The 72,089-nt window shown below is 37.4% G+C and overlaps 2 protein-coding genes and 1 long non-coding RNA gene across 3 annotated transcripts; all 3 read right to left on the bottom strand.

The window, feature by feature from the left end:
• Positions 1 to 19,179: 19,179 nt before the first annotated feature.
• On the bottom strand, positions 19,180 to 24,637 carry LOC142180821 (uncharacterized). Its single transcript, XM_075252909.1, has 10 exons — positions 24,295 to 24,637; positions 23,427 to 23,491; positions 23,172 to 23,289; positions 23,067 to 23,089; positions 22,436 to 22,858; positions 22,098 to 22,316; positions 21,889 to 21,943; positions 21,545 to 21,761; positions 21,052 to 21,263; positions 19,180 to 19,463 (listed from the first exon to the last, which is right to left on the bottom strand). The coding sequence occupies exons 1-10, from the start codon at positions 24,635 to 24,637 to the stop codon at positions 19,180 to 19,182; spliced, it is 1,959 nt and encodes a 652-aa protein (XP_075109010.1).
• A 7,433-nt stretch (positions 24,638 to 32,070) lies between these two features.
• LOC142181173 (large ribosomal subunit protein eL22y) lies at positions 32,071 to 37,813 on the bottom strand. Its single transcript, XM_075253699.1, has 3 exons — positions 37,680 to 37,813; positions 37,331 to 37,588; positions 32,071 to 32,369 (listed from the first exon to the last, which is right to left on the bottom strand). Exons 2-3 carry the CDS (start codon positions 37,558 to 37,560, stop codon positions 32,225 to 32,227), a joined length of 375 nt encoding a protein of 124 aa, XP_075109800.1. The 5' UTR covers positions 37,561 to 37,588; positions 37,680 to 37,813; the 3' UTR covers positions 32,071 to 32,224.
• A 15,603-nt stretch (positions 37,814 to 53,416) lies between these two features.
• On the bottom strand, positions 53,417 to 66,657 carry LOC142181172 (uncharacterized). The gene is made up of 3 exons (XR_012709585.1): positions 66,385 to 66,657; positions 57,172 to 58,873; positions 53,417 to 54,351 (listed from the first exon to the last, which is right to left on the bottom strand). It is a non-coding gene; the product is annotated as an uncharacterized LOC142181172 (long non-coding RNA).
• Positions 66,658 to 72,089: the final 5,432 nt, after the last annotated feature.

Below are 72,089 nucleotides of genomic sequence, written 5' to 3'. Positions count from 1 at the left end.
AAAAAGAAATCAGGGGTTAGTCTTAGGAACCCAAACTAGTTTGGGTCCCTTTCTATGGGCAAAGGGATAAATCATATTACTTTTAGCCCACCCAGGCAGCCTATTTTTTTGTTGAACAAAGGTTTTGTTCTTTTGACTGGCCTTTTCTTTTGCATTACATTCATTTTTGTAATGGCCAGTCTTGCCACAATGTGTGCAAATTTTGTTTTCAGGAAGAGTGAGGTACTTGCTTTTAGGATCCCACTTAGGTGCTAGAGTTCTATAACCAAGTCCTCTTTTGTTTCTACTTTGATATTCATGTAGCCAGGAGAGTGCATCAGAAGCCTTGTTCCATTTGCAAGTTCTGTCTAGTTCATGTTTTACCTTCCCTAGATCTTCTTTTAGTACTCTTATTTGCTCATCTTTCTTGTATAGCTCATCCTTCATTTTTCCTAAGTTTTCTTTTAGGGTGAGATGAGTGTGATCAGCTTTCTTCTTTTCTGTTTCTAGTTTTAGTTTTAAGTCCTCAGACCTAAGTTCTAGGACACTAGTGTCAAGGTCAAGAACCTGGTTATTCAACTTAGTATTTTCACTTTCACTCTCATTAGCCCTAGACTCTAGATTTTTGCACTTGGATTTTAGGATCATATATTCCCTAGACAGCTCTTCCTTTTCATTGTTAATTATCTCAAACTTATCAATGAAATCCTGCAATAGCTCACACAACCTTTCTTTAGACAGGAATTTAATCTTGTCTTTGAGATGAAGAATATTTACCTCTTGTTCATCATCTGATTTTCCTATGGGCATAAGAGCTTGTTCATCTCCAGCTTCATCTTCTGATTCCTCATCTGATGTTTCTCCCCAAGCAGCAACCATAACCCTTGTTGATCCTTTGTTCCTTTTTTGGTTGAACATGTTCCTTCTTCCTGCTCCTTCATTCAGCCCTTTCCTTCTTCCACTCAATTTCCCATTGAGGGCAGTTCTTGATCATGTGATCAGTCTTACCACACTTGTAGTAGCCCTCATTGATCTGTTTCTCAAGAGCCCTTGGTTTGTCGAAGGTTGTACCTCTTGAAGAACCCTTTCCTCTCATCAAGTAATTTTTGAAATTTCTAGTGATCATAGCCATTTCATCATCTTCCAGATCTGAACCTTCAGCAATTCTGAGAGCCAGACTTCTTTCCTTCTTGGGTGCATCCATTTTCATGGTATGCCTTCTCATTTCATAGGCAGTAAGGTTTCCTATTAGTTCATCCAGCTTGAGGGTAGCAATGTTCTTTGATTCCTGAATAGTAGTGATTTTGCTTTCCCAAGAGACTGGCAGAACCCTAGTCAAAATCTTCCCAACTTTGTCTTCTTCGAGAATAATCCTTCCAAGAGATTTAAGTTCATTTGTCAGTGTGGTGAACCTTGTATACATCTCTTGGATGGTTTTTCCTTCCTTCATGCTGAAGTTCTCATACTGGGAGTACAGCAGTGTTCCTCTGGACCTCTTGACTTGAGGTGTTCCTTCATGAGCCACTTGTAAAGTGTCCTAGATTTCCTTAGCAGTGGTACAGCTTTGAATTCTACTGTACTCATATGGATCTAGTCCATACACAAGCCATTCCTTGGCCTTAGCATTCTTCTCCCACTTCTTCAGGTCTTCAGCAGTGCAGTCAGCTCTAGTCTTTGGCACATCCACTCCTTCAGCATTCTTCTTTGTAGTTGTCAGAGGGCCATCGGTGACTATGTCCCAGAGTTCATAGTCTTCCCTATGATGTGATCCCTCATTCTGTTCTTCCACCAAGAATAGTACTGACCGTTGAAAAGTGGAGGCCTAGCAGTGGATTGCCCTTCCCAGTTTTCAGGTGGTGCACTCATGTTGATCTTTTCCTAAGGTGTTAGCCTCTTCAAGGATAATCCGCTCTGATACAAATTGATGTTTTAAGCGTCAATACCACACAAGAGGGAGGGTGATTTGTGTGGTACCCAATTTTCGATCTAGAAAAACCAGGTTCTTCTAGGTGTTCTAACTACTACTATTTGCGGAATTAAAAGTACATAAAATAAAGAACAGAGATATTTTTATGTGGAAAACACCCAGCTCAAAAAAGGTGTTATAACACCATCAGTAGCAGCTTTTGATCATGAGCAAATTTTAACTCCAACAGGTATGGCATCAGCTCATGGTGGTTCTCTGCAGCAGGATATCCAAAAAGCAACTTCTGTTGCTACTAGTGTAATGGCTAGTAGAACTACAGCAGCAAATGGATTTGCTAACGTTGGTGCAATAGCTATACAGGCAAATGCTACTGCTGGTGTTGGATTAGATATTACAGGTTTTAAACGTGAGGCAACACCAAGAACCAGCCATCTAAAAACATCACAAAGTGTACAACAAAAGCAGAAATCAGAAATTTCATATGCCAAGGAGTAAAGCCTAGGCAGATCGAGCTGAGTATGAAGAAGAGGAGCGTTGGGAAAATGGTGTGGATGATGAGCTTGATGATTCCATTGAACAACAATCTGGGCAGCAGCAGCGACGCAGTCAAGAAGCTTCTTATGCTCATGATCATTCTCCTGGAATGCAACAACAGCGTGCACGCACTCAATGTGATGCACTACTACATCCAAATGTAGGACAGCAGCAACATATTCCTACTAGATTCATGATTGGACAGCAGAAGCAGACTACAGGCAGTCTACAGATTGAAACGAGCATAGTGGTTACTATCTCGAAGGCAAAGGCATCAAACAAGAAATCTGGAAGGCAGAAGCAGCAAATTGTGAACACTCCTACTGCTATTTGTGATCGACATGAAGCAGCACCAAATCCGAGACAGCAACAACTAATTGAAAACAGTGCAGATGGACAGCAACACAAGGATAGAGTTTGGCTCGATGCGATGCAGCAGCGAAATGGCACAAATGTACCTGAAGCCAACTCGATTGTAGTGCTAGATGCAAATCAATCTGGGCAGCAACAACTTGATCCAAACAATTCACCTGTTATACATACTTATGGTCGAAAAGCAACAACAATGTCCAAATTGGCATCGACTTTGACATATGCTGGACAGCAACAACTTATTCCAGCTGATAGTCCTATAGGTCATCGACAAATCACAGCACCAACATCTGGACAGAAGCAAATTGCTACAACCAGTCAAGTTATGTCAGACGATGAGAGAATTTATTTGGAATCACTGTTGAGTGCCAATGCTCCACAATATGTGAATTTGGGGATAGACTTGAATTTAGCAAAAGAGGAAGATCTAATTTTTGCACTGTGTAGGCAACAGGATTTATCACCCTCGCGCATCGGACCAAATCATAACATTCGTACAAAAGATAAAAGTTGGGAAGGCAAGGTGAGTGACGAAGGAATTGTTAGGCGACCTCCAATGAGAGTTGCCAAACAAAAGTAGGCTGCCCCAACTACTTCTACGAGGTCCAACCGTTCAAAAAGGAAATGATGATTTTTGAATACATTTTACACACGGTTGAGGGAATCGACAAAGAATTACAAATTGAAGATTTTACAAGTTTGGAAAAGAATGGACAAGAATCAAATGGGTACTACATTTTATTTTACCACTTTCTTAGTATCCTCATCTGTAATATCATCACAGAGTATGTTATAACTCTGTGATGATTATAGAATATTTGGTCCTTTCAAGTTCATATTTTTTACATGATTGTTAGTTCGCGAGGCTATTGTATGCCTCAATAGGATTAATAAGGTAAGGTTTAGCCCGGTTTGTGTTGCCTTGGTCCTATGCCTTTGGAAATTATCCACACGGCTATAAGATTATATGCCCTCGTGATACGTTACCAACAGCTACACCATGAATCCTCTACATGAGGCTGTCATCATAAGGCAGTGTGAGGCGCAGAGGAGTGATTATATAGCCAAGGCATTTGTGTAACAATATCGGTGCTATTGTCCCCCTTATTTCCACTCTTCCTAATTGTTGTATTTTTATTTTTATTTTATTAATAAAAAATTAGCCCTAGGCGCTTGCCTAGCGGATTGTTAAAAACAAAAAGGTGAAAAAACCATGACCTACTACTCAGTAGGATTTTCTCCAACACTTCACTAAATCACTGAGCCAAAACAACATTTACAAAACTCTTTGTAAACCTAAGGATTACCTCTAATCCTGTTATAGAAACCAGCCTCTAACTGTTGCGACAACTTCAAGTTAGCCTATAACTTGAACTCTCAAAGTACCTAATACAATTGCTTCTATGAAAGCTGGAAAGGTACAACTTTGAACCACCTACTACAATTGAACTAGAATAAGAAAAAACACAATAGAATTGGTTCTTCTCTCTCGTTCAAGTAGCTTCACGAGTGCACACTCAAATCTCACATAAATTGCTTGCAAAATTGCCTTGCTCTTTTACTTTCAATTTAGTTTAACTTCTGCGTATGTGCAATACCTGTAAAAGAGAACAATAACTGTTATTTAATGAGGTAGTAATTAGAGTTTGATTGAGATTCAATTGCTGATGTTCCATCGAAGTTGAGTCCCTGAACAACACAAACTCCAACACTATCTTTTATCTGGATTGTGTTCTCTTCACATAAGGAGACTTTCTTCCCTTATCCAATGTGCAACCTTTTCGATCAGATCAGGAGATATTGCTGCTTGATTAGAGGGACTTATCTCCTTTACATGCATCTCACATGTATAGATCATGATTGTGTTTCACATGATGGACCTGGTCCATGACTGAGTTCATTTGTCATTCTTCAAAACTTCACCTGTTCTTAGGCCAACAGTGAGGAATTGCCCTAGACTTAGGAGGAGTGCACCTCCATAGACTTCTCAGCCATAGCGTGCCCCGTAGAGTTCTCAGGCTATGATTACATCTCCAGTTGCTACCCCACCTACTCAGTCAGCTAGAGGTGGAGGTCAGGGAGGTAGAGGTCGCCCTAGAGGGGGAGGCCAAGCCAGATACTATGCCCTTCCTGCCCATACCGAGGATGTTGCCTCCGATTCTGTCATCACAGGTATTATACTGGTTTGTCACAGAGATGCATCGGTTCTATTCGATCCAAGCTCTACTTACTCTTATGTGCCTTCTTATTTTTCTCCGTATTTGGGTGTACCTCGGGATTCTTTGAGTTCCCATGTTTATGTTTCTACTCATATGGGAGATTCTCTTGTTGTAGACCGCATTTATTGGTCGTGTTTGGTTACTCTTCGTGGTTTTAAGACCAGAGCCGATTTATTGTTACTCAGCATGGTTGATTTTGATATTATCTTAGGCATGGACTGGTTGTCGCCACATATGCTATTCTTGATTGTCATGCCAAAACCGTGACGTTGGCTATGCCAAGTGTACCGCGTGTTAAGTGGATGGGTACTTTAGATCACACTCCCAGTTGAGTTATTTCTTTTCTTAAAGCTCATTGTATGGTTGAGAAGGGGTGTGACGTGTATTTAGCTTATGTGAGAGATGTCAGTATTGATACCCCTTCAGTTGATTCAATTCCAGTAGTACTTAATTTTCCCAATGTATTTCCAGCTGACCTTCCGGACATGCTGTCTCATATAGATATTGATTTTGGCATTGATCTGCTACCGGGCACTCAGTCCATTTCTATTCCTCCGTATCATATGGCTCCTCCTGAGTTGAAGGAGTTGAAGGATCAGTTACAGAAATTGCTTGATAAGGGTTTTATCCAGCCCAGTGTATCACCTTGGGGTGCTCCTATCTTGTTTGTGAAGAAAAAGGATGGTTATATGCGTATGTGTATTGATTATCGCTAGTTGAACAAAGTGACAGTTGAGAACCATTATCCTTTGCCTCGAATTGATGATCTCTTTGACCAGCTTCAAGGTGAACGGGTGTTTTCTAAGATTGATTTGCGCTCAGGTTACCATCAGTTGAATATTCGGGGGCCAGATATCCCGAAGACTGCTTTCAGGACTCGGTATGGTCATTACGAGTTCCTTGTTATGTCATTTGGGCTGAACAATGCCCCAGCAGCCTTTATGCATTTGATGCACAGTGTGTTCCGGCCATATTTTGACTCATTCGTCATTGTCCTTATTGATGATATTCTGGTGTATTCCCGGAGTCAGCAAGATCATGAGCAGCACCTGAGGATTGTGATTCAGACTCTAAGAGAGAAGAAGTTATATGCTACGTTCTCGAAATGTGAGTTTTGGTTGGATTTAGTGGCATTCTTAGGCCACGTGGTATCAGTGAGGGCATTCAGGTGGATCCGAAGAAAATAGAGGTCGTGCAGAGTTGGCCCAGGCCATCCTTAGCTACAGAGATCCGTAGTTTGCTTGGCTTGGCGGGTTACTACCGTCGTTTTGTTGAGGGGTTTTCATTGATTGCAGCCCCTATGACCAGGTTGACCCAGAAGGGTGCTCCGTTTCAGTGGACGGAGGAGTGTGAGGCGAGCTTTCAGAAGCTCAAGATAGCTTTGACCACAGCCCTAATTTTGATATTGCCTGCAGGTTCGGGGTCTTATACGGTCTATTGTGATGCCTCAAGGGTTGGCCTTGGAGCGGTGTTGATGCAGGATGGTAGGGTGATTGTCTATGCGTCCAGACAATTGAAGATACATGAGAAGAACTACCCTATTCACGACCTTGAGTTAGATTCCATTGTCCACGCCCTGAAGATTTGGCGCCATTACTTATACGGTGTGCCTTGTGAGATATATACTGACCATCGGAGCTTGCAGCACCTGTTTAAGCAAAAGGATCTAAATTTGCGCTAGAGGAGGTGGTTAGAGTTGCTGAAGGACTATGACATCACTATTTTATATCACCAGGGCAAGGCCAATGTGGTGGCTGATACTTTGAGTCGTCAGGCGGAGAGTTTGGGGAGTTTGGTTTATTTACCAACATTGTAGAGGCCTATGGCAATGGATATTCAGGCTTTAGCCAGCCAGTTTGTGAGATTAGATCTTTCGAAGCCTAGTCGGGTTCGAGCTTGCGTGGTTTCTCGGTCTTCCTTATTTGACCATATCAGGGAGCGGCAGTATGATGACCCTCATTTGCTTTTCCTCAAGGACAAGGTTCAACACGGTGATGCTAGAGATGTGGCTATTGGTGATGATGGGGTATTGAGGATGCAGGGTCAGATTTATGTACCCAATATTGATGGGCTTCGGGAGTTGATTCTGGAGGAGGCCCATAGCTCGCAGTATTCCATTCATCCGGGTGCCACGAAGATGTATCAGGATTTGAGGCAGAACTACTGGTGGAGGCGGATGAAGAAGGATATAGTTGGATTTGTAGCTCGGTGCCTCAACTGTCACCAGGTGAAGTATGAGCACCAGAGACCGGGTGGGTTGCTTCAGCAGATAGAGATTCTAGAGTGGAAGTGGGAGCGGATCACCATGGACTTTGTATCTGGGCTCCCACGGACTTTGAGAAAATTTGATGTTATTTGGGTTATTATGGATCGGCTGACCAAGTTTGCTCATTTCATTCCTGTGTGTACTACTTATTTCTCGGAGTGGTTGGCGGCAATCTATATCCAGGAGATTGTTCGTATGCATGGTATTCCAGTGTCCATCATTTCAGATAGAGGTACTCAGTTCAGATCACGATTCTAGAGGGTCGTTCAGCATGAGTTGGGTACTTGGGTGGAGTTGAGTACAACATTTCACCCTCAAACGGACAGACAGTCCGAGGTACCATTCAGATTCTTGAGGATATGCTCTGTGTGTGTGTAATTGAGTTTGGAGGGTCTTGGGATCAGTTCTTACCATTGGCGGAGTTTGCTTACAATAACAGCTATCAGTCCAGTATTCAGATGGCACCGTATGAGGCCTTATACGGGAGATGGTGTAGATCCTTGGTGGGTTGGTTTGATCCGGGTGAGGCTAGATTGTTGGGCACAGACCTGGTTCAGGATGTTTTGGAGAAGGTTAAGGTGATTCAGGATAAACTCTGTACAGCCTAGTCCAGACATAAGAGTTACGCAGACCAGAAGGTTCGTGATGTTTCCTATATGGTTGGAGAGCGGGTTCTGCTTCGGGTTTCGCCTATGAAGGGCATTATGAGATTCGGGAAGAAAGGGAAGTTGAGTCCGAGATTTATTGGCCCTTTTGAGATATTGAGGCGTGTTGGGGAGGTTGCTTATGATCTTGCCTTACCTCCCAGCTTGGCCGGAGTTCATCTGGTATTCCATGTTTTGATGCTCCGGAGGTATTACGGTGATCCGTCGCACGTGTTGGATTTCAATTTAGTCCAGTTGGACAAGGATCTATCTTATGTTGATGAGCCTGTAGCAATATTGGACAGGCAGGTTAGGAAGCTGAGGTCAAAGAACATTACATCAGTAAAGATTCAGTGGCGGGGCCAGCCGGTCGAGGAGGCGACCTTAGAGACCGAACAGGATATGCGCAACTATTACCCTCATCTTTTCACTACTTCAGGTATGTCTCTATGCTCGTTCGAGGATGAACGAATATTTAAGTGTAGGAGGATGTGACGACTCGACCGGTCGTCTTAAGAATTAATGCCCCAATCCCCTATTAACTGCTTTCCCCAAGTTTAATTCTGCTATTTTGATTTGCCGGGATGTTCGGTGTCGAGTTTCGAAGAGTTTTGGGACACTTAGTCCCTAAATGAGAGCTTAAGTGTTGAAAAGTTAATTGTAGTCGGAATAGTGTGAAGACAACCACGGAATGGAAATCTAATGATTCTGTTAGCTCCGTTAGGTGATTTCGGCTTTAGGGCCTTTTCGGATTGTGTTTTGGAGGTCTGTAGCTAAATTAGGCTTGAAATGCCAAAAGTTGAATTTTTTGAAGTTCCGGTCCGATAGTGAGATTTTGATTCGAGGGTCGGAATGGAATTCCGGAAGTTGGAGTAGTTCCGTAGTATTGAATGTGACGTGTGTGCAAAATTTAAGGTCATTCAGATGAGGTTTGGTAGACTTTTTGATTGAAAGTGTATTTTGAGAATTTTGGAGTTCTTAGGCTTAAATCCATGGTTAATTCGAGGTTCCGATGTTGATTTAGGTGTTTTAAGGATTGGTACAAGTTTGGATAGTGGTTTGTGACTTGTTGGTACCTTTGGTTGAGGTCCCGGAGGTCTTGGGATGATTTCGGATGGTTGACGGAAAGATTTTTGAATTTAAGCTGCAGCTTCAGCTGTTGGTTCTGTCATAACCGCACATGCGGTTTGGGTTCCACAGGTGCAGCGCTGCAGAAGCGGCTAACAGGATGCAGAAGCGAAATTGAGGGAGGTCAGCAAGCTCCGCAGATATGGGGGATTTTCCGCAGATGCGGTCCCAGGGCCGCAAATGCGGAAATTGCTGGGCAGAACATATAAATTCTTGCCTTCGCGAAATTTAGCCATTTTACATCTTTTTCAAAACGGGAAGAAGCTTGGGGAGCACTTTTCAAGAGAGATTTTCAGAGGAGTTCATTGGGGTAAGGTCTTTAGTCCCTAAACTCGTTATTGGAATGATTTTTATCAATTTAAGCATGAAAAATTAAGGAAATCAATGGTAATTGGGGGATTAGGGCTTGACTAATTTGGAGGCATTTGAGTGATGATTTGGGGGACCATTTGAGGTCCGATTTTGATGCTTTTGGTATGACTAAACTCGTGAGAGTGTGAGGATTCTGAAAATATAAATTTTACCCGATTCCAAGACGTGGGCCTGAGGGGCGTTTTGGTTGTTTTACATAATTTCGCGTATTAGCTTAGAATTTAATTGTAGAATCAGTTAGTTGAAGTGTGTAAGCACGTGATTTTTGCCCTAACTGAGAATTACTCCCAAAAAATTCAAAAATAAAATGATTTTTCTTTGGTGTGCAATTTTGTGATATTTCTTGATATTTTGAATAATTATTTGTATTTGTCTGTGCATGTTTATTTGTTAAATTAATAAAAAATACAAAAATATGTCGCATTTGCATGTAGGATTTAATTCTATAATTGTTACTAATTAAATTTGTTTACAAAAAAAATGAAAATTACAAAAAATAGGCATCATTTGCATTTTTAGCATTTAATGTCCAAATATACAATTTTATGCTTAATTATTACTTAATTGTGCGTTAATTGTTATTGGGAGTTAATTTGCGCTTTTATAACTTAATTTAATTCTTAATAATAGTTTAAGTATTTTTATAATTTAGTTTTAGAAAAAATAAAAGAAGAAAAGAGAGCAAAAATATAAAGAAAGTCGGAATTGGGCCTCTTCTTCGATTTCAAGCCACAGGCCCAAAAAATGGCCCCATCTTCCCTACGACCCAGTCCATTTCGAACTGGGTCGACCCAGTCCATAACCCAAAAGACCCAAAACCCTTTTGTCTTACATTTTACAAAAAAACAAAACAAAACAAAATGAAGAAAACCCTAAAAATTTGCTAAACCATCCGCCGCCTCCCCTCCTATCTTCTTCTTCTTCCTCAAGCTTCCTCAAGCACCCATCAATGGCTGCCACTCCATACTCCTCACCCTCACTGCACACACACAGTGCACGTAGCAGCCGTTCATGGCTGCTACGACCCCGTTGCCTCCGTCTCCTTCAAACCAAGCGATGACCCCTTCGCCGAACACCTTCGTTATTTCTTCTTCTTCGTCCAGCATTCATGGACGCCTCCTCCACCTCCCCAGCTGCTCAAGCTTTAATTTCTCCATGGCAGCATCATCACCAACGAGCTTCTGCCTCAGTCAAAAGCTCCGACGTCCAGCAGTAGCTGATGCTACTGCTTCATTGATGCAAGGTTGAGCATCCCCCTCCGTTCTCGTTGCTATTGCCCACGCAGTTGTTGCTGCTTTCTTCTCCAACAACTTCGCGGCGTCTACTGTACGATCGCTGCTGCTGCCCGCCATGGACGTTGATTTCCGCTGCTGCGTCCGGCTACTATTATCACCGAACAAACCCCGTTTATTCAAGCTTTGTTCAAGTTGTCCGTGTTCGTTCGAGCTTTGGTCAAAGCTTGGACAGATTTGTTTACAATCGAAGTTCTTCGTTGATTCATCTCCGGTTAGTTGTTTTTGAGTTTTATTTTTGTCCATTTTTTGTTTGATATTTTCCGGATCCAAAATCGTTAAATGATTTAATCCTTGTTTTGTTCGTTGTTCATCTTTGAAATAATTTTCTAGTGTGTTCATGTTGTTTGTTAAATTAATTTTCAGATTTCAAAATAGAAGTTTAATTAGTTGTTTTCATGTTTATTTCATGTTTGTATTATTGTTTAAGTAAGTATTTGTTAGTTTGATGTTTTTTAGATTCAAATTGAAATTTAATTAACTATTTCTTTAATTTGTTTCATGGGTTTATGTATTGTTAGAAGTTGTTAATATTGTTAAGTTTAAGCTTAAGTTCATAATTTTTTATTCGTCGATCTTGTTATTTGTCTAAAAGAATTTAGTTGTGTTTAGAGAAAAAGTATTGATTTTAATTAATGAAAAGATTTATGGGATGGGATTATATATATGAAGTCTTGAACACAAGACATAGACAGACAACAAGAGAACAGAAATAGAGAGATACGAAAAAAATACACACACAGATAGAGAGAAAAAACGGACAGAGAATAGAAGAGAGAAAAATTCCGAAAAATATTTAAGCTTTCAAAATAAAAATAAAACTAAAAAAATCTACTGCTTTCTTTCTTTGTTTGAAATTAGTATTAATGGTTGTTGTTTCATTTAAAGCTTAAAGCTTTTGTTTTTGGGATTACTACTCCACCGGTCTGTTACTGGGTTGTTACTGTTGCTGGGCAGTTGTTGCTATTGTACTGTTATTATTGCTGCTGATTCTCATCATCATTTTCTTTTGCTTCCAATATCAGGTACATATCTGTAAATTCATGTCATGAAAAGCTTCAACATGGCAAGTAAATGAAGTTTGGTTATAAGGATGTCTTCTACTCATTTAAATTTTATTAGTTTAAGTTTCAGTTTTGTTTTAATTGGTTAGTATAGTATACTTGACATGATAAACTGTTAACTAATTAACCTTCTGGAGTAGTAAATTCCACGATAATCTTATATGTTTTGAGGACTAGTGATGACATTTACTGTTTGAATTGATAGGGAACATTGCAGAAAATTGGCCATTAATTAAATCTTGTGATATTGTTAGCTAAGTAAAGAATAGTACGGAAATACCCAGAAATTACATTACTAGCTTATTTTGTCAAATATCTAATTTTGTTTAAGGCTAGATGATGTCGTCTTATTAAATCAATTGGTAGATTAATTCTCTTTATTAATAACAAATGGCGTAGTTAAATCAACTCATTTCTTTTAATGTATGAAATAATGTCGATATTTTTTTTACAAAATATAGAGTTAGTGTTTGCAAATATTCGCATAGGCAGAGAATAAGAATTGGTTTATTTATCTCAAACTCAATCTTCGTAATCAAAAATCAACTAAATAATTATAACTTTGGACTAAAACAAATACATGAGAAGGACATGGGATTTATAAACAAATCGTGGCATTTTATGTAAAAGATATATAGAAGAAGAGTTCGCCTTAAATGAAACAATGAAGATTCTGCAGAAACTATTAATTTGTTTATCATTTTAAGTTCTTTCCCAATTTTATAAACCATTCGATTTATGGACATCCAAATGTTGTATCCACAAAAAATGTTAGTTTTAGATACATATTGTCTGTTTTCTTCTTCACGCCATTAATTCTTTAAAATTTGAGATATATGATTCATATGTGTAAAATAAGGCTCGCGGTCAACACGTAATAACAATTTGTAGAGAACCTTATCAAGAATATTTTTGTGATTAGGGATACGTTCGCGTAACCTGATTATATTTCTAAAAGCAATTCGGATTATGCGTTCGCGCAACTTCGATCGAATATTTAATAAAAGGGATTCCTCGGAGAATATCATTATTAATTTCATAAAACCCCGAGATGTGAGGTTCACTACTTAATTATACAAAAAGGGCGAATGTTTTTGATTTTATTTAAGCACAATTTCGAAAATAATTGTTTTAATAAATATATTATCTATATTATCGTGTACACGTGCGCGTGACACAACTCCGCATGTTTTTTAAAAAATATAATTTATAGCACGAATATACGTACGCGTGATTCGATTCAAAGAAGGGACTTTAAATCTAAATAGAAGCGGTAACAATAAAATCATGCAATAAAAAATGTATTTAACAAATCAAAATAATCAAGCCGAATATAACAGTTGAGCGACCGTGCTAGAACCACGGAACTTGGGAATGCCTAACACCTTCTCCCGGGTTAACAGAATTCCTTATCCGGATTTCTGGTGCGCAGACTGTTAAATAGACAGAGTCATATTCTCCTCGATTCAGGGATTAAAACCGGTGACTTGGGATGACTTAAAATTCCCAGGTGGCGACTCTGAAACAAACAAACAAATCCCGTTTCGACTTTCCTTTAATTGGAGAAAACTCCCTTGTACCCTCGCGGGGGCGGAAAAAGGAGGTGTGACAAAGTGTTATTTACATTATGCAATTGAATTGAATAGATTTGGGTCATTTGGAGTCTAGTACCCATGGCAAGAGCGTGGTTTCGGATTGATTATTGAGCTAGTTCGAGGTAAGTGGCTTGTCTAACCTTGTGTGGGGACATTCCCCTTAGGATATGATATATTTGATAATTGAAATGCCTTGTACGTGAGGTGACGAGTGCGTACTTGAGCTAATTATTGAAAATTCGTTTTTTCCTTATGTATTTCAATTGAGTTCTTTTTTCTGTTTTATTCTACTTGTGAATTTAGCCTGTTGCTAGTTTAGAAAAGCATGTTTAGTTGATTTAATTGCCTATTTGCTTAAACTGCCTTAATTGCATTACGTGAAGCATGTTAGGCTAGAATTAACTGTTTACTTGGTACGAAATTTAGCTTAATTGGGTATTCTTGTGTTGCTGCTGTGTGTTTTTACTTTGGGACTACGGGATGACATCCCAGGAGATCCCCTGTACGTATTTATGATCTGAACTGAGGTGCGGGATACCAAGAGATCTCTGGCACGTATATTGAGGATACCAAGAGATCCCTAGCATATATTGAGGATACCAAGAGATCCTCGAGATACCGAGAGATCCCTAGCATATATTGAGGATACCAAGAGATCCCTAGCATATATTGAGGATACCAAGAGATCCTCGGGATACCAAGAGATCCCCGGTTATCATCCTTGTTTTGAGTGGTACTTCTGTGTGGTTTGCCTTCATCTCTGTTTCCGTTATTGTACTCTTATTATCCTGTGTAGATTTTTACAGTAGATTCTCAATTGTACTGCTTATCTTATCCTGTTATCTTTATATTTATTTAATCTTAGTAGGGCCCTGACCTTCCTCGTCACTACTCAACCGAGGTTAGGCTTGACATTTATTGAGTACCGATGTGGTGTACTCATGCCTCTTCTGCGCATGTTTTTCATGTGCAGATCCAGGTACCGTTACTCAGGCCTATCATCCTTGAGCAGGCGACTGCTCTAGAGACTTCGAGGTACATTTGTCGCTTCTGCAGACAGAGAAGTCCCTTTCTATTCCTGCTTTTAGTATTTAGCCCTTCTGTATTTTTTTCTGTTCTTATTAGACATTCCGGAGTTAGAGCTATGTAGTATTGATCTTAGCTTATGATTCGTGGGTTTCCGGGTCTTGGATTTATGTATTGGTATTGAGAGTTAAACATGGTGTGAACCGAGCGGCACATTTAAACATTGTTACTACTTTATTTCTGTTTTAAATTATTTTACTTCCGCAAATTTTTGTTTTTCTTCCGCAAATTAGGCTTACATAAACGTAGAGATTAGGTGCCGTCACGATGGTTTACGGAGGGCGAACCGGAATCGTGACAAGAATAGGAGGAGAGGACAAAGTGAACCACCTAAAGGATGGTATAAACTAACTGGAGCTATATTTGGGATTGACAAGTCTTTGACAAATAATGAAGGGAATGAAAGGAAGTATATAAGAGCTAACAACACCAATACCGGTGATAAGAATACAAAGGAACAAGGGAAAGCATCTGAAACAATCCGAACATAAATGGATGTGATGAAAGAGGCTTCACTATCTATATGTGCCATGCTGAATGTTTAGGAGGGACAAAGTGTGTTGCAAGGAAATACAAATACTCATGGTGCTTCAGTAGTAAATAATGCTAGTAATTACAAAAGGAGCACATATCTTTTCTATCACTGATCCCAACCAGCTCAAGATTAATATTTATGTATATGATTGGCAAATGTCTAGAAGTAAAAGATTGAAAAAGAAATCAGGGAAAGGTATATAACAAGAAAATGCAAGCCTTCACAAGGTGCAGAACATAGTAGCTCGGAATCCTACAATTACACAAACGGTTTTGATGAGCTTATGAAAAATATTTCAAACACAGGACAAAACTAAAGACAAGTTAAAACAATCAGAAGATCAAAGAAATGTCGACAGCGAGCCAGAAGATAATATTGTTGATAAATGGGAAGATAGTACTTTTTCAGAAGAAGAAAACACATCTAAAGAGTCCTCAGATGAACATGCATAATAATTGATACAAACTATTGTGGGATAAACTACTGACAAGAATGAATTACAAAAGGAAGTAGAGGAAACTGATGTGAAATGAGGGACATATACAAAAATTTTACACAGGGGAAGGACATCACAGAAAGTGAGAGATTCCCAAATTACAAGAGGTCAAAACCTGGAAAAAAACTCGTCCCCTATCAATGATTAATGTCCTCAACTGCAATATCAGGTGTTAAAATACTTGATTAAGAATCACAGAATTTCTCTGGTGGTTATTCAAGAGCCTTTTATCAAAGAAAACAAGATTGAATTTACAAATCCATTCTAGGAATGCAGATATGTTTTGCAAATTGTAGCAATAAGATAGGGATCTTTTGGGTTATGATTTGAATTGCAATGTATATGCAAGTAAAGATCAAAATGGTCACTTGTAAGATCTGCAAAATTCCAATAATAGAGTCTATTTTTATCTGTTATTTATGCTAAATCCAAATTTGTTAGGAGAGAAGACTTATGGGGTTACGTAAGGGATTTTGCTTCAACTATCAACTCTCCATGGGCAATATATGGCGATTTTAATAACATTCTGTCTGCAGGAGAGAAATTCAATGGAAAAGCTCACTAACTAAGTAGAAGCATCCCATTTATGGAGTGTTTGTTAGATTGTGGACTGAGTGATATTGGCTACTCTGGTAACAAACTTATTTGGTGCCATGAAAGAAAGAAGAAGAAGATATCATCTGAAAAAGGTTGGATAGAATGGTGATTAATGACAGGTGAGATGAATGCTAGTGTACAACATCTTCCTAGGATCAGCTTTTACTCAGACTCCCGAACATGATCCCCTTTTAATTCCTTGAGCTTTTACTCAGATTTTAAAGTTTCAAATTGTTCGGTTTAGCTCTAAATTATCTTTTTAACTAGGAATGATTTCATGTATGACATAAAACACGTAATAAGTGAAAACCACCATCATTTAAGCTCAAACACACGTAAAGTGCAGTAATTAAAATGTAAAAGATGGCTAAAATACGGGTGTCTTGCCTACCATCAACACCTCATACTTAAACCATTGCTCGTCTTCGAGAAATCAAACTATACTTTATATAGAGATGACCTTTTCATCAAACAATTTCCCTAACTCATAATGCCAAGAATATTTAAAGCAGATTAAGCGACATACCTTAACATCCTAGCCTCAAGACTCAACTTACAAGCACCACGTATTTTTCAAAACCTACTCACTTTAACACAGAGGCCATAAACATTACCTTTCCTTTGCAAATGATGTACCCTCACACCAAAAATATAGAGCAGTTCCATATACAATAAAGTTCAAGAATAAATAGGAACTCAAGATAGAAAGAATTCACTCACTCTCAGAATCAAAATTCGTGTGCCACAGAAGATGTACCATAGGCTTACTCGTAGTATAATACTTTACTAATCAAGCTCATTTAGTCAAAGATCAAGCATGACTTTATTTGGTTGTAATGTAGGCTTCGGGGCGGGTAGGATACATTTGGATATAGTGACTACACCTCCATGAGCAGTTTAATACATACGATTCAAGATCTAAACCCCACACTTGTATTGAACCAAACCCCAACCTTCACAACATAATAATATCAGCTCCCAATTTCTTTAAGCACAAAGACAATGAGAACATACCACTATTGGGAAATTAATTTTGTCCTTTTTTATACATACACAAACTCTTTTTTTATTCTTTCTAAGTTCTGTTTTTTCTCTCTCTCTTTCACGCAAATTCACTTTTTTCCAATTCCCTACAAGTGGCTCTCACAATTTTCAAACAGTGCACCTTTTTCCATATTTTTCAGTTTCACTCAGAAACTAAAGCCATACCTCTACTTAGCTTTTAACAAGCTCATAACAATTTCAAGTGCTCAAAAGAGATAACAGGTTCAAGCAGATAGTCAATTCAAACAAAAAGGGTCAGGCTTGTAGTATGGTTGCCAAAGAAATTGGATTACAGGCTCAAAAGGGCTAACTAAGATACACATTAATTTTGGTTGGTTAAAACCATATATCTGGCTAAACAAAGAAATGGTTGTATCACTTCCTGGACTGAACAAGACTACTATTTCGCTTTGCAAACACACAAGGCAAGTTCCAGACAGCAATTGACATGGATAGAATATCAATAACAACCTTACACACACATTGGGATATAACTCATTTAGCACCGGATCTATCCTAACTCTCTAGTCAAAGAAGTTAAGAAAAGTTGAGATCAAACAAATTAAGGCACTTACACACGAAGCAAGAATTGAGTCTAGGCGTCATAACTAAGGCACTTACCACTCTCAAGGCATAACATAGTCAAGAAAGTTGCCTTCAATTAACACTATGACTCAAGATTCTTTATTCCTACAAAAAGAAAAAAAACTAACTACACCCGGTTCAAGTAGAATACTTGGAAAGAACCACGGCATAAAGAAAAACTAAGGGGGAAATATTACACTATCTAAGAAAGTAAAATAGAAATAAAAGACATACGTTTGGATTTTCAAATTTTTTTGATTTTTTTATCTTTTTTCTCGTTCGGCATCAAATCCCTCAAGCAAAGAGTCGAGAAAATCTATCGTTAAGAAAAATCGAACTACTACTACATGAGTTACTAACTATTACCAGCCAAATAGAATTTAGAATTACGATTACATGCTAAATTGTTATAAAGCAAGAAATCAAACAAAGCCAAATGGCAAAAAGACGACAAAACAAATAGAGGCAAATAGGAACACTTCACCCCACACTTAAGAGATTGCATTGTACCCAATACAAAATAGTAGAAACAAGAGTGAAAAAATGTGACTCCCTGAGGCCTTCGGTGTAATCATCATCAGCACCCTCGAAGGTGCGCAAGTACTCCTCATCATCAAAGGGGATTGAGTTCACGTCTTCGTCAGGTGGCAGTTGTACTCCATTGTCCATACCCAACCACTGCCTAGTGATATCAGAGAGTGGGTGATCCTGCTGTAGCTCATCCAAGTAAATCTCCCAATATTAGCGCGAAGGCACATATCGGCGAACATCAGCTGCAGTGTCTCCTTGACACGAACCATCCTCTGGTCCATAGTAGCAACAACAGTAGGAGAGTCTATCACAAACGTAAAATCAAAGACCTTAATAGGCTACAGCACAGGGATCATCTGATCATAGTAAGGCTCCTCCTCCACATGGTGAGTCCTTAGAAGCTGAGCGATCATACTCGGGTAATATAGGCGGCGAGCCCCAAGTGATCGCACTCTATCCATGTACTCAAGCATGAATTTTCTAAGGTCAAACTTCATCTTGGTCAAAAGGCATATATTAGGCACACCTTCACCCTCGAGACATCACTATCACTCTGGGTTGGCATAATCTTGACATTAATTAGTCATAGAAGAACCTTGGCTGGACACTAGAATGTCCCCTTCCTTTTATCCTTGTGAAGAGAGTCAACACCACACAGCTAGCGCTGGATATCAAGATAGTTCAGGCGACAAATAAACCCCTGGAACAACTTGCTAGAGTGCTCTATAAATCCTATAATTTGGTTGATCACCTGAGAGGAAAAAGGTATCACTTTGCCTCGCACTTATACCCCGTACACTGCATCCAAACTAGCCTCAAGCTGCTAGTTGGCATAAAACTCCTTCACTAAGTTCACGTTCACCGCATCATCGGGATCGAACAAACTCTCAAAGCCCAGGTTCCGGATGTTTTTTTAGATCACAGAGTACTTCCGAGCCAACTTCCCATCATCAATACCAAACTCAAGATCCGGGTTCACATCAGTGACAAAGGTCGTATACCAGTGTCTAGCATGAGCAAGGACAACCCGAATACCAAACTTGCACTCTAGGACCACGTCATCTTCCGGATCAATTTCCTCCATGTCCTCTTCCACTGGAAAATCAGGTGCTTCCCGCCTACCTCCTCTCCTACTACTCGGTGCAACTCCATAGGAACCAGTGTTAGCACGCTTACTTGGATGACGAGACATTGTACCTGCACAAGACGAACAAAATTATCCATAAGACTTGGAACAAAAAGCAAGACCAAAATGGGTAACAACCTCACACTTATGTCATTGGCATGTTCACTAGTACAATGTATGTCGGGGACGCAGACTACCCCATTAAAAGCACGTCACAAGTCACCACCAACCTAACATTACAACAACATACCCAACGATTACAATATACTATGTTAAAGTACAAAATCAAGAAGCTAAACTAGTAACTAAGAAAAGAAAATCAAGAAGTTATACTACAACCCTACAGAAGTACATAGCATGAATCAAACACTCCAATTAGCAACTAGTAACACACTAGCATGGGGTGGTCAATCGATTAGAACTCGGGCCTAACACTTCACAAATTTACAAAATAAGAACATGACCCCCACCACACACTCATCATCTATCAATACGTCATTACAAAGAAATTACCCTCCATATTTGCAACAAAGTATGCATATTATGTCATTGGAGAATTTTATCAAACACATAGGCGCTAGTTTCAACTTATAACTTCAATTCAAAATAGGCTAGAACCATCACACATGTCGATCAATCACACCACCCAAAACAACCAAGACATCACAACATCTTAGCAATAACACAAAGTGCTCCAACCTAACTTCATCAAATAATTCTTTCAATATCACTATTGAATACTACAAACTTTCCATAAGTATAATCACCACGAAAATCCCAACAAAAGCAAGCACAATTTCGACCAAGTTATTAAATATAACTAAAAAATTATCAAACACAAAACTACCTAGTGTTAGGAAAAATTAACAAAATCTAACTAAATACTACCAAAAATTACTTCTAGAAAGAGAAAAGAGAAGAGAAGAACACTTACCTCAATAGGGGATGAAGATGGGAGGGATTGAAACTTGAAGAAATTAGGGAGGAAGTGAGGGATTTGTTTGTGAGTGAGAGAGGAGAGAGTTTAGAGAGGAGATAAAAAGAATGGGAGAAAAGGGTAAGGGAATGTTTTTAGACAAAAAAGGGGTCGGGCGCTTCTATTTTTTTCTTTTTAAATTTTTTTTCATACCTGACCGAATTTTTACACTACCGTGTAATGGGGTGCGCACCCCACGCATTGTGGTAGTGGAATTATTTAGAGAGATATTCAATTATTAGAGGGGGCACGTTTTGCCTGGCGCGGTGTAGGGTGTGGCGCCCCATGCGACGCGTTAGGCCAATTTTCCTAGAGTACGACTTGTTTTTGCTTCTTAGACCATGGTTTGCACCTCATTACTTTTATGTACTTGATTCTTATATAATTCATGCTCATACCTGTCCTAAAAAGTATCAAAAATCCTAAGCTCTAATAGTTCAAATATATAGCCACCTAAACTATTTTACAACGGCAAGAAAAAAAGGTTAGAAGTAGTTCTGAGTTATAGTCGTCAGCTTGACTCCGTCACTTAGGCTCATTTGATTACTATGCTAGATGATTGCTTGTTAAATCCTTGAACAAAGTATGGTTTCAACCTGTGCCTATTCACCTTAAAACTCTCATTCACTTCCTCATCTTGGATCTCAATAGCGCCATATGATGACACATGTTTCACCACATACGGATCCGTCCAACTTGATTTGAATTTTTCGGGAAACAGCCTAAGTCTACTATTGTATAGCAAAAATTTGCCCCTTCATGAAACTCATTTGGCTTAATAAGATGATCATGCCACCTCTTTGTCTTTTTCTTAAAAATTCGCTCATTTTCATATGCGTCCAGTCTAAACTCCTCCAACTTATTCATTTGTAACAACTTGTGTTCACCCGCAAGTCTAAGATCAAGAATTAAGAAACTTAATTTCTCAAGCTTTATGTTATATCTCAACAGGTAGGTGACACAATTTCCCATACATTAATTTAATGTTGAAGTCCCTATGGTTGTTTTGAACGCAGTTCTATACGCCCATAGAGCTTCATCCAATTTCACACACCAATCCTTACGAGAAGAGCTAACCACCTTTTCAAGAATTCATTTAAGCTCGTGGTTAGCTACTTCAACTTGCCTACTAGTTTAGGCATGGTACGAGATTCCTGTTTTATGTGTGACCCATACTTGGACAGTAATGCAGCAAACGCCTTGTTCACAAAATGAGATCTGTTGTCACTAATAATCACTCGAGGTGTCCCAAAGCGGATAAATATGTTCTTCTGTAAGAACTCACACACCACTCGAGAATCATTGATCGTAGTAGGAATTCCTTCAGCCCATTTAGAGACATAGTCAATGGCTACTAGGATATACTGATAAGAATGAGGCAAAGGGAATGGCCCTATTAAATCAATGCTCCAAACATAAAAAATTTCACATACCATAATTGAGTTTAGAGGAATCTCATCCCTCATGCTAATGTTACCTATTCTTTGACACTTGTCATATTATCACATGAAACTACATACGCTCATGCATATTTGTATAAAATAGGCCATTGAAAACCGACTTCCATGATCTTTGCTGCAATGCAATTACCACAATAGTGTCCTTTAGCTACCCTATCATGGCGGTGAGATAAAATGCTTGTCATCTCTCCTTTAGGCACGTATCTTCGAATCACACCATTTGCACAGAGTTTAAACAAAAAGGGGTCATTTCCAAAATAACTTTTTACCTCACCTTGAAGTTTTCTTATTTGATCACGAGAGCGGTCACGCGGCAACCATCCATTGTCCAAAATGTTGGCTACATCAGCATACCAAGACCGTCTTTCAGAGACCACAGCAATGGAAAAAATCTGGTCATCAGGGAACCCTTCTCTTATTTCCACTATCTCTACTAGAGGTCTCTCAAGTTGAGATATATGATCTGCAATGTGATTTTTAGTGCCTTCCTGTCCTTAATCTCAAAGTCAAACTCTTGGAGCAACAATATTCACTATATCAGATGCGGCTGGGACTCCTTCTTACTCTGCAAATATTTCAAAGTTGAGTGATCAGTGTGCACAATTACTTTACTCCCTACAAGATATGATCTAAACTTTTCAAAATCAAAGACCACAACAAAGAACTCTTTCTTAATAGTAGCATACTTCACTTGAGCGTTATTCAATGTCCTACTTGTATAGTAGATGGGCCTAAACATCTTATCTTTCCTTTGCCCCAGAGCTGCTCCCACAGCTACATCACTAGAATCACACATTATTTTAAAAGGCTGGCTCCAATCAGGTTTCACCATAATAAGGGCAGTACCAAGCTTTTCTTTTATCAATTTGAATGCCCTCAAGAACTTCACAATGAACACAAACTTGTCATCCTTCGCTAGCAATGTAGTCAATGGCTTGGTAATGCAGGAAAAGTTTTTGATGAACTTTCTGTAGAGCCCAGCACGCCCAAGAAGCTCCTTATGCTCTTCATAGAAGTTGGTGGATGAAGTCTAGAAATCACATCAACCTTTTCTCTATAAACTTCTATGCCATGTGCAATCACTTTGTGGCCCAGAATGATTCCCTCTTTCACTACGAAATGACACATCTCCCGGTTAAGAACCAAGTGAGTTGCTTCACAATGTTTAAGCATAAGCTCCAAGTTTTTCAACAGTCATCAAAATCATCACCAAACAGAGTGAAATCTTCCATGAATACCTCTAGGCACTTCCTGTTCATATCTGAGAAATAGACATCATGCATCTATGAAAAGTGGTAGTGCATTATACAACCCAAATGGCATACTCATGTAAGCAAAAATACCTCCAGGGCAAGTGAAAGTAGTCTTCTCAACATCTTCTGGGACAATGGGTATCTGATTATAGCCTGAGTACCCATCCAAGAAACAGTAACAATCATATCTAACCACTTTCTCGATCATCTGATCAATAAAAGTGAGGGGGATATGGTCTTTCGTTATTGCATCATTCAGACTCTTATAATTAATGTGCACTCGTTGCTATGTGACTGTTTTTGTTGGGGTCAATTCATTGTCTTCATTCTTTACCACTGGCATACCTCATTCTGAGGCACCACTTGCACAAGATTGATCCATTGGCTATCATAGATGAGGACAACCACTCCTGCATATACAACTTGATAATCTCTTTGTGCAATACCTCATCCAGATTTTTATTCAGGTTGTATTGGGGTTACACCACTGGCTTGCTATTCTCTTCCAGTAAAATTTTGTGCATGCAAATGGCTGGACTAATTTCTTAAATATCAGCTATGGTCCAGCCGATGGCCTTCTTGTACTTTCTCAGCATCTCCACCAGCTTTTGTTCCTATGCACCTATCAAGTAAGTAGAAATAATCACAGGAAAAGTATTAGTTTTAAGAATAGCATATTTCAAGTGAGTAGGGAGGACTTTCAATTCCACACTAGTCGACGTCTCCTTTTCCTTATCAACCACTTGAACCTCAGTCTCAAGATCTTCAGACTCTTTCTTTATTTTGGGATTTCATTCTCCACTATCTAGACTAAGTAATGCACCTCTCTAGAGTGCCCCCCCACAAGATTATCAAACTTGTATTTTTCAGCCAATTTCCCAACAACATCAAGCTTGAAACACGAGTAGTCAGATGACTCCTCACTAGGGTATTTCATCATTCTCTTCATCTGGAACACCACTTTCTCATTACTTACTCCGAGAATAAGTCGCACATCGCATATATCAAGTATTGCTATGCCAGTACATAGAAAAGGCCTCCCTAGAATTTGATGAACGTCCTTGTTCGCTTTCATGTCCACCACAATAATGTCTACGGGGAACACAAACTTTTCAACTCATACTAGAATATCCTCAATGAATTTTTCAGGCAAGAGTAGTTTGGCTAGCCAGTTGTAGGAACACTAGTATAGTTTTGATCACTCCAAGCTCACCTTCAACTTTTATAAACACATACAAAGATATTAAATTTATAGAAATACCAGAATCACATAGAGCCTTGTCAAACTTTTCACTCCCCAATGAATATGGTATGGTGAAGCTTCCTGGGTCCCCACACTTTTGAGAAATTTTATTTTGCAATATGGCACTGCAGTGTGCATTCAGCTTGACCACTGTTATCTCCTCTAACTTTCTCTTGCTAGACAAGATTTCCTTCATGAATTTAGCATAAGCAGGCATCTGAGTGAGAACCTCTATGAAGGGAATGTTCATATATTGTTTCTTGAGCATCTCCAAGAACCATCCAAAGCACTTGTCTAATTTTTCCTGCTTCATCTTTTGAGGGAATGGTAGAGCTGGCATGCATCTTCTTTCTTCAATCTCCTTTTGTACCCCCCCCCCCCCCCACCACTCTCACATTTCTGTTCTTCACTCTTCTGCTCCTCCAATGTGTCACTCTCCTTGCTCACCACTTCGGATCTAGTTCTGGATTCACCAATGTTTTGCCACTTCTCAAAGGCACAACTTTAATTGTTTCCTTCGGGTTCTTCTCTGTGTCAGAGGGTAGAGTCCCAGGAACCCTTTTTCAGACAACATGTTTGCAATTTGTCCCATCTATCTTTCTAAGTTCCAGATGGTTGTGCCTTGTTCCTGGAGGGCTGTGCCATGGGTCTCAAATTTATCATCTGATTTGTTGATGAAGGCCTTCATTAGATCTTCTAGACTCGAATGGTTAGGTTGTGGAGGCTGGTACTGTTGCCTTTGCTTATTTTGTATACTAGGAGGTCCTTGCCCTAGTGCTCTAGGATTTTGCTGCTGCCACGAATTTAGACTACCACTTGAAGAGCTATATGAGAAAATTGGATGTCTTTGTCTCATGGAATTGAAGTTATTACCTCCTTGGTAGTTACCTCTGCTGAAGTTTCCCATTGCATTCACTTCTTACTATGCAGTGGAGGTTTGTCACTCATGTGTTGGGTGTCACATTTATCAAATATTGCATCCTAACTGTGGTTGACTCTGCACCTGGGCTAGTGTCAACTTCTTGATGTCTTTATCCATAACTGCTATCTAGGTCCGCATTGCAACAAATGATTCTACTTGGTGCACACCTGCTGACATTCTTTGTTCACCTTAGTCAATAGGCCATTGATACACATCATCAGATAGTTCATTTAGAAGAGTGACAATCTCTTTTGGAGTTTTCGTCATAAGCGGGCCTCCCACTGCAATATTTAGTACCCTTCTTGATGCTGGAGTTAAGCCATCCCTGAAATCCTGGAGTTGCATCGATTGCTCCATCCCATAATGTGGGCATCTTCGTAGAAGATCCTTAAACCTTTCCTAAGCCTCGAACACAGTTTCTCCTTCACCTTGACTGAAACTGTGAATCTCCTTTCTCATATTTCCAGTCTTAGCAGCAAAGAAGTACTTGTCTAGAAATTTAGTAGTCATCTCTTTCCACGTATGGATAGACCCAGTAGGTAGACTCTGTTGCCACTGCTTTGCATCATCCTTTAGTGAGAAAGGAGATGCTCTGAGGTAGATAGCATCGTGTGCTGCTCCACTATAGCAGAAAGTGTTCATGATCACATGAAAGTCCATCAGATGACTGTTAGGATCTTCGTTGGGTTTGCCTCTAGAGATACAATTATTTTGAATAGTCTAGATGACTCTCTGATTGAGTTCAAAATTGTTAGCATCAATGGGTGGGGGTCTCGCACTGGACTGTGTGGTTGTAGACTGGTCTGAAATAGTCACCCAATTATCTGCCTAGGGCTCATATTTTCGAATGCATCTTCTATAAGAGGGCGGTTCAGTTTGAATCATCGTCCTCTTTCCCCATTAATGGTTTCATCATCTCCCAGAGCTGCATTAGCAATTGCCTATGCAGTTGCTTCTATCCGTTGGGATGCTTTGCTTGCAGCCAAATCGACTCCATCATCACCTTTTTGCCATATGTTCTTGGGTCGAAGATTGCCCCAAGAAATTTTCGATGAATCCTCTCTCTTTTCTCAGTTGTCGCAGGTGTTTCTCCAACTCTAGTTCGTAAGTTATCACTTCCTTTGAAGAAGATCGATTCATACACCAGAAAAGTTAAACACATGTCCTCCATATAAGTGAGAAAACGTGAATACAAAAAAATTAACTTGGTTCCTGAATTAGCACCAAAAGCTATTTTAAACTATTGATTGTCAATCCTCGCAACTGTGCCAAAATTTGACGAGCGCAAAACACAACATGAAATTAATGCTCGCTAGCAAAAGAAGTTTAGGTTAATAATCATCTCCACATGAATTGAATTTAAACAGTGTTCGAATATTCTTTAGTTAATTACTATCCAGAAAAATTAATACTTGATTAGAATGATTATCAACTACAATTAATTACCAAAATTAAAGAAACAATCAATTGATCACAAAAGCCAAAAGTTGAGCAACACAGAAACATCAGCGAGAGAAATAGGGTAAATGACTCAACATGTGCAAGATAATTGACTCGGGATCCAATCCTTGAACTATTTTACTCTAGAATATTGTTGATTCTCACGAATTCACTAGATAATTAGATTACACTGGAAGTTAAGGTTACTTGTCGAATAAACTTTAATTTAAGGAAATAACCCAATTGAAGCACGATGAACAATTGCAATGAATATAATGATGGTTTTAGTTTTAAGGGTAACTTCTCACCAATATTTTCTTATTTTCTAGTTCGATTAATAATTCAAGAGGTTCTTTCTATTACCTCGGTGAATCACAAATTTAACTAGAGTTTGAGATGTAAAGAAATTCAATATCAAATTCCTCCTTCAATTAAGTAAAATAATGAATAACTTCATAATATAATTCAAAACTCCATCAAATTAAATCAAGAAATTGTCATGAAATGAACCCCTAATCAACTTCTCAATACACCATATCTATCAACATCCTAAGGGAAAACTGCTCCATAGCAATGAAAAAATTCATCTCGAGAAGGTTTAAAGACAGAAAATATCAATGCTAATGATTCGATACAAACTCCCGTATTGCACCGATTGTTGGTTGAAATCTTGACGAATTCTTGTGTCTTCTTGTCTTAATTGTTTCTCAAATCTTTTGTAGGTTAAAAGTCCTCTCAAAATCGTATTTTTGGTGTATTTATACTGTGTAGAAGCAGGTCGGCAGAACTACCCTTTCCAAGCTGAAGTGGGAAATTACTCTTAAGGAAAATACACAGAAGTTGTGCGCCTCGCAAGCAGTTTCTTTTGTCAAGCACGCTTCATTGTACAGCCGCGACGCGCCCCATGCGGCGCGATGGTACAATTTTCTCTGAGTAAATTTTTTCTATCACGTTTTGATATCCTGATTTGGTCCTCGACACCCTTGAACGCGATTTCGGTTTAATTCCTTGGGCTTTTACTTAGACTTCAAAGCTCTAGTTGTTTAGTTTAGCTCTAAATTATCTTTTTAACTCGAAATTATTTCATGCAAGGCATAAAATACATAATAAGTGTAAATCACCATCATTTAAGCTCAAATATAAGAAAAGTATAATAATTAGAGTGCAAAATACGACTAAATAATGAGTTTCTAGCCTACCATCAAAAGCCGGGGCTGAATTGATGTCTCACCATAAACAAGTTGATGCTTTCTGGAGACAAAAATCAAACCTCAAATGCCATATATAAGGAGATAAAAATACTTAAGTTCTTTCACTCAGAAGTGAGAGGAAGAAGGAAGCATCCTCATATTCACAGAATTAATCATGATAAATGGATAGAAGGATATGAAGGAATTAGTGATTTAGCAGTAGAATTCTATAAGAATTTATTCTACCAAGACGACAATACTCTTGACTTGAGTATATTAGATCCAATTCAAAAAATTATTGAGAATACTGATAATGAGAACCTTTTGGCAGCCCATGTTATGCAAGAAGTTAAAGATGCAGTCTTTGATATTACTCCTAATAGCTCCGCTGGTTCTGATAGGTTTAGTGGTATGTTCTTTCACAAGGCTTGGGATATTGTGGCTACTGATATGGTTAATATGGTAAAGTTTGTCCTTAATAGAGAGCAGTTGCCTAAATTCTTTACCAATACATGCATGTTTCTACTTCCTAAAGTGGAGTCACCTCAAACTTTCTCAAAGTTTAAACCAACTAGTGTGAGTAATGTTACTTAGAAGATTGTCTCTAGAGTCCTGAACAACAGACTCTCTGCTACCATCTCAAAGATTATTTCCCTGAGTCAAAGTGGCTTTGAAAAGGGTAGGGTAATTGGTGAGAATATTTTGTTGGCACAGGAGATAATTCATGAGATCAGAAAACCAAAAAAGGGGGTAGTAGTCTATAATATTGATATGAACAAAGCGTATGACAGAATGTCTTGGCTATTATATGCTTAGTTATGAGAAAAATAGAGTTCAGTGAAGAGTAGATTTATATAATATGGAATCTTATCTTCAATATGTTTTATAGTGTGGTCATAAATATAAAGAGAAACGGCCTCTTCAAATCTCACATAGGCATTAAGTAGGGAGATCCTATCTCTCCGTCTCTATTCATCATTGCTGCTGAATCTCCGTCTAAAATGCTGATTAAGCTCTATGAAGATCCTAGGTTACGTTCACTGGTTTCTATATGCAACCTAATGGACCTAAGATTAATCATCTAGCTTATACTGATGATCTTATTATTTTTTGTGCAGGTAAAACTAACACACTGAAGCTTGTGATGGAATGTGTAAAGAAATATGAAGAGAATTCAGGACAATTGATTGATCAACAGAGAGCAAAGTTATTTTTTGATGGGTGAAGGAATCTCAAGCAGAAGGATTGAAATTGTATAAAACTTGCTTCAAGTTCAACCGAACGAGTTTCCTATTACTTATTTAGGATGTCCTGTCTTTTCGGGAAGGAATAGAGTACAATATTTTACATATATGGCTAGGAGTGGCAAACAGGCGGGCCGGGTCGGATATGGTTCGGGTCGAAAACGGGTAATGAAAAAACGGATCAATTTATCCGACCCGACCCATATTTAATACGGATAAAAAACGGGTTAACTGGCGGATAATATGGGTTACCCATATTATCTATGACTTCTTGTATATGATTACTTTTGGGAAAATTCTTAGTCTCCCTAACTTGAGGAATCCCCAATTTGAGGCTTTGCAAATGTAAAAGTTAGACACATTGGTTATCCATTGGTTACTTATTGGTTATCCATTTTCTAAATGGATAATATAGTTCTTATCTATATTTGACCCGTTTTTAAAAAGTTCATTATCCAACCCATTTTTTAGTGGATAATATGGGTGGTTAACTGTTTTCTTTGAACCATTTTGCCACCCCTATATATGGCTACCAAAATTTTGAAGAGATTGAGTACATGGCATTAGAGCAGGCGATTAAAGGGGGAGGTCATCTAGACTAAGCATGTACTTACAGTCATGCTCGTTCACCTCCTTTTCAATTGTCAACCGCCGAAAACCATCATCAAACAAATAGAGAAGATCTTTGTAAATTTTCTATGCGGTATCAATGAAGGAAAATAGAAATACCATTGGGAAACATGGCATAAACTATGCTTCCCTACTGAAGAAGGTGGAATTGGGGTTAGATCTTTGCAAGATATTTCAGATAGCTTCAGCGCTAAATTATGGTGGCAATACAGAACCAAGAGTTCTTTATGGGCTGACTTCCTGAATGCGAAGTATGCAAGAAGGGGTCATCAAGGTGCGAGGAAGCTAAACTACAACCAATCTCATTGCTGAAGAAGACTTATGATTACCATGAATAAAGTTGACCATTTAATTCTGTGGAGAGTCAATAAAGGAAATTCTAATTTCTGGTGGGATATGAGACTGGTTTGAGCAAGTTGGCTCAATTTGGAGATGCCTCTACTTCTACTAAGGGGAAAGTCTGTTCCTATTTCAATGATAGAGAGTGGAACATTCCAAAGCTTAGGCAAGCTCTACATAATGAAATGGTTTCTCAAATTTTTAAAATTACAATTACCTTTTCAGATCTGGTGGATAGACCAATATGGACATCCACAACAAACGGGAAATGTAGTTGTAAATCTGCTTGGAATTGCATTAGAACTTATCAGAATACTTCTTTCGTCAACAAGATGATTTGTCACAAGAAATCCCCCTTTAAAATTTCCTTTTTCTTGAGGACATTATTCAGACATAAGATATATTAACATGAGAAGGTTTGGAATCCCCCTACCATCTATGTATTCTTGTTGTACCAATCATAAACAAGAAGATGAGGAACATTTGTTCCTTAATTGATTTGTTCCTTCAATCAACAATTTGGGATCAGCCAAAGAAGTACTAGCCGAGACACCACATTATCAGTTGGTGGATGACTAAGGGTAGTAATCCTATCCAAGAATTATGTCTATAGGTTCAACCAGGTATTATCACTTGGCACATTCGAAAGTCTAGATGCAAGAGTAGATTTGAAAATATTGACATCTCCTTATAGAACTATCCCAGCAATCAATCAACAACTCATTTTAGTTACTCATAAGAAATTTCCTAAACTTCCCAAATTTATGAACTGGGATAAACTCTATGATGTCATGAATATGGCAAAACATTATATCTCCACTACAGCAGTGAAATGGAACCTTCCCAGAATTGGTTTTGCTAAGCTGAATTCAGATGGTTGCTCAAAAGGCAATCTAGGGCCTGCTGGGGGTGGTGGGATTGTTCGGGATGATCAAGACAGAGTGATTGTTGCTTATGCTACTCCACTAGGGTGTATGACCAATAATATGGCTGAAGCACTGACTCTCAAGATTGGTATTGAATGGTGCAGGAATAATGGCATTGCAGATCTCGAAATAGGATGTGATTCTAAATTGTTGGTTGACTGGATTAATAGCAACAATAACCCCCGTGGAATTTATGGGAATTTTGGACAAGTTTAAGAATTATTTGGAGGGTTTTGTGAAGTGGAACATTCAACATTGTTATAGAGAGGGTAACAAGGTGGAAGACACGTTAGCTAATTGGGGACTGAGCTGCACAGAAATTACATATATAAATGATAGTGAACAGTGAAGCTAAGGGAGAAATGAAAATGGACAAACTACAATGTCCATCTTTCAGAATTAACAAGCATAGAAATTCTTTCTTTGCGGAGAGAAATATAAACAGAATTGACTTGCTAGATATTCGTTGAGGTTGTATATTTTGTATAGCAGAGATTACGAGTTTATCTCTCATCAGTTATTGATTTTTCGAGAGCTTCACTGGAAATCCTACTAGTCTTTCAGTATGGAGCTTTGTTCCATTCTTAGTAGGTGCAGGGAGTTCAAACTCCTCTGTTTTGTACTTCATTTCATATCAATAAATTCCTATTTAACTAAAAAGAATTATAAAATAAAGAACTAACATTTCAGTAAGATCTCAATTATTAAAGAAAAGGGCAGGCATGCTTGGGGGGGGGGGCATAGTATTTTACTGACCTACTTTCACCCATATGGCAGGTTTTGCTAGCTTGATGGTGTGAAGGGTGAAATTTGGCGGAAAGACAAAAAGATCTCAATTATTAAAGAGAAGGTAGGCGTGTTTACATGATTTCATTTGGTTGGTAGCGGGCTTTTTGCATTTCGATCATCTTACTAAAGGAGTGATCGAAATTACGGAGAATCGGAAGATTACCACAAAATAACTTGCACCAAGGGATGGGTTTGTCTGACATTCTCTCTAACACAGATGGGACTGTAGCTCCCTCACCCCACAAACATTAAAGAATAAAATATACTGTAGCAGTCAAAACAAGCTCCAATATGCCAACCTCATTATCTTTTGAAACAGGCTCAAGTAAAAAAGATTTGAACCACAGAAAATTGTAAACAATGTCCCCGACACTCAACAGTATCATACAAAAAGAGAGATGATAGACTAACACCAGCTTCTCAATCTTCCTCCTCGGCCTCATTCTCAGCAATGTTGAAGTACCTCAACTCATAAACATTTCGATCCTTGTTTGAAGAAATAACTCGCAGCCAATCACGAACATTATTCTTCTTTAGATATTTCTTTGTCAGGTACTTCAAATACCTACTCAAACAAAACGAAATTACGAGACTGCATTGGCTGATATTTTCTTAAAGAGAGACAGCTTGTTAGACACACAACAGTTTGATTAAAAAGTAAAACAAGACTGTAGAAAAACTCAGGTCAAGAGAGCTGATTGAAGTCCCAAACGGAGGCCGGCCCCTTCTACGCAGGCATGCAAAAGAAATGGGCACTACCCCCTTACAACATCTTTTTACAGAAGGACAGGACAAACCTGTTCTTATTCTGAACAAATCAAATTCAATAAAATAAGGCTAATCAGCAATGTTTTACCCAAAAAAGAAAAAAGCAAGAAGACAAGTTCCAAAATAAATAAATCCAAAAACGATGTGCAATTGTAGCTTATGTTCTTAACCAATATAAGGGGAGTATAGTACTGTAAGACAGGACAAAACCATAAGTTTTCACAAAACTAGACTCAAAACATCATCCTAGATACACCATTCTCTAAGAAAGAATGGTTGGATCAAAGTCTAGCGATTTTAAAGTAGATAAGAGCAGTCGAACCATCTAAATGCTATTCAAAAAAAAAGGAAAATGAGATGAGACATCATAATTCTGGCACAACGCTTCTAACTCAAACAGTGTAGACACAAGTCACAACAACAAAACCTGTGTAATCCCACAAGTGGGAACTGGGGAGGGTAGTGTGTACGCAAACCTTACCCCTACCTTCGAGAAGACAGAGAGACTGTTTCTGGTAGACCCTCGGGTAGGAAAGGTAAACAGGAAGGGCAACAACAAGCACACCAATCAAAAAACCGAAGCAAAAATATAAAACTAACACTAGGTACTGCAATCAGAAAGTCGAAACGAAAGCAACAAGTAGTAACAGAAGTCAAGGAATACGAAAATACACAAATGACACTAAGTCATGTACTAAAGCTACTGTAATAAGGACAACGCTCGGCTACCTATCCTAATCTTTTAGTACCTTCCTATTCATGGTCATGACCTTAATAAGCTCGAGTAACGTCATATCTTGCCTAATCACCTCTCTCTAATACTTCTTCGGCCTGCCTCTACCTCTTCTTAGGCCCTCCAGGGCCAACCTCACACCTCCCCACCAGTGTAGATACCCAATGACAAATGAAAAAGGTTGTGATTTGGAGTGAGTAATAGTCCCTGGATCAAACCCAACTGAAAAAATGTCCTGATTTGAAGCAACCAACTTAGACAAAACAGAGTTGATCTATCCTACAAACTCCAATAAGTATGCCAATATAAACAATATCACCAAGAGGGACTAATATTTTTATCACTTTTAAATCATTCTTCAATATATTATTTGGGAGTCCCAATATACATGGACTGTGCCAACATTAACATTATCATCACGAGAATTAGGGTTTTTATTACTTCTAAAGTATTTTTTTATTCATTTTTTCTCAGGAAGTACCAAAAAAATACAGAGAATAAAAGTCAAAAATTCTCCAAGTTACTACCATCACAGTTCCTCGTGCAAAAATTTCCACTTGATGTTACTTGTCAAGTTAAATAATTGAATACTACTCATTCTGTCCCACTTTATGTGATGCACTTTCTTCTTTAGAAATAATTTAACTTTAAACTTTTCATTTTACCTTTGAGGAGACAATTTAGCCACACAAATATCTGACTTATTTTAGACCATAAGTTTCAAAAATCTTTCTTTCTTTCTTAAACAACATACAGTTAAAGTGCAGCACATTAAAAAGGAACAGAGGAAGTAGCATTTTGTATTCAATGCATTTTCCTTGGCTACCCATAAAACTAAGTTGATCACATAATAATTTATTATTAAACAATGTTGTCATAAAGTAGAGCAAAACAAGAACGGTAGAGAAAGAAGTGTGAGAAATGTTGTTAGATAATCTCATTCAAGTGTGCATTCATAGGGCCAAGAGTACCCTATTTATATAGGGTGGAAGACTGAAGTAGACAATTAAATAAATGCATATAAAAGCTCTAAATGGTTCATTAAATAAGGAATTTGGAAGTAGTAATTGGACATCCACTTCTTAAAGTATTCAAACAACTTCCTCCCTGGATGTCCATTGCAAAAAGAATATATCTCGTTAAAACCTTATTAGAAATAAATCCTTTGGAATAAAAAATCTAGTGAAGGAAAAAGAGTAATATGGCGAAAGGTGAAAGAAATACCCACGATAATATAGGAAGATAAATACAGCATTACATAGGCCAATTAAAGGGTGATTTCACAAAGGAGATAGAATGAAGAACAATTCGCAAAATTCTATTTCACATGATATTAAGGTGCAGCAAGTGATAATCGGGGAGACTTGTTAAATAAATCTTCTTTTACATTGAGAAAATCCTTGTTGGCTTCTCGCTCAACTCCAGTTGGAGTAAAAGTTCAAAGCTTGGAGGACTATAAGCATGCTCTGCACTCTCTTCCCAACTTAAATACCAAGTTGCATTTTGTGATAAGGTTTGAAATTTTGACGTGCACCGGACCCACGATGTCCGCATCAAGAGCAACGGCGAACATCTAAGGGAGTAATGTTGTGAATACTTTATATTCATGAACTACCATTGAATTTTCCTATACATCCATGTGCTTGGAACCATAATACATAGACATCCCTTTGAACTTGCCAAAGTATCCACTTACACACTTTAAGTAAGGGTCCAACTCCAATCTATTGAACATCTTATGTTGTTGAAAGTGTGTCAATTGAACACGTATAGGGACATGGCAGATCCGTGTCATTACGCATAAACTTGAGCATACATTGTTGAAAAAATAAAAAAATTGCCAAAAAAGTTAATTTCCAGCAAAAAAATTCTCCTGATTAAGCCACCATTTTTTCCTTCAAATGTCAGTCATTTTTCAACAGAATTCCGGCCAAGCTCCTTGATGAAGAGTTTGAGAATAATAAAGGAGGCGGTACAACCAACACTTTGCTCATTTCAAATGCCTACCTTAATTTCATAGCAAAACTTTTACAACAATAGAGAACAAAGGAAATATCTTAATTGTCTTTAATTGGAGATAAAGAGCCAAATCCAAATCCTTTAGATTATCCAACACATAAATTTGACCCACAGCCAAACGCATCATCAGAAGTGCTTGCAAAGACAAACATGGTCAAAGCTTCAATTTCATCAACATTAACTCCTCAACCTTCTTTGTTCAAAGCCAAAAGGTTAATATTCACATAAATTTCTCAAACAACCTTGAAAGCCTTCTCTGTTTCAGATGAGTTTGTAAGTTGCTGACACCGAAGAGAAAAATCATTACTTTGGGTTTGACGATTGTCTCAGACAACTTCTTATCCAAGTTTCAACCACCAACTTTTCACCTAATCCAATAATTTTTTTAACAAACTTTGACGAAGTTTCTTTTTCTTATGTCTTAACCCCACAGATCTGATTCTTGACTTAAGAGAAAGAAGAAAGGCAACAAAAGGGCCCATTACAGCACAAGCAAATCTATTTAAGTACTAACTTAGAGGGCGTTTGGGTAAGCTTAAAATATAAAAACTTTTTTGGCTTATTTACGTGTTTGATAACTAAGGGCTCGTTTGGTACGAGGAATAAGGGATAATTAATCCGTGATTAAATTTGAGATGAGCTTACCCCACATTTGGTTAGGATAAAATTGCGGTATAACTAATCCGGAGATTAGTTATCTCGAGATTGTAGTGTTATTTTTATCCATGTGAAAGGGTGGGATAGCAATCCCGGAATAATTAATCATGGGATAACTTGTTTCCCAACCAAGCAACTTCTAAAAGTGTTAATAAGCGAAAATTATCAACGTCCTAAGTTGGTTATGAGCACTTTTGGTTTGACCAAACCATTTATTATTTTATCCTAATATACAACAACATACCCAGTATTATCCCGCACTGTGGGGTCTGGGGAGGATAGTGTGCACGCAAACCTTACCCCTACCTTGTGAGGATAGAGAGGTTGTTTCCAATAGACCTTCAGTCTAGGAAAGCCTAAGTACCACATTAATGAAAATATAGACAAGAAGGGATAGCACCAAAAAGCCATATAAAAGCAGAATAAAAACAAGATAGTTAGGTGATCAACAATGAAAGAAAACAACGGTTAGACATAAAAACCTATCACCAACAGAAAGCGAGACTGCGTGCCAATACTACTATTATGAACACCCTAGACTACCTTCCCTACTACCCTAATCCTCGACTTCCATGCCTTCCTATCAAGGGTCATATCCTCGATCAGCTGAAGTTGTGCCATGTCTTGCCTAATCACCTTTCTCAGCCTCTTCTTCGGCCTGCCTCTACCTCTCTGTAGGCCCTCCAATGTCAACCTCTCACGCCCCCAATATCTATTGTATATCTTAAATATTTTCCCTAAAACAGAACTTCTAACTTCCTCCCCATTCTATTTTGTAGTTTTTCATACTGCTAAAAATTCTTTATAATATAAATTTACTACAAAATGCTTTAAGGGCATTCTAGTTATTTTTAAAAGAAAAAGTGTTTAGTAAGTGCTTATTATAAGCTTCAACACTTGTAATTCAACCACTTGACTGTTTATTTGAGAATAAGTATTGGCAATTAGTAATGTTTTTCAACTTTTATTTCTTACAAGTACATTCAATTTGCTAATCCAACTTCTAATCAATTGCTTTTATGTCCTTATTTAAAAAAATCAATTGCTTTTATGTATATGTGGTGATATGTAAGCACATTTGAATGAAGGCCAAATTTCTAGGATTGCTTGGCACTATAGCAAGCCGAGATTGTTTTTTCTAAAAGCTAGAACAGGACTTATAGGGGAGAATCCTCAACTTCTAATCATTTCAACCATCAAACAAGCTGTTCTAAGTAACATAAAAAATAAAGATTTATGGCTACAACCCCGATTTTCACTTCAAAATTCCCAAAAACTTAGGGAGATTTTGATGGTTCCAGCAGTTGTTAAGTAATCCGCAGGTCTAAATGAGATAAACAGAGACATACCGCTTGGAGAAAGTGCTGTCGGAAGTGACAGTAATCTTGGTCTTGTCACGTGTGACGGTGACGGTGTCGCCCAAGGCACCGGCTTTTCCACCAACCTTAATGCGTTCCTGCAGAAACTTCTCAAGCGAGGCGATTTCCATGATTTTATCTTCCACCGGTTTCGAACAATCAATTATGAAGGTTGCCCCCTTCTTCTTCCCACCCTTTGCTGCTCCACTACCTTTACTCATCTTCGAACTTGATTATCGAAATTCCTACCTACATTTCCAACAAAACAATAATGTGTCACTTGGAAATACTAGGAACACGTAACTGTAAGATGCATTCAAGAGAAAATCTGAGAGTTTACCTCAGTTTAGTGTTTAAGGAAGAAGCTGCGCGCGATTGAGCAATATGAGGAGAGTGCTAGGGTTTTTGCGATATGATGGGATTCAGAAATTTATTGAGGTCCATGAACCTTTGGGCGTGATTCACAAGTGTCAAACTTTGTTAAAAATAGCAAGTTATAGCCAGTTTTCGGACTTGTCACTCAAAAATAGCCAATATTTATCAGGTCAATGAAAAATAACCACTATTTTGATGCTGGACCGGTATACTTTGTTGGTTGCGGTATAATATACTGGATACTGGTGCTCCAAACTCCAGTATATTATGTTGGACCGGTATACTTGCTGGAACTCCGGTATATTATGCCGGAGTTCTAGTCTACTTATGATCTTGGAAGTCCAGTATAATTTTGATGGAGTTCAAGTATACTTATGCTGGAACTCCAGCATAATATGCTGGCGTATTTTTCGGGTTTTGAATAGTATTTTTGCTCAGATTTATCTTTACATGAAAAGTGGCTAAATTTTGATTACTTTTGAAACTGACTATTTTTGAACGACCAGTTGTAAATCTGGCTATTTTTGAATTTCACCCCAAACTTTCTGCTGGACTTCATTAAGAATCGAGAAAATAACAGAAATTGAAGGGGCGAAATAAAAAATAACCACAATTTCAAAAGTAATCAAAATTTAGTAATTTTTTCATATAAAAAAATTGAACCAAAATACCTGTAAAAATCCAAAAATATTCCAGCATAATATGTTGGGGTTCGAATTTTTACATATGAGCTTCCAGCATAATGTGCTGGAGTTCTAACATAATATGCTGGAAGTTTATATGTAGGAGCTTCATACATCCCGCATATTATGCTAGAACTTTCCGTGTGCTAGAGTTCCAACATAATATGCTGGAAGTTTATACGCAAGAGCTCTATAATCCCGCATATTATGTTGGAACTTTTTCGTGTTTCAGGAAAATAGTGGTTATTTTTTGATGACTTTGCAAACGCTGGCTATTTATTGGTTACCAGTCCGAGTGACCACCTGATGTACCTGTCTCATATTTTTGCACAATTAATGCTAAGTATAGTATGAGTACGCAAATGAATGTGGACCCAATAAGTATCTAGTCTAACCTCAAAGAAATAGTGACAAGGGGTCGATGTCGATACTTACTAATGGTCTAATAATAATATACATAAAGTAGACAGGTCTAAAACACAACAAGTAGCAACAAAACAGATAAATATAAATGATATAATTTTCAAGTAAGAATAATTACGGAATCATCAAATACATAAACTGTCTCGAAGGAAACAAGGACAACCAATATCAAATACAATGTCAGATCTCAAGCTAGGAAAACTCATATGTATGTTGACTCCGTATCGAATATTATGCACGAATCTGTCGAGGTGAATTACCCGATCCCATAAGAATAATATCACACAATGTTACCGAGGTAGTACGACCCGATCCACAGATGCATCTCATAATATTGCCAAGGAAAACGGCCCAATCCCATATTGATATTTCATAACAATGTCGAGGCGAACGACTCCCATCCCATAATGATATTTTATAACATTATTGAGGCGAACGATCTGATCCCATAGAAATAAAGAAACTTTCCCACTCGCAAAAATACGTGCGAATTGAGAAGACATGGAACTCCCAATAACATAACCACAATACGAGGATAGGAATGCAAGAGAAAACATAATTATTACTGACCATTAAATATCCCGCAAAAATTCAAAGTAAGAGGCTCGGTCAATACAAAATTCTAGTCTCAATCTCAGTTATGAATTTAAGTAATTAAACAAGCATATTTAATTCAAGTAGTACAGTTAAGGCGTGATGTAGGTATAAATCTTCCCGAACACAAACATAAATCTAGCTTACGCACGGACACTCGGCACCCTGTATATACGTAGCACCCATAACACATAGCATGCAACAATAAGATACTTACAACTATAATTCTCTCTTACAAGATTAGGCAAGAGACTTACCTTGCTTCCAAGCCTACTACTCGGCTCCCACACCTCACTAACACCTCAAATCGATGGCGAGCTACTCGAAACTAGTCAAATGACGTAAAAACCAATCAATATATGCTCAAAAACTCATAATTCAATTTCTAGAGTCAATTTAATTCCCACTCAAAAAGTCAACAAAAGTCAACCTCGGACCCAAGTGCCCAGACTCAAAAAAATTGAAGTTAAATATTACCCGTGGAATTACGAACTAAAATATATAATTTATACCCAATTTCATAACCAATTCGTGGTCAAATCTCATATTTACCAAACTCTACGTTTTTCAACAAAGTCCCAAAATTCTACTAATTTTCATGTTAAAATTGATACCTAATCCGTCTATTTAACTCACATAAGGTAAAAATCATTTGCCTAAAGATTTTTGATGAAAATGGTCCTTCAAAGATCTCCCAAATCGCCAAAGCTAAGAGAGAATAGGGTAAAATGAGGCTAAATCCCGTATTAAAAATTACAGCGTCCTTTGTCGTGATCGCAGAATAAGTCTCGCAATCGTGACAGCAAAAGCTGCCCTGCCCAGGTCTGCCTTCATCACATTAATGATGCCCTAGTCACATTCGCAAAGAGCACTAGCCTCCCAACCCTCCACGTTCATTGTCTCCTTTTTCGCGCTTGCGAAGGCCTAGCATGCCTGCCCACTTCCTTTCTCTTCCCTCTTCGCATTTGCGTAGGCTCCTCCGTGTTCACGAAGAGGAGCCAGATCCTTCATTGCGTTTATGGAGCCATATTTGGGTTCACAAAGAGCAACAGCTACCCCTCCTCTGAATCCTTCTTCGCGATCGCGGAGTCCTCTTCGCTATTGCGATCGCGAAGCACACCAGCACCAACAAATATCTGCCAACTTTTACAACGCTCCGGGTGGTCCAAAACTCACCCGAGACACCTAGGACCCTATCCAATTGCACAAACAAGTCCTTAAACATAATCTCGACCTACTCGAGGTCTCGGAACACACAAAATAACATTGTAACCAAGAATCGCACCCCAAACCAAATTAATTAACTTCTAAACTTCAAACTTCTTCCAACTAACTCTGAACGTGTCGAATCAAACTTAGACAACTCAGAATGACACCAAATTTCACACACAACTCCAATATGACAGTACGAACCTATCTGAGGCTCGGAATACAAAATGGAATCTGATAACAATAAAGACCACCCTAAGTCAAACTTAGAAAACTATAAAACCTTCAAAATACCAACTTCAAAGAATAAGAGTCGAAATGCTCCCGATTCACCCGAAACTCGATCCGAGCATATGCCCAAGTCCAAAATCACCATACGAACCTATTAGAACCTTCAAACTTGGATTTCGAGGTCGTTTACTCAAAGTGTTGACTTAAGTTATACTTGGCCACCTTAGGCCCCTATTATGGAACTAAGTGTTCTGAATTCACCCTGAACCCTTCCAAAACTAAACCAACCACCCCAATAAGTCATAAAATAGGAAAATAACATATAAAAGGTATTAAATAGAGGAATGTGGTTCTAGAAAGAGAAATGACCAATCGGGTCATTATATAAACAAACGTTTGTCCTCGAACGAGTTTAGAATCATACCTGAAGTGCTGAATAAGTATGGATATCTGTTTTGTATGTCCTCCCTGGTCTCTAAAGTTGCCTTCTCGATTAGCTGACCCCTCCGCTGAACCTTCAATGCTACAATATCCTTGGAACTCAACCTTCGAACCTACCTGTCAATAATGGCAACGGGTTCCTCCTCGTAACTCAAGCTTTTATTCATCTGAACTATTCTATAATCCAACACATGGGACTTTTTGGCATGGTATCTCCAGATCATAGATACGTGAAATACCAGATGAACTCCTGGTAGGCTAGGAGGCAAGCAAGCATGTATTCAACCCCACCAACTCGCTTTAAACACCTCAAATGGGCCTATAAACCTTGGGCTCAACTTGCCCTTCCTTCTGAATCTCATGATACCCTTCATCGGTGAGACTTTCAAGAGAACCTTCTTGCCTACCATAAATGACACATCACGTGCCTTCTTATCCGTGTAACTCTTCTATATGGACTGTGTTGTGCGAAGTCGTTTCTGAATCAACTTTACCTTTTCCAAGGCATCCTTTACCAAATCAGTACCATATAACTTAGCCTCGTCGGGCCCAAACCACCGATGGAGGAACAACATCGTCAACCATACAAGACCTCAAATGGAGCCATCACAATGCTAGACCGACAATTGTTGTTATAAGCAAACTTAGACAACGGTAAGAATCGGTCCCACTGCTCTTCGAAGTCAATCACACATGCTCTGAGTAAGGTTTTGTCCCAAGCTCTTGGTCATTGACTCTCACTAATCCTTTTAGGATTAATACACATACAAGTTTACTTTCACTCTAATCATGTCTATTTGTTACAATTTTATCTTTTTGGGCCTCGTGTTGGCTTCATTGTACTCTTTAATAATGCATATCTGTTTCAACCTTATTTTTGGGCCTCATGTGGCATCACTAATATTCTTCTCTATCTCTTTGTATGCATGTTGAATTTGGGCATGCCGAGTTTCTTTGGAACTCAAGGCCCAATCCCAGTCTAGAACATTTTCACTTGAACGAAATTTGCCGTTGTTGTGTGTAGACATGTAATTTTTGACCCTCCTCAAGATTTTACACATTTTAGCGTAAATATTTAGTTTAGGTTTAGTATCGCTATTCTAAATAGTTTTGACTCTTTTACTTTATTTTTATCACAAAATGAAAATTAAAACAAAAAAAAAATTCTTTTATTTAACTAATTATTATTTTTATCTAGTTACTTTTAATTTATCTACCTTAAATAAAATTCAAAAATACAAAAATAGTTCCAAGAATATTATTTTAATTTTACAATAATTTTTCCATTTTTTATCTTTTGGTATGATATTTAAAAAAATAAACAAAAATAGGTTTACTTAAGTAGGATTAATTAGTAAATGGTGTAGTAATTTTGGTCTTGTTTTAAAATAAAGAGTATGAAATTTGAGGCTAATTTTGTTTGGTCTTAATTGAAATAGGCCCAATTTCGGATAGCCCAAAATATTGAGCCCATACTCGTTCCACATTTGACCTAACCTAATTCCTACCCCCTATAAAATAATGTCTAAATTCCTAAATAAAAAGCTAGACCTAAGACCTAGGAGAGGAGGCATCAGCCGTTTTTTGACAAAAAAAGGACTTGGGAGATCAGATTTTACAAAAGAATGAACCCCAAAAGATCCCTTTCTTCTTTCTTCCTCCATAGAATTCCAGCTTAAAGCCACCATGAAAACACCTTGAATCTAACAATTTTCTTCACCTTTTCAACATCGAAATCTGCTAAAAAACAAGCCCAAATCCATCGCCAAATTCCAGGGAAAATTAGTCCAAATCCAATTGATTTTTCACCGTGAAACAACCCCGAAATACTCCAAAGACCAGCTTTCTTTTCTGCCAAAACAACATGGTAAAACCAAGCCTAAATTTCAGTTATTTTCTCCTTTAAAACCCAGCTTAAAACCAGCCCCAAAATACCACAAAACTAACAAGCTGCGGTTAAGTTCGAGATTGCGGTTCGCTGGCTCCATTTCGAGTTCGCCGCGGTTTTAGCTACTACTTATCTAACTGTTAAAGGTTCTTCTTTGGAGTTTCTTGTATTATGGAAGATTTTTGTTGTTATACAGAAGTTTCAAAAGAAAGTTTGCCCCCTGCTATTGTACTAGTCAAATATTGAATAGAGGACCCAACTTTTGAGGTTCTTGAGAAAACAAGATCCAATCTTTCAAAACACTCAATCAAAAAACACAAATCCAAGGATATGTCTGCTAGGCGTAATGTTTCTAAGGCTATGGAATAATGTATTGAGGGCGAGAAGGACGTGGAAAAGATGGTGCAGGAGCTTGATGAATAGATCAGAAAAGTTATGAAACTTTTCAAAAGATAATTAAAGGTATCAATAACATTAGTATTACTTTTGTTTTTACATGCTGTATATGATAGCTTATAAATTTTTAGGACCATTCATTTTGCTGATTATTGGTAGAATAGATAAACCTTTTATAACTAATAAAGTGATTGTCTAGCGTGTGATTTCAAATGACCTTTTTTTTAATGAAGGTTAATTTCTTAAGTATACGCTTCTTTATTTAAGTATGAATTTACATGGTCATGATACATAAATCCAAATTCGGGTGTGCATTTTATGTGACCAGACCACAATTTCGAATAATATTAAAATAAACATATTGTAGATTGTGGGTACGGTTCCTGTGACATGATTCGCAACATGTACAAAAACAAACGAGTGCGTGATATCGCGACTTGTTCCAAACAATTTCCTTAATTAATTAAAAGCGGTTAAAAAAGTTAAAAATGCACAATAGGTTTAAAACATGTAATTAAATCAGATAATTAGGCCAATTTTAATAGTCTAAGCGACCGTGCTCGAACCACGGAACCCGGAAATGCCTAACACCTTCTCCCGGGTTAACAAAATTTCTAACTGGTCTTCTGTGTTCGCAGACCATAAATAAGAATCAATTTCCTCAATTTGGGATTTAAAATAAACTGGTGACTTGGGACACCAATAATTATTTCAAGTGGCGACTCTGAAAATAAATAAAATAATCTCATTTCGAATAATGTCACTTAAGTTGGAAAAACTCCTTTATATACCCTCTCGGGTGATAAAAAGGAGGTGTGACAGCTCTAGCGACTCTGCTGGGGATAAGAACCCAGAACTTCCGGTTCAGGGTTCAAGAATTCGAGCTTAGAATAACTTTAATAATTGGTTTCTATTTATTATCTATTTTTTATTACATGTTTGGGCCTAATGTGCTAAATACCGCTTTTTACCACTTTGATATTATTTGAACTGTATATAAACTGTTGCAAAACCCCTCTCTTCTAGTCTTCTGGGAAGTGCACGCTAGCGTGACTTCTTTTCTGTTAGTTTCATACCCTAATTTAGAACGAGGATCGGATTAGTTATAAAGTCGGATGGCCTTTTGGTCCCCGGTACGTAGCCCCCTCCCCTCCCCGGCTCGAGTTGTCCGCTTGGGTAAGCCAGGTCTAGAACAATACACCCAGGTTTTAAACCTAGAATAATATAGCCTCATGCCGGATCCCTAGTAGGAACATTTGTTTGCATCACGTGAATTTGACTTTGGGGACTCAACACAGGGGTTGTGTTCCTCTAGGACAGGTGTACCCAAATTAAAGACCATCCTGATGCATCTTACGTACTATTTGCGTATCTGTCTGTTTCGGCTTGCATGTTGACTAACTTCTAGAATATGGAAAGAAAATGGAAAAAAATATTAAAAAAAAAAGAAGAAAAAAAAAAGAAAAAAGAAAAGAGAGTGAGAGGCAGGTATTTGAATTATCCTGAAACTCTGCCGAATTTCTTTTTTAAAAAAGGAAAAGTCATTTCAAAATAAGTCATATTTTCCTGTTGCGTCAAAACTGACCGAACTATGCGGGTCTGATTCTCACCGGATGTGAAATACGTAGGCAAACTTCATCGGTTCCGGCACCAATTTTTTAAAAAAATCAAAAATATTTTTCTTTGCTTCCTCCTTTAGAAAAGTCTTTCTTTGAGACTAATTTTTTTTTAAAAAAAATCCAAAAATATTTTCCTTTGCTTCCTTCTTTAGAAAAGTCTTTCTTTAATAACCAATTTTTAAAAAATCCAAAAATATTTTCCTTTACTTCCTTCTTTAAAAAAGTCTTTCTTTGAGACTCCAACTTTTTTAAAAAAAAAATGCAAAAATATTTTCCTTTAATTTCTTCTAAAAATCCAAAAATATTATCATTTTTTCTTTAGAAGTTTTTCTTTCGAAAATTGAAAAGAAAATTCAAGATTCAAAAATATTTTCTTTAGAAGTCTTTCTTTCATAATTTTAACATAAAAGTCCAAAAATCCAAAAATATTTTCTTTTTTCTTTATGAAGTTTTTCTTTCGAAATTCTAAAAAAAAAATCGAAATAAAAGTATTTTATTTCTTCTTTATAAGTCTTTCTTTTGAAAATTAAAAGAAAAAAAAGAAAATTCAAAAACCAAAAAAAAAAGATTTAATTTATTTCCTTTATTCCTAATCTTCCAGAACTATGCAAAAATCTGATTCATCCGGCGTCATGATACGTAGGCAACTCATATCAGGTTCGATCGAATGGTTAAAAAAAAAATCAAAAAAAAAAAGAAGAAGAAAGGAAAAAAAAAGAGGAAAAAGAAAGAGAGTGTTTATTCTAACATGCCTGTTGTTTTGAAATAAAAGTTAATCAAAGGTGGTCGGTTTGTTGGTTTGCAATGGAGAGTCACAAAAACAATCCAAGATCTCTCAGAAATAAAAACATCTTCTCAACCAATGGAACAAGTACCATTGTTGTTGATTCAAGGTCACGAGAGGGCAAGTAGGCAAGTTGGCGGCGAAAAATTAAATAAAGGCAAATGTGGGGTTGACTTTACCAGATTTGAGTAATAAGACATGGGCCGCTCGGGATGATTGTCAAAATTTGAGTGTTGAATCCAAAGTAATCAAAATGGTCAAATGTCGTAGTAATGCTGATATGCGAATGTGTGGCTAAGATGTCGCTTAATAACTGGAAAGTCACTCTTCCTTTAGTCATAGTAGCTTATTTTGTCGTCTTTTTTTTTTGTGCTATCGGACCTTTCTATCCTTTATTCAATAAAAAACCAAAAAAAAAAACAGTCAGCCATTTTGTGCATAGTTTTTTTCACGCTAGTTCTAATGACATGACATGGATGCAAAATTTTTGGCCAGATCTTAAAAAATTGATTTAGTCTTGAATTGGATAAGCGAGAAAGAGACACTTTTGAAGATGAATAGAGACATAAAACATTTGAAAAATAAGCATGGGCCAATTTTATATGGAACCAAAACAGTTATCCTCATGGAATTTAAGGATCTCTACCTTTTGAATTATTGAGAAGATTGGACTTAAGGATAATCGGACGGGTTGAAGTTTGTTTAACACTAAGAGATAGAAAGTATTTTTCAATAGAAGATGTATTCCAGACAACTTGAAATAGATCAGTTAGTGGCAAAATACATTTTTTAGATCAAGACAAAATCTAAGAAAACTCACCCAAATTGACAAGGGTCATTCACAACGAGGAAAGTATTGCTCATACAGCTTTATACTGAAAAGACCCAAGAAGACAGGCATGTTCATCAATGATGTGATCGCGAAAGGATACTAATTGGCGTTCTCGAGGCTGGGAGACCCTTTTTCTGCTACCTAAATACTTTATACCCTTTGTTACCCTTTTTAAGCATGTGTTATTTTCTTTGACCACCTTCTTTTGGAATCAGGCTTAGAGTCAAAGTTCATAAAAAAATAAAAAAACAAAATAATAACAATAAAGGTCCATTCCACAAGAGTACAAACTGGGCAGCTCTTTGAAAATTCAAGTGAAAAAAAAAGAAAGAAGAAAAGAACTGTCGAAGGTCCATGCCCCAGAAGATAGAAACTGGGGCAAACAAGAAAAGAGGGAAAATAGAAAGAAAAGAAGAAGAAAAAGAGAAAAAAAAAACAGAAAAAGATGAAAAATAGTTAGGTCAGATGTTTGAACTATGTTCCACCTGATTCCTTAAAAAAAGGATACGTAGGCAGCTTCATGGTTCGGTCCAACCAAATAAGAATTCAAAAATTAATAATAATAATAATAATAAAAAAATCCCTAATAGCTGAAACTGGGACAAAGATTTTATTTCACTTTTGAAAGAGACGATTCCAAGAGTTGTAAGTCTACAATCCCCTTTACTTTGAGTCTATTTTGAGCCTTCATGACGTCCTTTCTTTCCAACCCTATCCAAAATCCTTCCAAATAAAGACCTCCTGATATGCCTTCAAGAATGCCAAGAGAGGCATGCAATGAGCAACGGGTTATAGAACACTATCAAGTTGCTCACAAAGGAAAGCAAAAAAAAGAAAAAGAAAAAGAAAAATGAAGAAGAAAAAATAAAAGAGTCTTACTAGTGAAAACCCTCACGGCCATTGTAATACGACGGTTAGAGATGGATAAATGAGAGAGGCTTGTTGGTGAAAACCTCCCGAGGCACCACTAGCCGAAAGTGAGTCGTGAAGTTGATGCAAAGGATTGACACGAACAAGCCCGACTTCAAAGTCATAAGAATGGTAAAAGGGAAGATTCGGTCAGTTTGATAGATCAGGTCGTTGAGTCCAAAATGCATGTCATGGTCATTAAGGCTAGTTATTGAAAGAAAGAAAAAGAAAGAGAAAAAAAACACTTCCTTCTGTCCTTCCGACAGGGGCATTTTTTGTTAATACTTGTTTCTTTGCATCATTGTGTCCTTCACTCTGAGTCAGTCCTTGTCAAAACAAGCAAGAAAAGATTTCAAAATCTGCTACTAGCTTTTTCAGTTGCATAAAGTAAATTTGGCCAGCACACTCAGTTGTTACTGTTAATATACCTTGAGGATTCATGCAAAGGCTCCCCCAAAAGACTCTTGTCAGCCTACTTGGTGCAAACAAAGATAACTGATGATTCTCTCTAACAGACCAATTGCTCAAAAGCAGGAAGTCATTCAAGATATCGGGAAAAGGTCACCTAAGCAAAGATCTCCAGTTGGGATAAGGCTGATTGAGCTGCAAATACTAATGGTACTGGGTGTGAAACAATCAGAGTTGGTGCTGAACAAAAGTCTCTTGAGACCGACTCAAGCTGATCGAGCAAAAGCCAAGCTGCTCAAGACTCAAGGCCACAAACCGACTACTACTTTTAAAGCTGACAAAATTTTCTTTATTTGAACAGGAACAAAGCAGTGCAAGGAAATTGGTTTCAAAAAAAAGGAAAAAAAAAAAGAGAAAAAGAAGAGAAGAGCCGACAAAGGGAAGTTTCTCAAATCTTTGCCTTTATTTGTCTTGCTGTTGTGCATAAAATCTTGTCATTGATCTTCACATTTTTCCTCCTAGAGTAAAAAGTCCTAGTTTGATAGATTTTCCACCCGATAAGAATCCTAGTCTGATGAATCTTTCTCCTAGGATAAACATCTTAGTCTGATGAATCTTTCTCCTAAGATAGAAAACTTAGTCTGATGAACTTTCTCATATGATCAAAATTTTAGTCTGATGAATCTTTCTCCTAAGATAGAAAACCTAGTCTGTTGAATTTTCTCCTAGGATAAATGTCTCAGTCTGATGAATATTTCTCCTAATATAATAAAAAAAATCTTAGTATGTTGAATTTTCTCCTAGGATCGAAATGTTAGTCTGATGAATTTTTTTCCTAAGATAAGAAACCTAGTCTGATGAATTTTCTCCTAGGATAAACATCTTAGTCTGATAAATCTTTCCCCTAAGATAACCAAAGAAAAAAAAAAGACCTAATCTAATGAACTTTCTCCTAGGATCAAAATCTTAGTCTGATAAATCTTTCTTCTAAGATAATAAATTAGAAAACCTAGTCTGATGAACGTTCTCCTAGGATAGATGTCTTAGTCTGATGAATTTTTCTCCTAAGATAGAAAACCTAGTATGATGAATTTTCTCCTAGGATCAAATCTTAGTCTGATGAATCTTTCTCCTAAGATAATAAATTAGAAAACCTAGTCTGATGAACTTTCTCCTAGGATATATGTCTTAGTCTGACGAATTTTTCTACTAAGATATAAAAACCTAGTCTAATGAATTTTCTCCTAGGAAAATAAAAAAAAAAGAGGATGTCTCGATTAAAAAAAAGGTCTTTTGTTCATGCCTTTGAAAAAAGCACTGGGGCAATTTGTTTAAAAATGTTTTTTCTCAAAAAAAAAAAAAACGAAAAAAAACAAAAATCCTTCTTGGTTCATTTTAGCATAGGTACACAATTCAGTAGTCTCACTTTTCAACATAGGGTACCGGTATAACCTGGTAATCTTTTTCAGCATAGGATCTCACTCCCTAGTGGATGCCAGCATAACCTGGTAATCTTTTCCAACATAGGGCCCAACTCCCAAACTGATGTCAGCATAACTTGGCAATCTTTTCCAACATGTCCCACTCCTTAGTTGATGCGAGCATAACCTGGTAATCTTTCCAACCTAGGGCCTCCAATCCCCAGTTGATTTCATTTTAGATATAGGGTCTCCACTTCCTAATCTCTTTTTCTCAAGGATACACAATCCTGACTTTTATTGCTTTCAATAAATAAGTAGTTTAGAATTTTGTTACAATAACTCATGAAATTTTCCTAGTGAAAACTGGGGCAGAAAAATTTCGTTCGTTTGTTTGTTTTGGTGTCTGAGCAGGTTTTACCTCGAGACACAGGGTTCAAGACGACCAAAAGAAGAAGTCTCAATCTAGAATAAAAGAAAAAAAAGAAGTGAACTCGAAGTGCAGAAGCAGAGAAAAGCTGTGGAATGCTCAAGACGTGATTGAAGTCACAAACTCTGCATGTATGGTCTTGATCTGAAGAAGCCGTGAAAGAATAAACCAGCACCTGCAACTAACAAGCATCAAGATTCAGATCAGAGTTCGCATGAAGAACCAGCCAAGACTCAAGATCAAGCTCCAGAAGATTTATAGATAGGAATCTTGTAACTCATAGTTGATAGGCTTAGCTAGTTTCGCTTTTTATTTTTCATTTTGGTGTAATAAGGAGCTCAGCAAGCATAAACAGCAGCAACAACAGGGAAATCACAGTTTCTCAGTAGTCCCAGCTAACAAAACTTCCAAAACTACACCGACCTGATTCTTTTATAGTCAAGGATATGTAGGCAACCTCCGAAGCAAGGTTCTGTCAAACTTTTTCAAAATGCTTCCAAATGGAGTTTCAAACGGGCAAAAATTGCTCGTATTTGCTCACTTTATCTTTGTCTGAAACTCTTCGCGTTTCCAGTCAAAGAGGGACAGCTGTAGACATGTAATTTTTGACCCTCCCCAAGATTTTACATATTTTAGCGTAAATATTTAGTTTAGGTTTGGTATCGCTATTCTAAATAGTTTTGACTCTTTTACTTTATTTTTATCACAAAAATAAAAATTACAACAAAAAAAATATTTTCTTTTATTTAACTAATTAATATTTTTATCTAGTTACTTTTAATTTATCTGCCTTACATAAAATTCAAAAATACAAAAATAGTTCCAAGAATATTATTTTAATTTTACAATAATTTTTCTAATTTTTCAATTTTAGTATGATATTTAAAAAATACCAAAAATAGGTTTGTTTTAACAGTTAGTTTTATTTTAATAATTATTTTTACTTAAGTAGGATTAATTAGTAAATGGTGTAGTATTTTTGGTCTTGTTTTAAAAGAAAGAGTATGAAATTTGAGGCTAATTTTGTTTGGCCTTAATTGAAAAAGGCCCAATTTCGGATAGCCCAAAACATTGAGCCCATACCCATTCTCTATTTGACCTAACCTAATTCCTACCCCCCTATAAAATAATGCCTAAATTCCTAAATAGAATGCTAGACCTAAGACCTAGGAGAGGAGGCATCAACCGTTTTTTGACCAAAAAAAAGACTTGGGAGATTAAATTTTTACAAGAGAAAGAACCCCAAAAAATCCCTTTCTTCCTCCGTAGAATTCCAGCCTAAAGCCACCATGAAAACACCTTGAATCTCACAATTTTCTTCACCTTTTTAACATCGAAATTTGCTAAAAAAACAAGCCCAAATCCATTGCCAAATTCCAGGGAAAATTAGTCCAAATCCAGTTGATTTTTCACCGTAAAACAGCCCCGAAATACTCCAAAAATCAGCTTCCTTTTCCTCCAAAACAACATGGTAAAACAAAGCCTAAATTTCAGCTATTTTCTCCTTTAAAACCCAGCTCAAAATCAGCCCCAAAATACCACAAAATTGACAAGCTGCGGCTGAGTTCGAGCTCGCGGTTCGCTGGCTCCATTTCGAGTTCGCCGCGGTTTTAGTTGCTACTTATCCAACTGTTAAAGGTTCTTCTTTAGAGTTTCTTGTATTATGGAAGGTTTTTGTTGTTATACAAAAGTTTCAAAAGAAAGTTTGCCCCCTGCTATTGTATTAGTCAAATATTGAATAGAGGACCCAATTTTGACGTTCTTGAGAAAACAAGATCCAGTCTTTCAAAACTCTCAATTAAAAAACACAAATCCAAGGATATGTCTGCTAGGCGTAATGTTTCTAAGACTATGAAATAATGTATTGAGGGCGAGAAGGACCTGGAAAAGATGGTGCCGAAGCTTGATGAATAGATCAGAAAAGTTATGAAACTGTTCAAAAGATAATTAAAGGTATCAATAACATTAGTATTACTTTTGTTTTTACATGCTATATATGATAGCTTATAAATTTTTAGGACCATTCATTTTGCTGATTATTGGTAGAATAGATAAACCTTTTATAACTAATAAAGTGATTGTCTAGCGTGTGATTTCAAATGACATTTTTTTTAATGAAAGTTAATTTCTTAAGTATACACTTCTTTATTTAGGTATGAATTTACATGGTTATGATACATAAATTCAAATTCAGGAGTGCATTTCATGTGACCCAACCACAATTTCGAATAATATTTAAATAAACATGTTGTGGATTGTGGGTACGGTTCCCGTGACACGATTCGTAACATGTACAAAACAAACGAGTGCGTGACATCACGACTTGTTCCAAACAATTTCCTTAATTAATTAAAAGCGGTTAAAAAAGTTAAAAATGCACAATAGGTTTAAAATATATAATTAAATCAGATAATTAGGCCAATTTTTATAGTTATAGCGACCGTGCTCGAACCACGGAATCCAGGAATGCCTAATACCTTCTCCCGGGTTAACAAAATTCCTTACCCGGTCTTCTGTGTTCGCAGACGATAAATAAGAGTCAATTTCCTCGATTTGGGATTTAAAATAAACTGGTGACTTGGGACACCAATAATTATTCCAAGTGGCGACTCTGAAAATAAATAAAATTATCTCAATTCGAATAATATCACTTAAATTGGAAAAACTCACTTATATACCCTCTCGGGCGGTAAAACGGAGGTGTGGCACTGTGCAAGAAGTCTGCTGGGCCTAAATTTTCCTTGGCCCAATGTCTGAGTCCAGTTTCTCCTCCCTTTTCTCTTTGGATGATAAAATGTGTTGTTTATTCTTTGTATCCATGTATGATACTAACGTTGTTATTGGATACTTATGTTGTATATTTTATCTTTCTAGGAATCTAGGCAAACCAAGGCCCATAAGTAACTAAGAATCATAGTTTATATTATGTTCACTATAATACTTCGACACTTTTCGCTATACAAGATTTCATTTCCTGTTACTCTAACCAATTTTAATAAAGCTTTTGAAGTTCAAAACAAATTTGAAAGCAAACGATCCTTCTCTTAAACGGAATTGAAAGGATGTTTGCAAAGTTGGTTTTTTGACAAACAAAAACCAAATGCGTTGGGATTAAGGATTATCAAACCTCAATGATTTTTCTCCAAAACATGGCTTCAAATTTAAATCAATTTTCAAAGGTATACCCAAGACCCGTTTTCTAGTAGTTCTTTACTTCACTAAAGTTACATGAATAGCCACCTTGTTTCAAAAGACAAATCATTCCAAACAAAACCATATTTTACAAGTCTTTCTCAACTTTGAAGAAATGAACATTTCAAAAGAATTTACAAAACCGATGCATCTTTCAAAGTTCATATTACCACTTTTCTTTCGAAATAGTAGACTTTAAACAAGATGTAGAGTAAGCCACAAATTTTAAGCACTCAATTAAGCAGAATATAGACTTTTACTTCCTCGAACCTCGTCTAAGTCCTAAAGAACTACCTCAGGTAGATTTTAGGGGGTCCCTAACACCTTCCCCTTAGAAGAATAATAATTCTTACTCAAATCTCACTGGTTAGTAGACTAATTGGATAATAACCAAAGAGACAAATGGGTACCCTAGTATACATTAAAATATCAGGTGGCGACACTCTTTTATCAACAATAGAGGAACAACTAGTTAAATCTTGTTTTGACTTGTGCAAAATAGGGTGCAACACTAGGTGATGTCATCACGTGCATTCTCACCATCTGTAAGAGAATAAGAGAAAGATTTAGACTTAGCACAACATCGACTGCACGATAGGAGATGAAGAAAGAGAAGTTTCCTATTACCCTATAGCCTCTCAATATCAAAGATAAGTATGGACGTCTCCGCACCGATCCACAAGGATCTACTAGGTCTGCTCATGACTTGTGAAATCTATGCAAACCTAGTGCTTTGATACCAAGTTGTCATGACCCAGTTCCTACCATAGGCCGTGATGGAACCCAACACTGCTGTTAGGTAAGCCAACGGTAAACCACCAACACAGTCATCCGTTCATAACACTTTTAAAATCAAGAATTTCATTAATAAAATGGAATTAAGTTTAGAAACCATGGTAAAATACATTCATTCTTACTAAGTCACGAAGTATGGATGAAATATAAAGCACAATGATATAAATATTAGGTACAATCATGAACATCTATTAAAACCCCAAAATCCGGTGTCACAAGTGCATGAGCATCTAGTACAAAATCATTATGACTACAGTCTGGAATAAAACTAGACAGAATAAAATAAACATAGAAGGAAGGAGACTCCGGGTGGTGCAGGTCGAAACATGGAAAATATCTCAGCACTAAGTCTTCAGCTAATGCAGCTACGCGTCTGAGTGACCACCTGATGTACCAATCATAGTACTTTTACAATTAGTGAAAAAGTGCAGTATGAGTACGTAAATAAACACATTCCTAGTAAGTATTTTGTAAAGATCCGACCGGTCGTTTTGAGCTCTATCATGTCGTTCAGTGGTTTGAAGCCATGAGCAGCTTCATTTTAGGTGTTATGACTCGTAGGCGTGGTCGGAGTTGAATTCCAGGAAGTTCGGGGTCAAATTGGAAAGAAAATTCTCATTTCAGAAGCCTTAAGTTGGAAGAATCAACTAAGATTGGATTTTAGAGTAAACGACCTCAGAATCAAGATTTGAAGGTTTTAGCAGGTTTGTATGGTGATTTCGGACTTGGGCGTATGTCTGGATCGGGTTTTGGAAAAATCGGGAACGTTTTGACGCCTATTGTGGAAGTTAGCATTTGGAAGAAATTTCATAAGTTTGGGTTAAAGTGCATTTTAGTGTTATTGATGTCCGTTTTGGATTCCGAGTCTAGGAATAGCTCTGTATGGTGATTCTGGAGTTGGGAGCGCGATCGGAAGTGAATTCGGAGGTCCGTAGGTCATTTTGAAGTCATTTGGCTAAATATAGAAATTTGAAGGTTTTTGAGAAGTTTGACCGGAAGTGGACTTTTTTGATATCAGGATCGGAATCCAATTCTGGAAGTTGGAATAGGTCCGTAATGTCAAATATAACTTGTGTGCAAAATTTGAGGTCAATCGGACATGATTTGATAGGTTTCGTCATCGAATGTAGAAGTTTGAATTTCTGAAGTTCATTAAGCTTGGATTGGAGGTTGATTCGTAATTTTAGCGTAGTTTGATATGATTTGAGGCCTCGAGCAAGTCCGTAATGTGTTTTGGGACTAGTTTGTATGATTGGTTGGGGTCCCGGGGGCCTCAGATGGATTTCGGGTGGTTAACGGATCGAAAATGGAATTTTGGAGAAAGCTGAAATTGCTGGTTGCTAGTGTAACCGCACCTGCGAAACTAGGGCCGTAGGTGTGGAGCCGCAGAAGCGGCCTTCGTGCCACAGAAGCGGAAATGGACGGCGAGGCTGGGACCGCAGATGCGGTCATTTTGCCACAGATACGGGATCGCACCTGCGGAAGAAGGAGCGCAGAAGCGGAAATGGGCTTGGAGCCCCGGACCGCAGACACGACAATTGGTCCGCACCTGCGGGACCGCAGAAGCGGTCAAGAGGCCGCAAGTGCGAAAGGACTGGAGTCAGTGGGCTCTCTTTAAAAATCGAGTTTTGGTTCATTTCCACCCATTTTCACTTCGGGTTGGACGATTTTGGAGCTCTTGGAAGAGATATTTTCTTCATCTATATCAAGGTAAGTTGTTCCCATTCATTAGACGTTAAATACATGGTTTTGTTTCAGCTTTGAGCATGAAAATTGGTAAAAACTTGAAGTTTGAGGGAAAACCTAGAAAATTGATATTCTTGGATTTTGACCACGATTTTGGGTATGAAATTAAGAGAAAATCATATTGTTGAGTTCGTGAGTTCATGGGTAAACTATATCTTCGAAAAATTTAGGAATCTGGGCACGTGGGCCCGAGGGCAATTTTGTCAACTTTTCGATTGGGGTTAGGAATTATTATAAATTGGGTTGTAATGAGTAATTGAACGTATATTAATGGATTTGCATAATTATTGGCTAGTTTTGGGGCATTTAGCATTGTCACACCTCCTTTTTACTACACCCGAGAGAAGTATAAGGGAGTTTTTTCCAATTTAAGTGACAATCAAAACGGGATTATTTATTTATTAAAAATCAGAGTCGCCACTTGGGATAATTTATGGTGTCCCAAGTCACCGGTTTAAAATCCCAAATCGAGGAAGTTGACTCTTATTTATGGTCTGCGAACACAGAAATCTGGGTAAGGAATTCTATTAACCCTGGAGAAGGTGTTAGGCACTCCCAAATTTCGTGGTTTTAGCACGGTCGCTTTGATCATACTTGGCTTATCAAAATTATATAATTACTGATTTTATAACCTATGTGCCTTTATCGCTTACCGCTTTTAAACTAAGAAAAATTATCTTGAAATAGGTCACGCGTACGTGTACCCATTTGTTTGGCGCGTCAAGAATCATGTCACGTGTACGTGTACACAATTCACAGCGCTTAATTAATTATTAAGAAAAATTTAACCGAAGTTGCGCGAACGCATACTCTTTTACTATTAGCATATTTTCACTTTTCGTAATAGGTCATCTACAATATTTTAGTATTTTACAAGTCATCGGTTGCATTTTCTATAAAAGTTACTTGGAACTTATGTCATAGCAACCGAAAAGCTTTTCCAGATTCACGACAAATTAAGAGTAATCCTTTTGAACTCCCAAATCTTCTTCTACCATACCAATTAGTGGGATTCAACAGCCTTAAAAAAATAGCACAAATAGGTACAATACTACAATAATCTAAGTAATGAGCAAATTCTAAAAAAATTGCACAAAGGAACAGAGAATGCACCTAAACAACAATAACAAATTAGTCAATGTTTAAACTAAATTGCACTAATGCATGATTCCTAGCCACAATCCGAATATAATATATTAGTATACGTTAATTGCACCTTCTCCATTTTTGAGGGCGATGGTGTGCCGCTCGAGAAGGAATTGGTCCAGTAGAACAAATTCTTCAAACGAAAAATGACACCCAAAAATAAATAAAGCATGGGAGATAGTGGGAAGCAAATATTCAGTCATTAAAACTTTGTGATACTAATTAATAGTTAAAGAAATAACCACATTTACAAATTGCTTCAATGCACTCGTTTTTGCCAGAAATTGAACGAGGAAAAGAAAAGGAATCTGACCGTGAAATGCAATAGTAGCAGGAGCTCGGACCGCGAAACTCGTCGGCAACCTCGAACTCGAACTCGAACTCGCGCTATACGATTTGAACACCCAAATTCCTAAATTCAAATTATTCGGAACGAAGTTAGGCCAAAGTCGTTCTCTTCTACTGTCTCCCACAATTTTTGTTTGTGCTTGTGTGTGTGGAGTGACTTTCTTAATTCTGGAGAGGAAAGGACGATGAAGATCTGAAATGGGAGGGGGTTCTTTTTTGATAAAATGGCGGATGGTGTTTTTTTTAGAGTCCTCTACAATTTAGGGATTAAGTACTATTATATAGGGGTAGGGATTAGGTTAAAGGGTATGTGCCTAGAAATTATGGGCTAGGGAGTTGTGGGTTAGGTCCAACATTAGGCCTAAAAATGGGTTGCTCGAGCCTAATTTTTATTCTTTTCGCAAACGAGCCTAAAAATACGACCTTATTTACTAATTAATCTTATTTAAGTAAAATAACCATTAAAATAAGACTAACCGTTAAAACAAACCTATTTTTTTATTTTCAAAATATCATACTAAAAAATAAAAAATGAAAAAATCATTGTAAAATTAAGATAATATTCCTGGAACTATTTTTGTATTTTTGAATTTAGTAGACAAATTAAAAGTAACGAGATAAAAATATTAATTAGCTAAATAAGAGGAGATATTTTTGTAATTTTTATTTTTTGTGATAAAATAAAGCAAAAGGAGTCAAAATTAGTTGAAATAACTATATTAGGCCTAAACTAAATATTTACACTCTAAAATATATAAAATCTTGGGGAGGGTAAAAAATCACATGTCTACAGCTGCCCCTCTTTGACTGGAAAGATGAAGTATTTTCAGACAAAGAACGACTAGACAGGTTTTTTGACCCGACCCTTATTTGGAAAGACTAAAACTAGGAGGAAAGGAAATGTGGCCGAGCACTAGTATCTGAGCTGCCTACATATCCTTGGCTATAAAGGAATCAGGCCACGTGTAGTTTAGAGGTGAATGAAGTGATGGAGTATACCGAGGTGGAGAGCCGATCGAGGTTCCGTCCGAGGCTCTGGTCCGTGGTCCCGTTATTATATCAAAAATCAAAAATAAAAAAGACTAACTAAGTCTATCAGCTACGAGTTACAAGATTCCTATCTATGAGTCTTCTGAAGCTTGATTTTGAGTCTTGGTTGATTCTTCATACGGACTCTGATCTGAATCTTGATGCTTGTTAGCCGCAGGTGTTGGTTCGATCTTCTTCAGCTTTTCAAACCAAGACGGGCCATGCAGAGCTTGTGACCTCAGCCCTGTCTTGAGCAGCTCACATCTTTCATTAACTTCTGTATTAGGATTCACTTCTTGTCTTTCTTTTTGTTTTTTCTTTTTATTCTAGATTGTGACTAACTTATGTTGATCATCTTGGAATGCTGACTCGCATTCTTGATGCGAGCTTCTTTTGTTGCTGACCTGAATTGCATTCTGAATTGAATTCTCTTATTTTCCAGGTGGGCGCCTGATTGCTGAACTTGAACCATCTTCTCTTGTTACTTGACACTGTTTCCCTTGCACCTTGAACCATTTTCCCTTGAAATTTGAATTGTCTTCCTTCGAAACTGCTTTCCCTTGAAACTCGAGTTGTCTTCCTTCGAAACTGCTTTCCCTTGAAACTTGAGTTGTCTTCCCTTGTTCTCCAGGTGGGCGCTTGATTACAACAAAACAGACAAAACAAAAGAAATTTTTTCTGCCTCAGTTTGCACTAGGAAGATTTGTGAGTTGTTAGCAAAATTGTAAACTACTTGTACTATTGATGCAATGATGAGAGTAAACTAAAGCATAGACTAGGAAAACTATAAACCAAGCTTGACTAAAGTAAAGACTGACCCTATTCTCTAGGCGGGACCCCCTAATTTCAAGAAAACCAAACATTGATAACTTAAGAAAACTAAATATTGACCCATTTTTTTTTAAATCCAGACTTCCTCTTTTTTTCAAAATATCCTAGGAGAAAATTCGTTAGACTAGGTTTTCTATTTTAGGAGAAAGATTCATCAGACTAAGATTTTGATCCTAGGAGAAAGTTCATCAGACTAGGTCACTTTTTTTGGTATCTTAGGAGAAAGATTCATCAGACTAAGTTTTCTATCTTAGGAGAAAAATTCATCAGACTAAGATTTCGATCCTAGGAGAAAAGTTCATCAGACTAGGTCTCTTTTTCGGTATCTTAGGAGAAAGATTCATCAGACTAAGATTTTGATATCAGACTAGGTCACTTTTTTTTGGTATCTTAGGAGAAAGATTCCTCAGACTAAGATTTTGATCCTAGGAGAAAATTCATCAGACCAGGTTTTCTATTTTAGGAGAAAAATTCATCAGACTAAGATTTCGATCCTAGGAGAAAATTCATCAGACTAGGTCCTCTATCTTAGGAGAAAAATTCATCAGACTAAGATTTTATTGGGAGGAAAATCCATCAGACTAGGACTTTTATCCTAGGAGGCAAAAACATGAAGATCAATGGCAAGATTTTATGCACAATAGCAAGACAAATAAAGGCAAAGATTTGAGAAACTTCCCTTTGCCGGCTCTTCTCTTCTTTTTTTTTTTTGTTGTTTTGTTGTTTTGTTTTTGTTTTTTTGAATCACTTTCCTTGCACTGCTTTGTTCCTGTTTCATACAAAGAAAACTTTGTCAGTTTTTAAAAGGTGGTGGTCGGTTTGTGGCATTGAGTCTTGAGCAGCTTGGCTTTTGCTCGATCAACTTGAGTCGGCTTCAAGAGACTTTTGCTCTGCAGCAACCCTAATTGTTTCACACCCGGTACCATTGTATTTCTGGCTCAATCAGCATTATCCCAACTGGAGATCTTTTCTTAGATGATCTTTTCTGATATCTTGAATGACTTCTTGCTTTTGAGCAATTTGTCTGTCAGAGAGAATCACCAGTTATCTTTGCTTGTGCCAAGTAAGCTAACAAGAGTCTTGGAGGGGGGAGCTTTTGCATGAATCCTCAAGGCATGTTAACTGTAACATCTGAGTGTGCTGGCTAAATTTACTTTGTGCAACTGAAAAGCTGGTAGCAGATTTTGAAATCTTTTCCTGCTTATTTTGACAAGGACTAACTCAGAGTGAAGGATAGAATGGTGCAAAGAAACAAGTATTAACAAGAAATGCCCCTATCGGAAGGACAGAAGGAAGAGTTCTTTTTTCTTTTTTTTTTCTTCCTTTTTTTTCAATAACTAACCTTAATGATCATGACATGCATTTTGGACTTAACGACCGATCTACCAAACTAATCCAATCTTCCCTTTCACCATTCTTATGACCTTTGAAGTCGGGCTTGTTTATGCCAATTCTTCGCATCAACTTTATGACTCGCTTTTCGATTAGTGGTGCCCTGAGGAGTTTTCACCAACAAGTCTCTCTCATTTATTCATCTCTTCTTACCATCGCATTACAGTGCCCGTAAGGGTTTTCACTAATAAGACTCTCTCATTTTTCTTTTCTTTTTCTTTCCCTTTTTGTGAGAAACTCGACGATGTTCTACATCATGTGACAACCGTTGCTCATTGCATGCTTCTCTTGGCATTCTTGAACGCATATCGGGAGGTCTTTATTTGGAAGGATTTTGGATAGGGTTGGAAAAAAAGGTCGGCATGAAGGCTCAAAGTAAACTCAAAATGAGGGGTTATGGACTTACAACTATTGGAACCGACTCTTTTACAAGTGAAATATAATCTTTGCCCCAGTTTCAGCTATTGGGGATTTTTACTGAATTTTTTCTTTTAAATTCTTATTTGGTTGGACCGAACCGTGAGGCTGCCTACGTATATTTTTTTTAAAGAATCAGGTCGAACGTAGTTCAAACATCTGACCTAAACTATTTTTCATCTTTATTTCTATTTCTATTTTCCTTTTTTCTTTTTTTTTTTCTCTTTTTCTTTTCTTTTCTTTTTTCTTTTTTTCTTTTTTTTTGTTTGCCCCAGCTTCTATTTTTGAGGGCATGGACCTTTGATAATTTCTTTTTTTTTTCTCTGAACTTTCTAAGAATTGCCCCAGTTTGTACTCTTGGGACATGAATTTCTTTTTTTTTTTTTGACTCTAAACTTGATTCCAAAAGAGGGTAGTCAAAGAAAAATAACTCAGGCTCAAAAGGGGTAGAAAAGGATATAAAGTGTTTGGGTAGCAGAAAAAGGGCCTCCCAACCTCAAGAACGTCAAACATGGTATCTTTTCGCGATCTCAACATTGACGAACATATCTGTCTTCTTGGTGTGCCGTGGTCACAAGACATTTTTTCATCCCTTAGTGACAAACTTTCCAACAAACATCAATTGATTAAACATTCTCAAGCCCGATCTTCCCAATGATTTGAAGGTGAATTTTACTCGACCTTAATTCCAAAGTATTTCAACTCTTTATTATCCTCGAAACTGTCTTTTTCTCAGTTGTCCAATTCAAGCTTAAACAATTTTCTAAGATCTGGCCAAAAATTCTGCATGCATGTCATGTCATTAAAACTAGCGGGAAAAGAACTAAACATGGAATGACACAAAAGGAAAAACTGTATTTCATTGAGTAAACAACAAGAAAAACAACCTAAAATTCGAGTTACAACTCTAAATAACCCGGCTAATGAAAATAGCAAAAGAACAGAAAGACAAGACTCACACATACGAAATGGAGGGATAGAAGGATTTGACTCAATAAAACAAATAAAATCTGGATCACAACCCTGAAATAACCCAGATAATAGAATAAACATCAAAACAAACTACCAAGATTCCTTCCTAGTGAGGAGGGAATGACTTTACAATTGCTAAGCTTGCCATTTAGCCACAAATTTGTTCATAAGGATCAACAGAGCCTTCTCCAACTTCAAAATCATTAACTTCAGTTAGCAAATTCCCGAGAGGATTCTCATACTCCATGTCACCACACATCATCCCTACAAAGTGTGCATCATCATGTGCAGGTAATGGATTCTGCACGATATTCTGGGCGCCACTGTCTTGGATCACAATCAGTTTTTCCTGGATCATCCTTTCTATTTCTCTTTTCAAATCCCGACAGCTTTCAACATTGTGCCCCTGGGCATTAAAATGGTATTCACACCTTTTAAAAGGGTCAAAGCTTCTTGCACGTGGGTCCACATGATTTGGAGGAATAGGTGCAATCATGTCATAATGCTTTAATTTCTCAAACAAGCTTGCATAGGACTCTCCTATTGGTGTAAAATTATCTTTCAACTTTTGTTCCCCTCTATACCTCTGGCCTGGATGTGGGTTATAGGGTACCTGAAAATTTTGTGGAAGCTGGTGGAGATTTTGTGATGCTCGTGCTCGCCTTCTGGGGTGTTTTGGTGGCTGGACAACATACTGATATGGAGATACAGAGTATCGTGGGTTCTGAGGTGGATAACAATGCTCAGGGGAGTCATGGAAAACTTGAGGAGGCTGCTCATACCTTCGAGATGTTCTCCTGGGACCTCTTCTCGACCCTGATGTCATCATGATTTCTTCAACCTTCTCATTTGTGTCGCTAAAATTATCAGATTCAACCCGGACAACCTGAGTTGTGGCTTTAAAAACTGCTTGACTTATAATTTTGCCTGTCTTAAGACCATTCTCTACCATTTCTCCCATTTTGATTGATTCCGAGAAGGATTTGCCAACTGCGGACATCATGTTTTGAAAGTAATCTGGCTCTTGCGCTTGAAGGAAGACAGTGATTAGCTCGTGGTCATCCATGGGTGGCTAACTCGAACGGCTTGCTCTCTCCATTTAATGGCATATTCCTTGAAACTTTCACTTGGTTTCTTATTCAGGTTTGAAAGGGAAATGCGGTCTGGGGCAATGTCGATGTTGTATTGGAACTGTTTGACAAAGGCCTGTGCCATGTCATCTCAGACATACCAGTGAGACGTGTCTTGATCCATAAACCATTCGGAGGCTACTCCCGTAAGGCTTTCCCCAAAATAAGCCATCAACAATTCTTCATTTCTTCCAGTACCTCTCAGTTGATTGCAATACCTTTTCAGGTGGGCTATGGGGTCTCCATGTCCATCATACTTTTCAAATTTGGGAGTCTTGAAACCAGGCGGCAAGTGGACATCGGGGAACATGCATAGATCTTTGAAGGCAACACTCTTTTGACCTGCCAACCCTTGCATGTTTTTCTACCGTTGTTCTAAGCTTTTCACTCTTTGGGTCATTTCTTCCTGTACCATCTTTCGGGCAGGCTTCTCAACGTTTGCAGGAAGATCAAACGAGTACGAGTGGTACTGCTCTTGCTGTGTAGCAAATTGTGACTCATGACGAGGCTGTCCTTGACCACTGGCCCATGCTTGATACATTTCGGTCATTTGCTGTTTCAGTATTCTATTTTTCTCAAACACAGTAGACTCTTGTTAAACCCTCTGACCCTGAGTCTCTTGAGCACTTGTAATAGCTTCGATGTCAGTTATCATTTTTTCTTGGATCTTGTGTTTCCATCTTACCACAAACCGACCACCTCAACTTTCTTCACAATTCAAAACAAAAAATGTTAGAATGGACTCAGTCGGTCCTTATTATTATCAATATTTTTTCATTTCTTCATTTTTTTTCACTTCTTTTTAATGGTGATCGAACTTGATGTGGGTTACCTACGTATCATGTGGGAACATGAATCAGATCTTGCGTAGTTCGGGAACATCGGGAATAAAGTGAATAAACTAACTCTTTTTTTGGATCTTGGACTTTTCAAAAGAAAGACTTAAAAAGAAGAAACAAAATATTTTTGGATTTCAATTTGTTTTTTTTTGGAAAGAAAGACTTCTAAATAAGAAAGAAGAAAGAAAATATATATATTTTTGAACTTCGACTCCTCTTTTTTTTCTGGAATTTCGAAAGAAAAACTTCTATAGAAGAAAGGAAATATTTTTGGATTTTCGGACTTTTATTTTGAATTTATGAAGAAATACTTCTAAAGAAAAAAGAAAATATTTTTGAATCTTAAAATTTCTTTTCAATTTTCGAAAGAAGAATGAAAATATTTTTGGATTTTGAGAGAGATTAAAAGAAAATATTTTTGTAATTTTTTTTTAAAATTAGGGTCTTAAAGAAAGATTTTTCTAAAGAAGGAAGTAAAGGAAAATATTTTTGGATAATTGTTTTTATGAAAATGGTGGGCCGGAACCGATGAGGTTTGCCTACGTATCTCACATCCGGTGAGAATCAGACCCGCGTAGTTCGCCAGTTTTGATATAATTGGAAAAACATGATATTGACTCCCTTTCATTTTTTTGAAATACATTTTCCTTTTTTTTTCAAACAATTTGGGTAGAGTTTCGAGGCATTTTCGAATACCGGGATTTTCAGAACTAGGTGAATTCTCTATCCTACCTCACTCTTGGTTTTATTTTTCTGTTGTTTTTCTTTCCTTAGCCGGTCAGCATGCAAGCCGAAACAAATAAATGTTCACATAGCATATAGAATGCATCAGGATGGTCTTTTACTTTGGGCACACCTGTCCTAGACGGACCCAACCCCTGTGTTGAGTCCCCTAAGTCAAATGTACATGATGCAAACAAACGTTCCTACTAGCTGTGTTTTTCTAGGTTTAATCCTGAGGTTTTGGTCTAGACTTGGGGTACCCGAGCGGACAATTGGGGCCGAGGAGGGGGCGACATACCGGGAGCACTGAAGTCTACCCGGCCTTGTCGCTTGCCCAACCTCGTTCTCTTTGGTATAATTTCTACAGAAAAAGCGGGCCACGCGAATGTGTGCACCATTTTCAGAAGACTCAGAAGGGTTGCGTAGGAAGACAGTTATATACAATTCAAACAATATTAAAGCGGTAAACAGATAGCATTTATACAGTAATATCAACAATAAATTAAGCCAAGTAAAAAAATCATTTAACAAGCTCGAATTCTTGAACCCTGAACCAGAGATTCTAGGTTTCTCCCCAGCAAAGTCGCCAGAGCTGTCACACCTCATTTTTACTACACCCGAGGGGAGTATAAGAGAGTTTTTTCCAATTTAAGTGACAATCGAAACGGGATTATTTATTTATTAAAAATTAGAGTCGCCACTTGGGATAATTTATGGTGTCCCAAGTCACCGGTTTAAAATCCCGAATCGAGGAAGTTGACTCTTATTTATGGTCCGCGAACACAGAAATTCGGATAAGGAATTCTGTTAATCCGGGAGAAGGTGTTAGGCACTCCTAAATTTTGTGGTTTTAGCACGGTCGCTTTGATCATACTTGGCTTATCAAAATTATATAATTACTGATTTTAGAACCTATGTGCCTTTACTGCTTACCGCTTTTAAACTAAGAAAAATTATCTTGAAATAGGTCACGCGTACCTGTACCCATACCCATTTGTTTGGCGCATCAAGAATCATGTCACGTGTACGTGTATACAATTCACAATGCTTAATTAATTATTAAGAAAAATTTAACCGAAGTTGCGCTAACGCATACTCCGAATTAGTTTTTAGAATTGTAATTATGTTACGCGAACGTATACACAATCATGATGAGAGATTAGTATCAGTACACAAATAGTACAAAAAGAACCCGTTTTCTACTATCAGCATATTTTCACTTTTTGTAATAGGTCATCTACAATATTTTAGTATTTTACAAGTCATCGGTTGCATTTTCTATAAAAGCTACTTGGAACTTATATCATAGCAACCGAAAAGCTTTTCCAAATTCACGACAAATTAAGAGTAATCCTTTTGAACTCCCAAATCTTCTTCTATCATACCAATTAGTGGGATTCAACAGCCTTAAAAAAAATAGCACAAATAGGTACAATACTACAATAATCTAAGTAATGAGCAAATTCCAAAAAAATTGCACAAAGGAACAAAAAATGCACCTAAACAACAATAACAAATTAGTCAATGTTTAAACTAAATTGCACTAATGCATGATTCCCAGCAACAATCCGAATATAATATATTAGTATACGTTAATTGCACCTTCTCCATTTTTGAGGGAGATGGTGTGCTGCTCGAGAAGGAATTGGTCCAGTAGAATAAATTCTTCAAACGGAAAATGACACCCAAAAATAAATAAAGCATAGGAGATAGTGGGAAGCAAAAATTCAGTCATTAAAACTTTGTGACACTAATTAATAGTTAAAGAAATAACCACATTTACAAATTGCTTCAATGCACTCGTTTTTGCCAGAAATTGAACGAGGAAAAGAAAAGGAATCTGACCATGAAATGCAATAGTAGCAGGAGCTCGGACCGCGAAACTCGTCGGCAACCTCGAACTCGAACTCGAACTCGCGCTATACGATTTGAACACCCAAATTCCTAAATTCAAATTATTCGGAACGAAGTTAGGCCAAAGTCGTTCTCCTCTACCGTCTCCCACAATTTTCGTTTGTGCTTGTATGTGTAGAGTGACTTTCTTAATTCTGGAGAGGAAAGGACGATGAAGATCTGAAATGGGAGGGGGTTCTTTTTGATAAAATGGCGGATGGTGTTTTTTTTAGAGTCCCCTTCAATTTAGGGATTAAGTACTATTATATAGGGGTAGGGATTAGGTTAAAGGGTATGGGCCTAGAAATTATGGGCTAGGGAGTTGTGGGTTAGGTCCAACATTAGGCCTAAAAATGGGTTGCTCGAGCCCAATTTTTTATTCTTTTTGCGAACGAGCCTGAAAATACGACCTTATTTACTAATTATTCTTATTTAAGTAAAATAACCATTAAAATAAAACTAACCGTTAAAACAAACCTATTTTTTTTATTTTCAAAATATCATATTAAAAGATAAAAAATGAAAAAATCATTGTAAAATTAAGATAATATTCCTGGAACTATTTTTGTATTTTTGAATTTATTAGACAAATTAAAAGTAACTAGATAAAAATATTAATTAGCTAAATAAGAGAAGATATTTTTGTAATTTTCATTTTTTGTGATAAAATAAAGCAAAATGAGTCAAAATTAGTTGAAATAACTATATTAGGCCTAAACTAAATATTTACATGCTAAATATATAAAATCTTGGGGAGGGTCAAAAATCACATGTCTACAAGCATCGATTCGGGTCTTCGGAAGGGCGTGGAATGCCGGTTATGGATCTTCGGAGCGAGGTGAGTCTCCTTTCTAACCTTGTAAGAGGGAATTGTCCCTATAGGTGAAATAATTGGTTATGTTCTCCTATTTGTGGGGGGCTACGTACACACGAGGTGACGAGAGTCCATGCGTAGCTACTATTATGCTATTGTTCGGGTAGTCTAGGACCCAAAAGCATGCTATACTTGGAATATTCGTAATCTTATTGACAGTTTGAGTTGCTTAAATCACATCGAATTAGTAAATGAATTTCTAAAAAGATTAAACTTCATTTTCTAAAATCTTTAAAAGAGAATAGGCTTTTCTTTGGATAATTGTTCCCTGTTGACTTATTGATTAACTGTCTCTGTGTGTTTAATTTCGGAATGGGCCGAATGCCTCGGTAGATTAAATAGATGCATCTATGGTTCTCGCCATTCGACCCTCTAGCAGTGCACAATTTAAATATTATTGGATCGGGCCGTACGATCTCGGATGATTTGCGCATGCTTGTATTGCTTGCCTTGAAACTTATTGAAGTTGTTATTGCCTCTTCCCGGTTTGAGAATATTTGGCTAAACGATGAAAAGGAATTTTGGAAATTTTCTATAAAAGAAAGAATTTCTTACTTGTTTCATTCCATTGAATTACAATCATGTTTATAAAAATCACCGATTATTCGCATTAATAATATATTACCATTGGACCACTAGTAAATGTCGAAGTCGACCTCTCGTCTCTACTTCTTCGAGATTAGACGGGATACTCATTGGGTACACGTTGTTTTCGTACTCATACTACACTTGTTGTGCATTTTTGTTGCACAGGCACATGCATCACTAGTGGCCTGGCGGGCGTAGCAGCATGGTTGATGCTGAGACTTAGGTGAGCTGCACTTCTTAAGACGACCCATAGCCAGCAGAGTCTCTTCCAGATTATTGTATTTATTTTCTGTCCAATTTGTATTCCGGACGGTTGTTGTATTGTATTGCTTCCTAGATATAGCTCATGCACTTGTAACACCAGATCCTGGGATAGTTATGGTGTATTTTATATGGACCTCTTGACATGTATATTAATTTGGGGTTTCGACACAGTTACTCACAAAAACAAAACTATTTACCCTTGTCTACCCATTTGTTTTTCTACCCGTAAATTAATTACATTTCCTACCCATAGTAGTTTTTGTGGGGAATTTTTTCTTTATTCTCCAATTATTTTTTATTTATATGCTTCTTTTCTTTTTTCCTTTTTTCTTTTCTTTTCCCCTTTTCTTTTTTCTCATTTTCTTCCTATTTTTTTTCTCTTTTATTCATTTATTTTTGCCCAAATCATATTATTGTTATTTTTACCACAACTTATTTCACACTCAAATTTCACTCCTTCTTTATTTTTTTATTTATTTCTTGTTCTTTTTTTAATTCCACGTGATTGCCATGTAAACCTTGATCTCCTTCCCTACAAATATTAGTACATACTCTACCATTAGCAGTAACACCAACCAGTGATGGAGCAAGACAATATAATCTATGGCCACTAAATCTCCATATATATTAGTTAGAATAGAAATGATAATAAAATATTGGAAAATGCAATGAAAATTTAAGTAGCAAAAAAGACTTCTAGTACCATATGATACCAATATGCTATACATGTATACCAACAGAGTATATGATTGCTCTAGAATATTGCTACAACTATCTGTGACTATACTACTGTACCAAAACATTAAATGATACAATAAAAGTATGAGAAAATTACATGCTCGCATTGCAAGCTAAATATTCGCAAAGCAACTTGCTCATTCCATATACTAACAGGGTATATAGTTGTATGGGTCGTTCCAACAATTGCCTATACTTATAAAAATGATTACATAATACACATAATCTATATCCATCAGCACAAAAATTTTCCAGCACTGCAAATCACGTTCATATAAATAATTTTAAAATAGAATTTACTTAAAAATGCAACCAAAACAACCAAAACAATGTTCAAACTACCATATATTACCAATATGGCATATAACTATACCAACATGGTATACAGTTTTACTGGTTGATTTCCAACAACTATATGACTATACTACTATTACATAACACACATGCATAAAGAGAAAAATAAAAAAATAGTGTACCGCATATTAATGTAATAAAGTATTTCAAGATATTGAACTATATTACTATTATTAAAAGAAAATCAAATATTGTACTAATAAATGCAGCTAATACAACCAAAAAATGATTCAACTAGCATATGATACCAATATAGTATATAGTTATACTAATAGGGTATATAGTTGGAATGAATTGTATACCAAAATGGTATGTTTGTATACTATTTGAGTATACAATACAAATTCGTCTTCTTCTCTTGTTCAACTATATTTCAACCCAAACTTCTAAAATCTACTATAAAATCTCCACCAAATTGACTAAAACTTTAGCTACAACCTCCAATCAACTTTCCAGACAAACCCATATAGGATCGGATCAAAATAATTAAAAACTCAAACAAACCAAGTTATGAGTTTCAAGCTTCAAGGTCCTTCAATGGTGGATTTGAATTTTTGTACAATAAATCCCAATTTACCTGGTAAGTGCGAATGAAATGGTTTTTGATTCAACCCAAAAAAGAATCCAAGATTGGTTTTTGGTTCAAATTGTAAGAATGAAATGGGAAAACAAAATGGATAGTAGTTAGGAGTAAGTGCGAGAAAGAAGGATATATGAAAAAGAGCGAGTCAGAATGGGAATGTTCAAAATGAAAAAACCAGAACGCTATGCTAACCCTCTCGTGCTGACTTCATTCCCCAATTCATATTCGGTGTTGTTCTGCTTCTATTTCATTTTATTGGGTAAATAGTTTGGGCCCCATGGGTAGGAGTAGTAAATAGTTTGGGCCTGGGCATTAAAGGGTAAATAGTTTAGAATTAATGAGTATAAAGTGAGATTTTCTCTATTAATTTGAATTGGGTATCTTTTACTAGCTGAATTGAAGGAAAAATTTATGTTTTCAAAATTATTAAGATAAGAATTAAATTAAGTATTTTGGTTGGCTTGCCTGACAGCAGTGTCCGGTGCCATCACGATCCTTAGTGGATTTTGGGTCGTGACAACATGGTTTTAGAGCACTAGGTTCCCTTAGGTCTCATGAGTCATGAGCAAGTCTAATGGAGTCTTGCGGATCGGTACGGAGACATCTGTACTTATCTTCGGGAGGCTACATGACTGTTAGGAGTACTTCCCTTCTTGATTCCTCATGGTGCGATTTGATTCCTTGAGGTTTATGCCCTTGTTTCCTTCATACTCAATCTTACGCGACGCGAACCACTGGTTATAAATCGAGAATTGAAGGATTGTAATGGCACTACAGATGTGGTGCGGTATGTTTCTCTCGGTATTATTGATTGGGCTAGTGTTGTTGCCTTACAGGAGGATATCTTGTCATTTTAGCTCAGTAACAGTATTCCTGAGAGCTTTGAAACTATGCACATATTGCTATGATTGCTCATGATTGGTTATCGCACAGTACTGACTTGATGGTAGGATACTGCCTATGTGTTGGGGCGGTGAAAATTTGAAAGGAAGTCTACTCAGTGCACGATTCAGAGATCTGATATTTCACTTCCGGCGGAGGAAAAACAATTGGCCTATGAATGTCCAGATTTGGAGTGATGGAGAAACGAGACTTGGTATTTTCGAGTGTGGTGGAATTTTCATCTACGATGTAGTGTCGTCGTCCTCGATTGTATGTGTTAAGTTCGCTGGTGTTATGGTCTTCTGTAACTCACCTTTGGGGTAAGATATTATGAAATAATATGGGAGAAATGACTATCAGAGATCGCGGGGTACAGTGGTTCAGGATTGAATCGGTGTTTCTAATGTTGATGACTCGAGAAGGATTTTATTCGGAAAAGTTTAAGGTTAGTAGAGTTTTGAAAGGTCAAGTGCTGCAAAGATAGATTTTATTTAAGACAACAACTGAGCAGCGGAGGATGAGAAAAGGACATATGGGGAGTGTCAGGCAGTGGTTAAAATTTCTAGAAGGCCAGTTATAAGAAGCAAAGGTCGAGTAGTCGATTAAAGAGGTGAGTTCCGCCAAAGTGGGAGAGTGGCGGAGTTGTGTGTGGGCTTTGTGGTAGGATGACTACGCACCTTAAGGAGAGTTTGGAATGATTTGGGAATTTTAGTGATTGGTGATTGGGGTCTACGGATTTAATTTGGAGCATGAGCTATTATGCGGCAGGAGATTTGATATAACGGAAGGGAGCTGCTTGAAATAAAGAAGGATACAACATAACTTTGAATTGGAAAGATGTTGCCGCACATCTAATTGATGTCCACGAGGGGTAAATGGACTTGTGCAGCTAGAGAGTGAGCTCAGACTCAGGATGGGTTAGTAATGTCGTAGTGATTGTACCCCGTGCAACAGCGTTGGAAGATGTCGGAAAGTGATTTCCACAGGTGGGTTATTCCCTATGAGCAGGTTAGCGGGCGCGTGGTTGGCGAAGCTTCTATGGAGGATTTTACTGGCCATTCCGGTAAGAGGTCGAATATGTGAATGTTGATGGAAATTCAGTGTGTTCATGAAGTGCTAATGGAAGGATTTCACGGAATCTGGCAGTTTAATTGTGCAAGGTTATGTCAATAAGAGATAAAGAATCCTGGTGAATTCCAGAGTTGTGTAATAGTGGCTTCAAGCTAAGTGGGAGAGTCCCACCGCCTAGGTTTGGGTTGCATGGTTAACTACTTGCGAGGTTTCTGGATATTTGCATATTGATGGGTTATTTCAGCTACGTGAAAAGAACATAAGTTATAACTTGAGCAAGGGAATTGTTAAAGGTGTGCTATG

Source organism: Nicotiana tabacum, chromosome 5 (assembly GCF_000715075.1).
Source record: "Nicotiana tabacum cultivar K326 chromosome 5, ASM71507v2, whole genome shotgun sequence".
NCBI lineage: Eukaryota > Viridiplantae > Streptophyta > Magnoliopsida > Solanales > Solanaceae > Nicotiana > Nicotiana tabacum.
Note: the sequence above shows the minus strand (reverse complement) of the source record. Positions and strands in the feature narration are given on the sequence as shown.

Excerpts from the sequence above, each read along its gene's own strand:
- LOC142180821 (XM_075252909.1), bottom strand. The coding sequence starts at position 24,637 with ATGAAGCAGGAAAAATTAGACAAGTGCTTTGGATGGTTCTTGGAGATG. Across the intron at positions 23,290-23,426 it reads AAGTGGTGCCTCAGAATGAG|ATGATCGAGAAAGTGGTTAG; the intron begins GTATGCCAGTGG and ends TTTATTGATCAG. Across the intron at positions 22,859-23,066 it reads TGAACAGGAAGTGCCTAGAG|ACTTCATCCACCAACTTCTA; the intron begins GTATTCATGGAA and ends TGTGATTTCTAG.
- LOC142181173 (XM_075253699.1), bottom strand. The coding sequence starts at position 37,560 with ATGAGTAAAGGTAGTGGAGCAGCAAAGGGTGGGAAGAAGAAGGGGGCA. Across the intron at positions 32,370-37,330 it reads GACAGCACTTTCTCCAAGCG|GTATTTGAAGTACCTGACAA; the intron begins GTATGTCTCTGT and ends TTGTTTGAGTAG.